Source organism: Zalophus californianus, chromosome 2 (genome assembly GCF_009762305.2).
Source record: "Zalophus californianus isolate mZalCal1 chromosome 2, mZalCal1.pri.v2, whole genome shotgun sequence".
Classification (NCBI taxonomy): domain Eukaryota; kingdom Metazoa; phylum Chordata; class Mammalia; order Carnivora; family Otariidae; genus Zalophus; species Zalophus californianus.
In genome coordinates, this window is record NC_045596.1 from 137648707 (window position 1) to 137720795 (window position 72089).

At 37.6% G+C, this 72089-nt stretch overlaps 2 protein-coding genes across 5 annotated transcripts; one reads left to right on the plus strand and one right to left on the minus strand.

Annotated features, from left to right (window-relative positions):
* Window positions 1-16225: 16225 nt before the first annotated feature.
* Window positions 16226-36470, minus strand: NPY1R (neuropeptide Y receptor Y1). 3 transcript variants are annotated; one of them, XM_027600622.1, is made up of 5 exons: window positions 36346-36470; window positions 24354-24616; window positions 23059-23165; window positions 18067-18914; window positions 16226-17955 (listed from the first exon to the last, which is right to left on the minus strand). In XM_027600622.1, exons 4-5 carry the CDS (start codon window positions 18760-18762, stop codon window positions 17503-17505), a joined length of 1149 nt encoding a protein of 382 aa, XP_027456423.1. In that variant the 5' UTR covers window positions 18763-18914; window positions 23059-23165; window positions 24354-24616; window positions 36346-36470; the 3' UTR covers window positions 16226-17502. The 3 variants fall into 3 exon arrangements, with proteins under 3 accessions (XP_027456423.1, XP_027456424.1, XP_027456425.1); XM_027600623.1 differs by lacking the exon at window positions 36346-36470 and adding an exon at window positions 27315-27359; XM_027600624.1 differs by lacking the exon at window positions 36346-36470 and adding an exon at window positions 24667-25133 and having other exon boundaries at window positions 24354-24460.
* NPY5R (neuropeptide Y receptor Y5) lies at window positions 35630-43653 on the plus strand. 2 transcript variants are annotated; one of them, XM_027600620.1, is made up of 2 exons: window positions 35630-35790; window positions 42032-43653. In XM_027600620.1, exon 2 carries the CDS (start codon window positions 42041-42043, stop codon window positions 43379-43381), a length of 1341 nt encoding a protein of 446 aa, XP_027456421.1. In that variant the 5' UTR covers window positions 35630-35790; window positions 42032-42040; the 3' UTR covers window positions 43382-43653. The 2 variants fall into 2 exon arrangements, with proteins under 2 accessions (XP_027456421.1, XP_027456422.1); XM_027600621.1 differs by lacking the exon at window positions 35630-35790 and adding an exon at window positions 35970-36056.
* Window positions 43654-72089: the final 28436 nt, after the last annotated feature.

A 72089-nucleotide genomic window follows, 5' to 3' on the forward strand; every position in this document is an offset into this window, starting at 1 on the left:
AAGAATCACTACATCATGAGGCCCCTGGGTGGCTCAGATGGTTAAGCATCTGCCTTCAGCTCAGGTCATGGTCCCAGGGTCTTGGGATGGAGCCCCACATTGGGCTCCTGGCTCAGCGGGGAGCCTGCTTCTCCCTCTCCCTCTGCCTGCTGCTTCCCCTGCTTGTACACACTCTCTCTCTATCAAAAATAAATAAAATCTTTTAATAAAAAAAAAAGAATCACTACATCAAAAACTAATGATGTATCGTATGGTGACTAATATAACAGAATAAAATAAAATTGAAAAAAAAAGAATCACCAGAAGATTCTAGGAAGATGATGACTTGAAGATGACTCTGCTGACCTCCTCCCAACTCTGGTCTAAATACTAACATGAAACCCGAAAGAAACAGCTGGGGCCTGACTACAGGTCAGAGAATGAGAGCCAAGTCCAGGCCATTGTAGTTGCTGCTGGTATAGCCTGTCCCTTCTGGGTTGAGCAAGAACCTTGAGATTGGAAGTTCTTGGAGAAGACCAAAATACCCAGGAAAAGCTGTAAACTGTCTCCAAAACAAGAGGAAGATTGTTTCTGAGAAGACCTGTAGGTCTACCTGACCTCAACAGGGAGAAGCCAAGTGTTGGTCAGGGTGCTCTTTGCCTTCGAGTCTGAATGGAGAGAAGTGGATGTTAGATCCAGAAAGAGCAATGTCGGCTATAGTAATGAATCTTGCAACATACATATCCCATTTTGAATTCATAATGTGCCATATGATAAATAATGGCTTTTTTAAATAGAAAAGAATATCTAGATGAAGGGGGGGAATCAGAGGGGGAGATGAACCATGAGAGACTGTAGACCCTGAGAAATAAACTGAAGGTTCTAGAGGGGAGGGGGTGAGGGGATGGGTTAGCCTGGTGATGGGTATTAAAGAGGACACATATTGAAGGGAGCACTGGGTGTTATATGCAAACAGTGAATCATGGAACACTACATCAAAACTAATGATGTAATGTATGGTGATTAACATAACATAAAAAAAAGAATATCTAGAATTACAAGTATAAAATCACCTCAGCTAAGACCTAGCATATCTAGAATTAAAAGTATTAAGCCACTTTAGAAAGACCTCAACAACTACACTGTCAGTATCCTCATGACACATATAGAGAAACTAAGGCACACAGAGAGTAAATCACTTGCCCAAAGTCATATAGCGGCCAAGTGGTAGAGGTGATTTTTAATTCAGGCAAACAAAATCTGGCTGCAAATGGTTTACAGTGATAAAGATGCCCCAGGTTTGGTGGCCATAGAAAGCAAATCATTTTATCTTATTGAGCCTGCAGTTCATCATCTATAAAGTGTAGCGTGTGGGTCAGATGACTCTTACGGTCTTTTCCAACTCCAAGGTTCCATGAGAAGCACACATCAATGTCTTTAAATAAATGAACATTATGGATTTGATATCAGAATCATGATCCATTTGGACTTAGATTTAATAAAATTAAAAATTTCTTAAATTAGGCTTTTTGCCCTCTCAATGGAAACAAAATTTAGTCACAATATATAGCATTGAAAAGCATTGTATCAGCACTGGCAGTCTTTAAACGAACCAATACAGAGACTTTTTTCCCTGTAATTTGAGATTAATGTAGTTTTTTTCAATAAATAATATCAGGCAAAGTAAAAAATGAGCCAATGTGAAGGTTTAGGTATCTAAATTTACAAATAATGGCCTGAATTAATGAAAAAATGCATTTGCTGTTTAGTGAATTCCTTGTAATGATGATATTGGAAATGAGTCTACCTTGAATTTTTGATAGTGCCTGACAGGCTAAATAAAAAATAAGCTTGTAACAGCAGAAGCAAAGGACAATGGATTATGATATTAATAGGTCGTGAAATGATGAGCAATGAGTGTGCATTTTTTATTAGTTAACTTCCTCAAGAGTTAGTGTTTCTAAAGTCTTTTTATTTGGAAATAATTATAGATTCATTGGAAATTGCTTTTCATCAAGTTTTCTCCAATGGTTGCATCTTGTATAATTATTATACATATCAAAATTAGAAATTTGACATTGGTAGAACGTTCTATGTCATGAGTTTGTTTTAAACCTTAGGAAAAAAATCCTTCATTTCTTCATATTTAATGTGCCTTTCCAACTTATACTTGTGGCTGAAATTGTGATTGACATTTTAACAGGATAAATCCTGTTCTTGAATAAGGGGCTTACTGCGTGCTCTTCCTGCCATATTTAGCACTGCTTAAGATATTCTCAACATTAGCTAAAGTATATCCTCATTTGTCCAAAAGCCAGATTTTATCCTATCTTTATAGACAAAGTTGCTGCAAAGAAAAGAAGTATTTGAAAAGTCTGTTAAAACATTTTTTTAATGGTAGAATTAGTCCTGGCGAATGTTTCTGCCTGAAGTCAGGTGTTTCGAATTCTATGTACTCTGAACTTACAATTTTCTCTTCCTCTAGCTGCTCTGTGATCTTATCTGCTTTACAATTGTTTGGAGTGATTTTCTCTGTACACCCCCATCTTCTGACAAGTATATTATCAGCTCAATTGATCATTATTGTTGGTCTTTGAGTCTGGTGGAAAAGGCAGTGCCTGAGTACCCTCCGACACACAGAGAGGGTTACTGACCTTCAGCTCCCTCCACTGCGTGATGTGGAAGGACTAGGCTGCAGGAAGGGCAACTGGAGCTCTAAACCCGACAGTAGCATCAGCTAGATTATGCTTACTTAGATCTTGCTGCAACTCTATTTCCCCATCTCTACAATGTATGTTATAAATTCAAGGACTGCTGAGACACTTTTTCTTTTTCTTTTTCAGATTTATTTATTTATTTTAGGGAGAAAATGCCGGGGGTAGGGGCAGTGACCAGGTGGTTGCAGAAAGAAACTCAAGCAGACTCCCAGCTCTGCGAGGAAACGATCACTGGCAGGGGAGCTGATTGTTGGGCTCAATCCCACAGCCCTGAGATCATGATCTGACCCGAAACCAAGAGTTGGAGGCTTGACTGTGCCACCCAGGTGCCTCTAATAACCACTTTCTATGTTTAATCCAAGAATTCTGTGATTTCTCCAATTCAGCTAGGCCATCCAGATTCTACTCTATAGCCAGCAGTCCCTAGTGTGGAATGTTATCAGCAGGAGCATAGTTTTAATTCTTTGAAAGGATACGGATGATATGCTTGAGACATTATTGATAGCTTGGATGATGGGTCAATGAATCTTTTCCAGCGTGACAGTCTGGCTTGGCCACGGCCTTGACCATTGCATGCTCCAGACTAGGAAGCCTTTGCCAGGCTGTGAGCTCTGCCAGGACATGAGCAGCAACAAATTGAAATTCCCCTGCTCAGTTGCCAAAAATCTAGAAGAGTGGATGATGTGTGGTGCAATAAGAACAGGAGATTTGGAGCCAGTCCTTGGTTTGAATCCCAACCCACCTCTTGCTAGCTCTATTTATAGCTATAGAGGTGGATCAGGACTGAAGGAGGACTGGGGTGGGGGAAATCTGGGCAGAATTCTAAGAACAGGCACAGAGATAGTTTTTTCCCCTCCTTCATTTCAAGCTGCCTTCTGGCAAAGATGCTCCTGGACCCAGAGTTGTGATTTCCAGCCAAGCAGAAGTCAAAGGACTGAGAGTAAATCCTGCCCTTAAAAAGGGACGTCAAGAGAGGTAGGATGACCTCACAACAGGTAAGTACAAGCCACGAGCACAAATGAAGATGAGAATTACAAACCTTTAGATTTGGGAAAAGAGTACTAAAGACCTAGGCCCCAATATCCTACTAGCTCCTGACCAGTGGTTGTTGACTCTGCTTCAATGTCCCCAACTGTGGGAAATTCACCACCTCCCAGAGTAAACAGTTTAATTTTCTGCCTTCCTAATGACCTTCTTAATTTAGTCCTTCCTAATTAAGAACTGTCCTTAATTTTCTTATATTTTTCTTATGCAATGTACTGAACAGGAAGTAAAAAGGAATATGGAAGAAAAAAACAACAGCAGCTGTTGCTGAACGTTGGCCTGAACGTCCGACAGTAACTTCATTGGTTTTATTCGCAGGAATAATTTAACCTCAGAATCCATGAATTGCTATGGATAAGCAATTTTTGGTGAGCATTGCCTTTAGGCTTATTTTGAATTTTATCACTTTAGAGAGAACCAGTTTATATTTCTCAAAGTTTTACACTACTGTGACCAAGTTTTGGAAAAATTCCAGAATGGTTTCTTTTTTTATATCTATTTCAACTACATGGTTTGATGTTTTCCCCAAGCTCTTGCTTGAAGTGCAAAATTGTTCCCATAGTTCTGGTAATGCTCCTAAAATTTCTCATTAAAAACAAAGTACAAAAGTATACTGTATTAAAAAAAACTAACTTTAACAAAAATGGCCAATCTTAGATGGAACCAGAGTTATCCAATGGCTGTTTCATATTTGAAGCCTCCCAAACGGTTAAAAGGAATCCTTTTCTTCTTTTCTCAAAATGGAGGTTTCCTTTGTATCCTTCTATGTTTCCTTAAATAGATAGGGATTATATAGGAGGACAACCAGACCCATTAAAAATGAAGGGACTTTGTTTCAGAAGAATAATTTGTGTTTTCTGCAACCACACTGCCATTATATTTTAATATCTAATACATGATTAGCAGAAACTTGCTTTACTACTCAGCTCTTCAGACTTTGCACTCCAGAAAAAACAAACAATGAGGTCAAAGAGTCTAACTTTTAAGGAATCATCCATCTAGGAAATAAAGATATTTTAAGAGGAATATTTATACATACTAACTTAAACAGTGAAGATTACCATAAAGTGATTAAAAAAGGGGATTCCACTAGTTAAATATGACTTTCTAATAAAAGTTACTAATTTTGAAGCATGAGAACAGAGCAGTGTTGAGAGGGAAGTCTCCAGAATCAGGCAGTCAGGATTTGGATTCTAGCTTCTTCACTGTTACTACCAATGTGATCCTGAGCAAGTTATTTCTTAGTTAAACCTAAGCCTATAATTATATGCTTAAAGATAAGGCTAACACCAATACTTCACCTCATTAAATCCTTGTGATGAATAGTGAGATAACACACAAAGATCACCTCCTACAGCACCTAACTCATAGCTGTGCTTAGTAAATATAAGCACTATTTACATTATTGCTTAACCCTGGATTCTAGAAATATTTATTGCATTTGCTGTATTCCAGATCCCGTGCAAAGTACTGAGGATATAAGAATTTGGAGTTCTTTCCTTTATTGGTTCTCAAAATCTAGTAGAGTGGAGAGAAAGAAAACAAATGGCAGTATAATGTGAACCATGCAGTGACTCAGAAATGTGGGAACATAGTCTAGAAGGGTCAAGGCAGACATTACAGATAAGACATTGCGCTTATAGATGGCTTTATCACTGAAAGTCTTTTCACTGATGTAGACTTCTAGAAATGGTTCTTGATCCTTTATCAGTTATGCCAAACTCTCCATGGGTAAGGTTTCTAGGAATAAATTATGTGCTTCTAAAATCTGCCATAATTTCTTTAGGCTGTTAAGGAGGCTGTCCAGGCACTATTCTAGTGATTATCATTAAACAAGAGCATTCGGGGCCTTTCCAGAAGTGTCAGGAAGTTCTCTTGGGATCCTTCACTAATGGGAGAGAATAGGTAATCTTTTATCACATAATGGTTTCATTGTGGCCTCTGGAATCAGGCTCCTGGGATTGACTTCTGACCCTTTTATGAGCCCTGGCTTGTTGTGTGCAAAATACTCCATTTCCCTAAGCCTCAGTGTTTTCCCCTATAGAAGGGGGAGCATAATATTGCTTATTTTATGAAATTTTGTGAGAATTAAAGGAGATAATGTATGTAATGCACTTGGCAGATGTTAAGAGATAAATGGAACACCTCTATTTGTAATTTAGTTCTATTTCCCTGGATAGTGAAGGGTGAAGGAGTCTGTGAGTGTCAAATTAGATAAGGACTGGTTTCCATTTACATTGCTGTGATAGCTCTATTTTCTCTGTGCTTGTTCATAATGTTCTCATTTAACGTGTAAATACGTTTTAATCCTGACATAGTGTGCTCCTGGTTTTATGACCAAATCTGTTGCTATGCTTGCCCGTGGTTTTATTTTTTGTATTTTAATAAGAATCCATTGGTTTATCCTTTTTATCAGATTCTTCTGAGAATCAGCCAGAGCTCAATAGCAACGCTTTGCTGAATACCCAAAATAATAAAGAAAGAAAGGAGCAGGGCCTTGGCAGGAAGATATGCTACCCATAGAAATATGAATAATAGACTCTGGACACAGGAAGTGGTGGGAGTGACATTCATACTAAAATAAACATGCTGATTAATTAAAATTTCACTCACCATGCTTTGCTTGCAGGCACTTCATTGTTAGTTTCACCAGCAGCCAAGCTGTATTGTCATTCTCTGATTTCTAGAGATTGTCTGAAATGTTTTATTGTAACTGAAAAAAAGCAGCTCCAGACTCATGAGCCACTCCCTACCACATGACAATTAAAAAAACAAAAAAACAAAAAAACAAAAAAAACACATTTGGTGGGTTCCAACAATCAGACATGTTTATACCATTTCGGCGTAAACCAAACTAAGATGATTTACCTGTTTCAATTCCTAACCCCATATTCTCATGATGTTCAAATTTGATGGTATTTATGCGAGGTTTTCTGCTTAAGCAAGCTTTTTAAAGCTTTTTCAAAATTGTGAACTATAACACACATACAGAAAATTGCATAAAGCTTAATTGGAGAGCATAATGAGTAATTATAAGGAGAACGCCCAGAATGAGAAATAAAACCTGCTGCCCTTTGAGTTCTCTACCTCACTGTGTCTCTTCCAGATGCCATTCCTTTCCTGTCTGCTTGAGGTGACCATGGCCCTGATTTTATAGTAACACTTTCTCTATGGTTTCCCCAAATACGTGTGCATCCCTAAAAATGTAGTTTATTTGGGGGTTTTGGGAACTTCATATGAATGGTATCAGACAAAATGTATTATTTTTGTCTAGTTTCGTTTATTTAATATTGTCTGTGGGAAATTTGGAATTGAACCAGAGTTTACTTAGTTTTGTTGCTGTAAAATATTCCAGTATATGAATATACCATGATTATCCATTCTACTCTCTTTGGACATTTGGCTTCTTTATACTTCAGGATAATTAAGAGCAATGATGTTATAGACATTCTTTTACATATATAGTATTCTGGTCCACAGGGGCAAGAGACTTTATGAGTTCTAGTCTAGGGGTGAAATTGTAACATGATAAAGTATGCATTTTTTTCAACTTTACTAGATAATTCCAAATTGTTTTCCACAGTGGTTGTACCCATTTACACCCGACCAGCAGTGTAATGCAACTCACAATATTCACATTTTGGCCAATTTTATGGGTGTGTAATGGTATTTAATTGTGGTTTTAATTCACCTTTTCCTGATTACTAATGACATTGAACCCCTCTTATATGTTTAACAACAATCTGAATTTCCTTTTTGTGAAGTTCAAATATTTTGCCCATTTCTTTACTGAGTTTTTTTTTCCCCTTCTTTCTTCATAGTATTTTTTATTAAGTCTGGACACCAGTACTTTGGAGGTCCCCCCCAAGTTTTATTGAGATATAATTGAGAAATAAAATTGTAAGGTATTTAAAGTGTACATTGTGATGATTTGATATGTGTATACATTGTGAAATTAACATGTACATCAACTCATATATTTACCCTTTTTTTAAGAAAAAGATTTTATTCATTTGTTTGGGAGAGAGAGAACGAGCATGAGCAGAGGGAGGAGCAGAGGGAGAGGGAGAGGCAGACTCTCCACTGAGCGTGGAGCCTCACTCGGGGCTCCATCCCAGGACCCTGGGATCATGACCTGAGCCGAAGGCAGATGCTTAACCGACTGAGCCACCCAGGTGCCCCTACCTTTTGGGGGGGCAAAACATGTAAGTTCTACTTTCTTAGCAAATTTGAATTATATGATATGGTATTATCAATTAGAGTCACCATGTTATACATTAGATGTTCAGACTTAATTCATCTTATAACTGAAAGTATGTGCCCTTTTACTAACTTCTTGAATTTCCTCCACCCCCCAGAAAAGTGGCAACCACTTTTCTACTCTGTTTTTATGAATTCTACTTTCTTTTTTAGATTCCCCATGTGAGTGATACCACGAAGAATTTGTCTTTCTCTGGCTTATTTCACTTAGCATATAATGCCCTCCAGGTTTATCCATGTAGTTGCATTCAAGGCTGAATAATATTCCTATATGTGTGTGTATGTGTGTATACCGCATTTAAAAAATTCATTTATCTGTTGATGAATGCTTAAGTTTCCATATTTGGCTATTGTGAATAATGTCGCAGTGAACATGGGAGTGCAGGTACAAGCTACTTATTCCATTTCCTTTGGATGTATACCCAGAAGTGGAATTGCTGGATCAGATGGTAGTTCTATTTTTAATTTTTTGAGGAATCTCCATACTATTTTCCACAGTGGCTGCACCAGTTTTCTTTCTCACCAACAAGGGTTCCATTTTCTCTATATCTTCACTAACACTTGTTATCTCTTATCTTTTCGACAACAACCATTCTAACAGATGTGAGGTGATATTTCATTGGGATTTTGACTTACATTTCCCTGATGATTAGTGACACTGAGCACATTTTCATGTACCTGTTGGCCATCTGAATGCCTTCTTTGGGAAAATGTGTATTTAAGTCCTTTGCCCAGTTTTAAATTGGGTTATTTGGTTTTTGTTACTATTTTTATGGTATTGAGTTGTAGGAGTTCCTTATGTATTTTGAACATTAACCCCTTATCAGATATAGAGTGTGCAAATATTTCCTCCCATTCCATAGGTTGCCTTTTCATTTTGTTGTTTGCAGAAGCTGTGCAGAAGCTGTTTAGTTTGATGCAGTCCCACTTGTTTATCTTTGCTTTTTTTTTTATTTAAATTCAATTAGCCAACATATAGTACATCATTAGTTTCAGATGTAGTGTTCAATAATTTGTCAGTTGTGTATAACACCCAGTGCTCCTCACATCATCTTATCTTTGCTGTTATTACCTTTGCTTTTGGTGTCAGATCCAAAAAATCATTGCCAAGACCAATGTCAAGGATCATACCCAGTATATTTTCTTTTAATTGTTTTACAATTTCAGGTCTTATATTCAAGTCTTTCACCTATTTTCAGTTGATTTTTTGTGTATGGCATAGATAGGGGTTCAGTTCCATTCTTTTCCAGTTTTCCCAATTGGATACCAGTACTTTGGTATAACTTACAAACATTTTTTTCCATTCTGTGGCTTGTATTTTCACTCTGTTATAATTATGTCTTTTAATGGACAAGAGTTCTTATTTTAATGTAGTCAAATTTACTAATTTCTTTCTTGAATATGCTTTTTTTGGTCTCATTTAAGAAGGAAATCTTTCCCTAACCCTAAGGTTATGAAGGTAGTCCATTATAGTATCTTCTAAAAGCTTTAGAAGAAACATTTTTTCTTTCACATATAAGTCTATAATCTACCTGGAGCTGTGGCTCTTTGTATGGTCTGAGGTAGCGTGCAATTTCTTTTGGGGGGGGAGGGTGCCATTTTTCATACAAGTAACTGTATTGAGAGATAGGGACTCACTCATTACTCTTTAGAATAACTTCTGTCAATAACAACAACAATAGCAACAACAATAATGATAATTATAAAGAATTGACGTATACTCATGTAATAAAAATGTGGATATTTGTTCCCAGACTCTCTTGTGCCATTGTTTATGTATTTATCTATTTCTGTACCAATATTATCTTAATTGATATAACTTTGTACATGCTTAAAATGTTTAAAGTAATTACAATATAAAACATATTGAGGGTATTACAGGATAGTAAAAACTAGGTATCTCTTAGTCAAGTTTCATAATTATTAATGGTAAATTATTAATGGTTTGCATGGTCAGAATCCATGTAACATGTTTAAATGTAGTGAAGTCAAGAAGTCATTTTTAAGAGATGATGAATGATTCTGGTGATCTGAGTCTAGTTTGAGAAGATATGTATAATAAAGAATCAAATGAGGAAGCAGTGGATCTTAGCCAAGGGTGCAACATCAGAATAAGTTATGGAAGCCTTCAAAATTTACCTATGGTCGCTTAGTCCCCAGAAAGTCTAAGATATAGGCTAAGCATGTATACTTTGATGAAAAAATATGTGATTCCAATCATCATTTATGTTGATAATTACTCCAAAGAGTCAAAAGGTGATTTCAAGTGCCAGATCCATCACTTACTAGCCTATGGTCTGGGATCGAGCCCCACATTGGGACTCTCAGCTCAGCGGGGAATCTGCTTCTCCCTCTCCCTCTGCCCCTCTCCCTGCTTGTGCTCTGTCTCTCTCTCTCTCAAATGAATAAATTAAAAAAAAAAGAGTTGTTGAAAGTATCTAAAAGAAGCAAATTATATAGAACTGTTTTACGACCTGCAAAACACTGTTTAAATAGAAGTATTTTCAGCTAGAGACCTATCAGGTTAGGGAAGGGCTAGGCACCAAGGGGTAGTGAATTTACTTAATACAAGGTATGAAGGCAAACTTTAAGAGATTTAGTGGCAGGCTTTAAGTGACACTGAAAATGGTCTTTTGTGCTCCTTCAGGGATACTGTCTTCTTGTGTGTGTGGTCATTTGTCAGGTAACATAAATAGCAATGGGAGAAGACAATGATATTTCTTTAGCCTTAGTATCAAGTCAACCATACTACTGGGTCTACCTAGTGCAACTCACTTGTAGGTTATGCCCACTTGATCTCCACTTAGTTTACTTGGTTATTATTTAATAGCCAAAGTGACTTGAACAGCAAACTGCAATGGAATAGTCTTGTCAAACAAAAGTTAGTCAGTATAGTTAAAAATAATAACTAGCTGCATACCCAAAGAGGTCTCCAAGAGAGCCTCTTCATCCTAATAAAATGGCTCTTGTTCCTAAAGCTGATTGTTTAAATAAACACAAATTTCTGCCTAAAGCAAATGAAAGTACACTTGGGTGTCACATGTACCTATTGCTTTCAAATTTCTAACTTACACCATAGATATCCACAATAGGACCACATCTTCTTAAGCAACCTAAATATATTTAACAAACTTCTGAGTCTTCTGCGCTATCCAAGTGCTGCTCGTGTGCCAACAGCTGTATTCAAGGAAGAAACATCCTCTAACAATTGGACTTGGAACCAACAAGTTCAGAGGACAACAGGGGAAGGGAGGGAAAACTGAATGGGAAGAAATCAGAGAGGGAGCCAAACCATGAGAGACTCTTAACTCCGGGAAACAAACTGGGGGTTGCAGAAAGGGAGGTGGGAAGATGGGGTAACTGGGTGATGGGCATTAAGGAGGACACGTGATGTGATGAGCACTGGGTGTTATGTGCAACTAGTGAATCGTTGAACATTATATCAAAAACTAATGATGTACTATCCATTGGATAATTGAATTTAAATTTAAAAAAGAATAATTCTTGAATATGTTTATTATTCCAGCAACATGAACATTAGCTGAGATTTTATTAAGACTTATATTTGATTAATGTTAGCTCTTCCCTCAGCTAAAATATTTGTTCTTACTAAATGTTTAAAAATAACTTTTGTTTTGAATGTATAAATTATGCATAACATAGGCAAAGAACAAAAAGCAAAAAAATTCTAATAATTGTGGTATGCTATATGACTTGGCCGGGTTAAGAGTGTTTGTAATTCTTCCCGTCATGTGGTAGTGGGCCTTAACACAGCTAATGCTCTTGCTCACTTTCAAGGCTTCATTTAGATGTCTTTAAGAAGCTTCCTTCAGTCTGACTGAGTTAAGTACCTCCCAGAAAATTGTAAATATATGTTTAGGGTTACCTTCACCACCTGCTGTATGTTAAAATGATACATTTCTGTACATATCTTCCATGAATTTAACATCTGTCAAGAGTTAAGGGCAGTCTTGTTTTCTTACCAGCATCTTCCAGAGAACTGGGCACTATTTAGATTACTCAAATATTAGTTGAATGGAACTGAACTAATTCTACCATATGCTGAGAGCCACAGTTTCTAGTGTATTAGCTTACTTGATTTTCACCTTGTTTTTCTTATTTGAGTGACTTCTTTGAAGACACTCTAGTAATGTTGAGGCACTTAGAATATTATCTAAGTATATTTAATTATAAATTATAATTTCATTCAAGCTGTGATTTTTATATTTTTAATACATGATTTATTTATATTCAGGTACAATCTTTCTCTTAAGAAAGTACTTATGGGGTGCCTGGGGGGCTCAGATGGTTAAGTGTCTGATTCTTGGTTTCAGTTCCAGTCATGATCTCAGGGTCGTGGGATCAAGCCCTGGGTTGGGCTCCGCACTTAGCGTGGAGTCTGCTTGTCCCTCTCCCTCTGCTCCTCCATCTGCTCTCACTCTTGCACTCGCTCTCTCTCTCTCTCTCAAAAGTAAAAAAAAAAAAGTACTTAAATAGAAAAATAATATGTCCTTAAAAAAAAAGTCTAGTTGTATGGATGTGCTCAAGCTGAAAGCCATGTATACAATCTTTAAAACTTCCATTTGCCTGCTAGTGGGAAGTATTCAGTGTTTAAGCAGACATATTTTGGAGTCACCCAGATGTGGGATTAAATTCAGCTTTTGCAAATGACTAACTGTGATTTTGGGGGATGCTATGTAGTCTTTGTGAGCTGCAGCTTCCTTATCTAAAATAAGAGCACTATCTAACTTACGGCTTGTTGTGGGGTTGTAAGTGCTCACTTGGTAACTATTAGCCTCTCTGAAATAATTCATACTGCTAGTCATTGATGACAAAGGATTTCTTCCCCCATGGCCCCCTTTCCTTCATTCAGAATGAGGTTGCTTTTTGTTATTGTTGTTTGTCATTTTGTATTAGTACTTTTAATTGAATGTTTTCCAATTCAAACCTTTTATTGGAAAGACAGATCACTGTCTTCCTTTTAATACTTACTAACACTGGTTTTCACTATTTCCTTGAACCTCAGCACAATCTTCTGGCCTCTGTGATCCTATGCTCAGTATAGGCCATCTTACACCTGAATTCCACTTTGCATGCAGTCTGTTAGTTGGGGGGCAATTTGCTTTCCTCTCCCCAACTTCATTCATACCCAAATATATTTCTAAATATCTTATTATGTTCCCAGCTTCAAAATGTCTTTTATATGACCTTTAAAAATATTGTCTATTTGGAAACTCAGGTGCATTCCCTTTGTTGGCTCCTCCATACCCCTGACTTCCCCAGTCTTCCTCAGTCTTCTGTTCCAGCCCAACTTGTTTCCCTTTGGTCATGCATTTTAGCATCTGCATCTTTCCCCAGTCTGTCCTTATGTATGGCACAGGCTTCTCTCTTACTTTGCTATACCATGTCTCTCCTGATTTTTCAAGATACCTCCTCTGAGAAGATCTGTTACAGGTAGAACATTTTACCTGCAAACAGTCCCTAACCAGGTATCTCCTTTCTATTAACTTATTCTTAGATTTACTTAATGGAATAACATAATTTTGGAGCTTATGTCTATCTTAGATATAAGATAGAAATTATTTAGTCTAAATATAGATTTATATATAGTAGATATATCTATATAAGATACAGATATTTAGTCTAATTTCCTCATGTTGCAAATAAGAGAGCTGAGGCCCAGGGAGGTCATTACAAGCATTGCATTTAAGTCTATTAAGATTACCTAGAAGCAATGCATGAACAGTAGTGTTTCAAAAGGAAATAATCAATAAAACAAAACTAATGGAATGAGGGAAAATGCTTGATATGGGTGCTTACTCATTTCACTAAATTTTAAAAGCTATAAAATACTAAAGCTCAAGATAAAAAAGAAAATTAAAAAGTAGAGGCCAAAACTACTAGCACAACTTAATTAAAAAAAAAAGAAAGAAAAACAAGTCACACTTTTTTTTTGGCCATTTGGGAAAATCACAATATTTTGCTTGATTACTTTTCCTCGCTTTTCAATGAGTAATATGGATTGCATGAAAAATAAACAAAATAATTAAACTTTATGATTTCATTCCAATGCTTGCTGGTATAGAGGTATAAAAGAACAATCCATGGATTTTGCAATCAAATAAATTCGGGTTTCAATTCCTATGGGCATCAGTTTACTCATTTGTAATATCATGAGTTAATGTAGAAATAAAAGCATCTGGTAACAGACCTTGAGTCATACACATATTTTAATGCAACATTCCCAAGAGGCAATTTAATCAACAAATCTTTCTCTTCTATCTCCCTTAGGAGTATAAGACATAAATGCAAAGCCTGACATCAATACAGGTCTATAGATCAGTGACTTTGTCTCTGGGGGGATATTTTGTGCATATCCAGTGAATCCATATGAGCATTAATACAGCAGGCTTCCCTGGAAGAAGTTTGAGCACTGCACAGATATTTGAAATATTGTGAGAATTACCAAAATGCAACACAGAGACACGAAGTAAGCAAATGCTGTTGGAAAAATGGCACCAATAGACTTGCTTAACACCAGGTTACCACAAAACTTTGATTTGTAAAAATACACCATGTCTGCGAAGCACAATAAAGTGCAATAAAACAAGGTATGCTTCTTTATGACATTCTGGAAAAGGCAACATTTTGTGGAATAGGAAAGGGGTGGGAATATCCAGCTAACAGTAAAGAAATAACACTAATACCTATAATCAGATTGCATTTTCAAGCAGAATTCTCTAATTCAGAAGGGAACTGGAGATACATATAATCCTAAAGGCCGTTTTCCCTCGACTCTTCATTTCTTTCTACAGCCAAAATCAGAAAGAAGGTGAATGGTAATACCATGCCCTAATAATTTAACTTGGAAAGAGAGAAAAATCAAGTATTTCTAAAAGTCTATCATAGGGTCAGCTCACAGTTTAGTAGCAATGGACACACCTTGGCTTGATTCTTGCTCCACTTGTTACTCAGTGTGGGGCTCAAATTTCATAACTTGAACTTTGGTTTCCTCTTAGGTGAAGTGGTCCTATTAGTCACGCACCCTCACAGGTACTTAAATATTTGACATAGTACTTGGCATATGCTGAGTGTTTAAAACTTCTAGCTATTATTTTACTCTAAATTTATAGAATACATTGTCATGATGCTCTTGTACTAAAACAATTGATTGATTTTTGTTCTTGGGTTTAAGAAAACCCAGTGGTTCCATAGTTGGTATTTAGTGTGCCCCTTCATTTCTTCCTGCATCACTCTGGATCTGTTGTTGACCCTAGGCTTTACTATTAGTTCATCGACGTCTATGGATAAAAAAGAATTTTATATTCAGTTCATTATTTATGTAAAGATAAGGAATCAGCGGCCTCACAGCTGAGTGAGAATCTTAGACATGGCCATCTCAACAAATGTGCTGACAAAGAAGCACCTATGTATTAAGGCTGTTCTCAAGTAGCAATTTGTTTCCATAGCACCTAAGTGGAGAAAGACAAAATTTCCCATTAGTCCCCCGAAGCAGAAAAGCATATGGGCTATATGAATTGTTCTCAGTTTTCAGGTATTTAGCCCTGCTAGCCAGGGTGAACATTCTTTTAACAGTATTAAATTAAAATTAAAATTCCAGGTTTGGGTAAGGAAAGATGATGATATTTTCCAATGTATGTTAAAAGTTGGTTTTAGAATTATTTTCTTTGTTCAGTTAACGGAAAGTCATTATTAGGTAGAATTTGAATTCATATGAACCTTCACCATGTAAAAAGTTTGATATTTGTTTGAATTACAGGACTAAATGTGCAAGTTTCTAAAATCGAAAATGTCATCTTTGCTTAGTTTAGAAGGGAAAATAAGATAAAAAGAGCAAACATCTTGGTAAATATGAACTTAGGAGGAGGAGTCCCCAAAAAGTTTCAAGATGCAAAGTCTTTATGATCATAAATGAGAAGGGAGGAAATTTAGTTATTATTTATTCATTTGTTTGTTTAAGAAATATTTTTTGAAAAACTTTTTAAGTACCTGGCACTGTGGTAAATGCACTGGGGACAGAGTTGTATAAAATAGCCCCTGCCTCCAAGAAGCTTCAAGAAGCAGATGAGGAAGACACAGGGTAGAAAATGTTTCATTAATAAGCAGAAATAGGATGTTGTGGGAACATCATGGGAGGGAAACCATGAGTCAAAAGAAAAAAGAAACAAACTGAAGAGAGACATAAAAGAGACTACTCAGAAAAAGCAAAACCAATTTTAATAAAGAAAATGTCCTTCTAAAATCAAACACATTTAATACTTTCATAATACACCAAAGTTATATCTTGTTCTTTAAAATATCTTTGCTCCAAATGATTCTGAGGCTCAATCACAATTACAGAATACATAAAATTAAGTATATTAACATGACACAACCACTTAGTACTCTATAAAGTACATTATAAGACTCCACAAGGCACACAGTTGATACAAGTTAATATGGGCTATATGAATTGTTCTCAGTTTTCAGGTATTTAGCCCTGCTAGCCAGGGTGCACATTCTTTTAACAGTATACTTTGGTGTCCTTTGAAGAATGGGCATTGAAAAAGTTAAAAATGAGTTACTATGTAGGCACTGATGTATGGAAAATACACTTTGTGTTTTTATATATTATAAGCTGGAAATGCCTTTTGAGTCACAAATAGATTTATGCTAGAAAGCTTGACAAACACTGAACAGTCTGTGAAGAATGGAAAACCGCTGGACCAACAATTCAGATGAATATAATTCAACTATTTGCTGCAATACTGATTTGCTTTTTAAATTAATTGCTCTGAAATCCTTTGTTGTCAGGTACCAAAATAGTTTTGAAGTTAGAGAACTGCTTTCCCACTTAATTCTTGTGGGTGGCCCAATTCCTCATGATATTCACAGCTGAGAAATATGTTTTATGCATTTTCATCTCAAGTGATAATCAGGAGCAAATTAAATCCTGTCTTAAATCTTAAAAGAAAAATGCAAACCACTCCTCAGTGACTTCAGACTGTAGGTCTGCAAGACATAGGCTTAGCTCCACATCTTGAATGCTGCTTTTGCACGCTGTCCCCTCTGTAACAGACTAAAATATGTCTATCATTACATCAGGATTGCCCAACATAACGACCATCTAATCAACCCAGGACGCCTGACCTAATGAGTTTCAGATGTAGTGCTTCTAAAGTCAGTCAGTAGTAATACTCTAAAGAAACTTAATTCCAACAAATTGAATATAAAAGTCTTCATATTATATGCAGAAGTTTACAAAAAGCACTTCAAGGATATCTGGTCAAAACTATTGCCCGGAAGATTCCAAAGCCCATACATTTTGTCCCAGTGTAATTAGACAGCTACAATAAAAGCAGTAAAAAGCAAGACAAGCAAATCTTGGTCTTTCTTAAATGAGTACAACCTCATTCCCTTGGGGGAACAGGTAACAAAAAGATGTTGCCGGTTGTGCTTGTTTTTAGACAGATATCATCTGGAACCATATGCTACAGGAGTTTCAGATTTTTTCATTATCATCATTGTTGATTTTCTTAAATGCGACTGGGCTTGCTTGTTTCAAAGACGTCTTGGAAACATCTGTGTGCATGGTGGACATGGCTATTGTCTCATAGTCATCATCCCGAGACCGGAAATCACAAAAACTAAAGAAGAACTGCAAGTCTCTCTGGAAATTTTTGTTCAGAAATCCGTAAAATATAGGGTTGACACAAGTGGATATCATTGCTGTAAGGTGGCACAGCAGGAATAATAGATTATGGTTACACGTTGCAATGATCTGATGATTCCAATCAAACACAGTGTTAAAGATGGTAAGGGGCAGCCAGCAGACCGCGAACGCCACCACAATGGACAAAAGCATGATGTTGATTCTTTTGGTTTCACTGGACCTGTACTTATTGTCTCTCATCTTGTCCATCATGTTGTTTCTCCTTTTTAAGCGTATGTATATCTACAGAGAGAGAGAAAAAAAAAAAAAAAGTTCAACTAGAACCACTAATTTAATGTGGAAACTGTGGAAAGAAGGTTAAAATGGAAATGGTAGGGGGAAACGTTTTCTTACCTTGAAGTAGCAAATAAATATAAAACAGAGTGGGCCAAAATACTGCAGCATCAAGAGGAGAGTTGTATAAGACAGCCTGTGGGAGTCCGATGGAAATTTATCAAAGCACACGTATTTGTCCTTGAACGCGTCAAGTGTTACATTCTGGAACGGCTCATCGGTCAATACTTGATAGATGAGGAAAGGTAGGGAAGAAACCACAGCAAGGACCCAGATGACCGCAATACCTATGTAAGCGTGTCTGTTACTTGGTCGCCACCCTCGTGGGTTGATTATCAGCTGATGGCGCTCCACAGCAATGAGAACCAGAGAGAAAATGGACACGGTGATTGAAACGCATTGCACAAAAGGATTCAGTTTGCACATCGCCTCGCCAAAAACCCAGTGGTCCATTAATGTGTAGACAAATGTGAAGGGGAGACACATGATGGCAACAAGCAAGTCTGAGAAGGAAAGGTTCACAATCAGGATATTGGTAACATTTCTCATCTCCTTTTGTTTCAAGATGATTATAATCAAGGCCAGGTTTCCAGAGACCCCGAGAATTATTACAGCTCCATAAGCAAGAGCTAATGTAAATATCATGGCCAAGGGCAGATGACAATCATCGCTTTCAAAAGCCAAAAACTGGGAATTCTCTGAAAAATTACAGAAGATTGAATGGTTTTCAACCTGGGAAAATAATGTTGAATTCATTTTGATTGGTTTGGTGATTATAGATTACTCTAGACAAATGGAAAATATGTTTCTTCAAAGCAGATCAAATGTTCAGCTTATTCTTAATTCTCCATATTGCAATCCATTTATCAAAATTACTCTGAATTCTTCATTCTCTGGAACTGAACAATCTGTAAAGAGAAAATGACCAATGGCATTACTAATTTTATTGAGGGCTGTCAAAATGAATTCTGACTCATAGTACTGTTTTAAGTGAAGACCTTGAAATAAATAAACAAAATGTAATCTGTATAAACATCTTTTTAAAGTAGTAGAAACAGTGCAAACATTTTGAAAAAAAAACTCTTCTAATATTTTTAACTGGACTTGCAATTTTGTCTGTAAATTAGTAAGGTGTGCCTAAATCTCATGCCCAAAGTCTTCTATATGTCTTATATAAACCACTGTCAACAGATTCCTAAACACTGTAAAAATATGAATGTGTAACAAAAAATTTAATGCACAGATTAACACATAAGATATGAAACAAAGAAAAACAACAACAATTTCCCTAATTCTTCCTCCTACTAAGGAAATGAACTAATTCATTAAGTTGTACTAATAGCTCCACCATATACTGACCTGCTCTTTAAGGCAGACATTATTTAGCACAAGGATATTCAAAAGAGGATGATCAATACAGTGAAACATCAACAACCTTTGTCATATGAAGGACGGTGGAAGGCACAGAAGACGTTGAATCCAGAAAAGGCCAGGAATGGTATAGATGTCTTCTCATGTTTGAATGGGTAGCATGTGCCATAGGGAACCGGGCTTAGAATATTATATCTAACTATACAAGTTAGAAATAGGACCAGGGGAAGTATAGTACAGTGTATATTACAAACAAAACAAAACAAATTTCACATCGTTATGAGGAACAAAAGTTTAATCAAATGAAATCAACTGCTTGCAAAACTATGGAGTGTTCCATACACAAAAGTTTGCAGCTATTACATGAAAGCGTTTTGGGGAGCTCTTGCATTGTGTAGGAGACTTAAGTGGCTATAACTGAAGTTCCTTCTAACTTTAAGGATTTTATTAATATGTCACAAGCTTTCAAAAGATTTCTAAGGTTTTTATACATGTAAATGTCCTTCCTCCCCACTAGACTGTATACTGATAAAATGCAGGGACCTACATTTTTGAGGTAATTTTGATCTTTCACAGCATTTTGTGATATAAAGACCCTTTTCTTACCAAAAAGAGAAATTAGACAGTGGTATTTTTAGAGATTAAAAGCTCCTTTGAAAAAAATCTGATTTCTTCTAGATTGCTAAATAAATATATGAGATTCAGGGTTTCTTATGTTAATTAACAGGCCATTGTGCCTGTGTTAAGGAAGGGAATTGCATTTATTTCTTTTTTATGGGAGAATAAAGAAAATCATGCAGATTGACTTCTATTTCAAAGGAGATAAGAAATTTAATGAACATTTGCCTTTTGAGCGGCACCTCTAATGAACCTTTCCTTGAGTGTTTTTGCTTTCTAGAATATGAGGGTTTTTTTTTATTATAAAACCACACCTTGGCTTGATAAAACTGAAGAATAAAAATAAAGGTTTCTAACATTCAGTGAGAATGGAAGAATTAAGACTAGGAATGATTTCAAGTGTGAACGTTTTTAGAAGTATGGCTCTCCTTTCCTCTGTGCAACAATCAATACACAATGGCTCGTGGACTCATGCAGCCATCACCCTTTATCTCTCAAGAATGCCAATGGCAGGGGGCGCCTAGGTGGCTCAGTCAATTAAGCATCTGCCTTCGGCTCAGGTCATGATCCCAGAGTCCTGGGATTGAGTCCCGCATCGGGCTCCTTGTTCAGCGGGCAGCCTGCTTCTCCCTCTGCCTGTCACGCACCACCCCCCCCCCCCCCGCCGCTTGTGCTCTCTCTCTCTCTGACAAATAAATAAATAAAATCTTAAAAAAAAAAGAATGCCAAAGGCAGAGAGAATAACCTCTGTCTCTTAGTGTCTGAGAACAAACCTTGAAGAAGTAATAATCTAATATTTCTTTGCAAATTCCTCACTGAAGAATTCAAGAAAATGTGTGCATCATACTTCATATGCATGTGGCTGTCAAGGCATTCAACATGACTTACTAGTTAATTGTGAGTTTCTCTTCACTATTTATTTTTTTTAAAGATTGTATTTATTTATTTGGGAGAGAGAATGAGAGAGAGAGAGACAGAGAGAGAGAGCACATGAGAGGGGAGAGGGTCAGAGGGAGAAGCAGACTCACTGCTGAGCAGGGAGCCCGATGCGGGACTCGATCCCAGGACTCCAGGATCATGACCTGAGCAGAAGGCAATTGCTCAACCAACTGAGCCACCCAGGCGCCCATCTCTTCACTATGTAAAGTCTAACTAGCTTGGTAGGAAAGTGCATCCTCTTTACCCTATGACTTCTCACTAGGCACCACCAGATGAGCAAGTATCCTGGGATAAGACACTATGAGTACATTCTTCAGCCTGACGCTTGAATACCTCTACATTTTGCTTCCCTTCGCCTTTCACTCTTTGCTCCAATGGCCTCATTGTGAATGCTCTGTTCCAGGTGGGCCAGTCTCTCCCCAGCCCACCAAGTGCCCCCCAGCCTGTTTTACTTTCTGCATTCATCTGTCTCTGCCATTGCTCTTGTTGGGTGTTCTGTCACATCACCAATTCAAATGCTACCCGTCTTTCAAAACACCATTCAGTGCACTTGAATCCTTAACTGGCTCCTTCCAATTATGATATAATCTTTTTAAGGTAGGTAGTGTATATACCTCATAGCACCTTGCAAATACTAGATTTAGAACAAAAATGTGTTGACTGACATAGTAGGCGCACGGTTGGAATAGTAGGTTCTAACGCCAATAACTGAATTCTGTCATAGTCCTTTTACATAAGGACTTTTACAAAAGGACTTCTTTTCTCCAGTCCTTTTACATGCAAGATGGATGCCAATTACAAAACTCATTTTATTAGGTCAGGAACATTAGGGGGAAATGTTCCATTTTTGTGTTTAAAAAATGAATTGTTTCTGAAAGAAAATTCATTCATCCAATAAATATTTATTGAACACTCAGTTTGTGTCAGGCATGGTTTTAGGGGAGACAATGGTGACCTTCTCTTTGAGTTTCCAGTCTTGTGAACAAAGAAAACCAAGAAAAAATAAATTGGTAAAAACGAGAGTATGTCAGATGATAGGTATTATACAGAAAAATAAAGCGAAGAAGGGGAGCTCGGGTGGTTGGGAGTTGCACTTTATTACGGGGTGGTGAGGAAGGCCTCTCCTTGCCTGAAAACATGGCATAGGATCTAAGACCTGAAAGTGGTGAGTGAGAAAGCCATGTAGATATGTCAGGGACTGCATCCCATGTGGAAAGAATGAACGTAAAATCCTTCAGGCTGGAGTGTACCTGGTGTACCAAACAGCAATGAGAAGTGCAATAAATAAGAGACAGACTGGTAGAAAATTACTTAGAAAGGGTAAGCAGAAGAGGAATAGATTATGTAAGACCTTATTCTATGGGACAGTTTGACTTTTTCTCTGAGGAAGGTGAGGAATCACTGGAGAGTCTTTGGTAAAGACATGAAGTTAGATGGCTTGTTTTAAATTATTACTTGAGTGGCTGTTTTCAACATTCTTAAGATAGGAAAGAGAAGAAGTAGGGAGATTCATTAAGAGGCTAATACAATAATCCAGATTAGAGATAACAGAGGCATAGACTAAGGTGTCTACAGTGGAAAGGAAGAAAAATAGAAATTTTAAATCCATTGACTTATTTTGACAAAATTCAATCCATGATACAGTGTGTGGACTACAAAGGCAGTTTCTTGCAGAGGGTTTTAGGTGAATACTGAAATTCAGCTCTGATACCTTTGAAATTATATTTGATGGACATACTCTGGTAAGGAATAGTGGTCTTTCCACTAAGTAGGTATTAACTTAGCTATACAGAAAATGTAAACTATTTTTTTAAGTGTTTGCAAAGCCTCCTTTTCTAAGTGCATGTTCGGTAGTCATTCCAGTTTGGTAAAACAGTTCTGCGTTGGATAAAATGTGTATTTTCAGCCTACCTTAGTATAACTTCAAGAAAGAATAGTTGTCAGAAAATAATACTGAGAAAGAATTTACATACATTATCTTTGCAAAAGAAAATAATTTGATACTTACTATCCCAAATAGTTAAAATAAGATATGCAACAACAGACATTGCAAAAATTAAAGGTTGTTAAATCTCAATATAGCTGTCATGAGCAATTAAGAAACAAAATAGAGATACTACATACATCACCAGTTGGAAACTTGGCCCCCTTCCAAAGGGAAATTTCCTTCTCCTTTCCAATGACCTTTCCAATGGCCTTCCACTGCTTGCCGTTCTTAGTGCTGTTACTATCTGAAAATACAAGAAAGAAAAAGTAAAAAGAAATGTCAAAACACACTCCCTCTTTGCCTTCCCCTAGGCTTTTCTGTGCTCCAGCAGTTACCAAAGAATGAAATGGCATGGTTAAACCAAAATTCCTATTGGCTCGCTTACGTGCCCACCTTTTTCATATTGTGTAACTGGGTGAATTGCCCCCAATTTTCCTCATCCCTAATCTTCCCACCACCCCGTCCCCCACACACACCCGTTTGCCACCCATCTATCAAGGAACATCTCTACCCGTGACGATGAGACTGGCAAACAAAACATCCAAACCCAAACCAACCCAAAATAAAAAAGAAGCAGAACCCAAACTCAGTTCTCTGTGGACTAACATCAGTTCTTAAAACATTCGCCTCTCTCCAGTCCACCTGGAGACCAACGGAACACTCTTAAGCTACCTGTACCTCCAGTCCATGCCCAATCTCCTAAACCTGCCAGGTTCCATCATCGCTGTTCTAAAAGGAGCTAAAGATTTCGATGATTGAAACTCGGAAATAAAAGGATAGGGCTTAGGGTGTCTACCAGCCCCAGTGACAGACTGGAAGTGTCAGCACCGAGGGAGAGGGGCTCCATTCCAGCCCAGACGCGGGGAACCCACAAGTGTCCGGGGGACCGTGCCTGCACTCGGGTCCGCGGCCCCCCGGGCAAGCTCGCGCCTCCGCCGGCTCCCCGCGGGACACGTGCGGCGCGAGGGGGACCAAGGTGGATCACCCGCCAAACCACCATTCCCCAGACCATCCCAGAGACCGGTTCCTCTGCGCAAACTACAGTGCGGCCGCCCGGGCAGCCAGCTCCAGAAAAACGCAAAAGATAAGCGAGGTCAGGGGGAAGACGGCCTTATGAGAACCCGAAAGGGGAGAGAGAACTCATATCCCGGTGCAGAAACCCGGCGCGAGCAGGGTGTGCGGATGCCGCCAACTCCTGGTTACTGACGTCGGCCCACACCCATAGGCAGGAGTACCGGAGTTGTCCGATCGTCTGCGGCACCTTGCGACCTGCCTGCACCGGGAGCCCAACTGAGAGGCTGATTGTGCCCCACCTCAGTTTCCCAGAGTCAATTTCGGGCACTCGCACGTTTTTTCTTCCTCTCTCATCCTTCACGCCATCAATGAGAGATTTCTGAAGAAGTCCCTTAAAAGGTGTAAACTTGAAACTTACCCCTCTGTTGGATTCGTCTTTTTCGCCCGTTTATTAAAGCGGGAAGAATGGTAATGGAAGGGAGCAGAAGGGAAGAAAGATCCGTTGGTATCTCTCCTGCTCAAATCCTAAAGATTGATGAAGATAGGAAGAGACGCCCCCTTAAAGCCGAACTCCACCTCATCCCCGGATCACGTGACGGCGCCCCGCGAGTAGCGCCTGATTCTCCCCCGGCAGACACCTCAGCTTGGATATACACTTCGGGGGTGCGTTGCCTAGGAATTCTGGAAAGAAAAGCAATAAAACATATCCACACATTGTTAGACATACATACGTATGGTGCAGAGCAAAGTAAGCACTCATCCCAACACTCCTTGACTCCCGGGAAGGCGAGACAATTTTACGAGGCTTTTACAAAGTCAAAGTCACTGTGTTTTCCTTTGTTTGCAGGTCAGTGCCATCTTGTGGCCGAAGTTATAACCGGCTGAAAAGCTGGAGCGTCAGCCGAACTCAGGAAGAAAGGGATTGTTACTTAGGAGAAAAGGAAATGTGAAATTCACCGCAGCAATGCCACTAATAGGTTTCTCGCTTTCTTTTGTGACGTTTGTATATTTCGCACACCAGTGCCGAAAAGGTTTTTCCCCATTTTAAAAGCGAACAAAGAGAAGACCTTAAAAAATAAAAAGTAGCAAATCTCGGATGAGATAGGCTGGCCCTGTAGTCCTTCTTTCTTTCCACTGAGAAAATGCAGTCAGGTTTGTTCCCGGTGCCTAGCGGCTTTCTTTAGGTAAGCACGATGAACGGAACATTTCCCTGGCGGTCGAAAAGAGTCAATGCCATTTCCTCGGTGCTTAGTCTACTGCTGTACTGAACGTTATGAAGAAAAGAATGGAATGTACCCAAGAGTACATTGACTGTGGCAAAACCATCATGGTGCCTGGATTCTGGATAATTACTGGTACACTGATCTTAGATGTTTTACATAGTTATGTTCCACTTTGAAAAACCAAAGTTGTGTATTTCACAAACACACGCACACAAAAATTATTTACTGGTGAGGATGAATACAACTAAAAGAAAATAAAATAAAGAAAATAAAAAGTGTTCCTAATATACAGGACACCGCCTAAGATGTGCATAAAACTTTTATTACATAACAACTATGATTGCATTCTGTCTTCAAACTAAAAACAAAACAAAATTCCAAGAAAAATGAATGACCTGAACTTCACACTTAAAAAAATGTTTCCTTTTTCTGGCTCTTAGGCAAAATAAACACTACTTAAAGTTCAGTATAAGTCATAGCTGGTTTATTTATATAGTGATGTAAACATCTTTGTTTTTTTTTCCAGGAAAGATTTCTAAAATATTTGTCATTAGACATATTTTTATACAGTTGAAAAGGGATTGTGATCAAGAATTAAAATATCGTGGTCATGTAATAAATGAACTATAATAATAGATGTGAGCATACATTTTACAAAATCCTACTACTGGTTAAACAGAGTAAAATGGCACATATACTTTCTTTTTTAATTCTTTTCTTTTTTTTTAAACCAAGGATGAAAATATAAAGCCTAGCTTAGGAATTTCAGTTTTTTAAAGAGCAATTACTCTTTAGGTTTCTTGTTGTCTTCTGTCTACTCCATTTCCTCAAGTCACGTTCTGAGAAGCAAGTTTACCCCAAGGTTCTGATATCAGATTGGCTATTTTCAGTCTGATGCAAGAATTTCAAATGAAATCATCTAATTTTCTTTGAAGAATACATTTTTATGTAAGCATTTTTGCTATGTCAGCAAATACTTTGGAGTTGAAAATATAATCTGGATTCGTTAGACACTTTCTTTTCTGTATTTCCCAAGAATGCTAATAAAGTCATATCTATAATAATGCTTAAACTACTGTGGCCCATGTATTTTATCATTTTATTAACTGAATTGTTATAAAGTGTCCCCCATAAGGCAAATTTATAAAGCTGCATTCTTGAAATACTAATATCAAATACCAATCTTTGAAAGATCATTGGTCTTAAAGACTTTTCTTTATGTCAAATTTTGTGATACAAAAAGAAGTTTTGAAATGCTCAACAAGAGCAACAAATTGTGTAATTCTCAAGGAATATCATCTATTAAGTACTCTTCCGAAGTGTAAAATATAAATAACATTTTAAAAAGTGTAAAATAAAAAATTTCAGCATAGTATAATAACCAAATGCAACATAAGATCCTCTTATAATGTAATCTTATGGAAGGGATGACATAAAGTAATCTGAGTTCCTCAGAAGACATGTGTTAACTCTGAATTCCTCAAAAAATGTATTAAAGAGAATATATGTGTGAAATAAAGATAACTTCTTTTTCTACTCTTAAATGAATAGCCAGTTGCGTACTTTCTTATTTGGGATTCAAACTAGATAAAACCTCATCTTTGCCAGGGAGAGAGAACTTTTTCCATCTCATGTATTTCCTTCTGAAATTTCATTGCCGTCTGACCTATAAACCATGACTAGAAGAATTAAATTAATGACCTGTTCTCATGTTCTCTTGGGCAAGTCTTTTGTTCTGTCTTTAAACCAAAGAATAGGCTCTACTCATTAAATCTCTGTAGACCTTAGTTTTATCATCTAAAAAATGGTCTGGCCCTTTAAATTGCATGATTCAATGACTGCATAGATGAAAGTGTATCACTATACTTGCTGAGGGAATTTATCCATTGTAACTACTTTATTGGTCTCCTGATGAATTTCTGTGCAAAGGTTAAAGATTCTAAAATGCTATTAGGCCTTGATACAGGAAAGTTGTTATAAATTATGACTCAGAAAAATCTTGATAGGCATTAACACTACATGTGAAAACCAGAAAGTGGATGACATTGTAGGAGAAAATTCCAATGGGGTAAAACTTAATATGAACCACGTTGGTGAGTCAGTTCATGTTCTATGCATTAATTAGGTGCCAGTTTTTCCTTCTTTCTGTAACTTACCTATTGCTTTTCTTTGAATAGATGATGTCACAGAATATAGATTGCAACATTATTTTATGGATCACTGAGGAAGAAAGAAAATGCTTCCAGTAAAGCAATGACACACAATCAATTGCAAATGAATCTCAAAGTTAGTTAAAATATTTTTTAAAATCCTCAACTTTTTTTTTAAAGAATCTACTTTTTTAAAAATTTTTATTCATTTGACAGAGAGAGAGACAGCGAGAGAGGGAACACAAGCAGGGGAGAGTGGGAGAGGGAGAAGCAGTCTTCCCACAGAGCAGGGAGCCCGATGCCGGGCTCGATGTCGGGCTAGATCCCAGGACCCTGGGATCATGACCTGAGCCGAAGGCAGACGCTTAACAACTGAGCCACTCAGGCACCCCTTAAAATCCTCATCTTAGAACGAATGAAATATAGGAGGCAAAGAGTTTTGACTAAATTGATTAGTACAATCAAATGGTCAATACACTTAATTCAATTGCCTTTTTGAGAATTAACTCGCAGAAAGAAGTAACAATTAATTTAGTTAAAATGTTAGTATACAAGTATGTAGGCAAACAATTCAATTACCTTCTTTGTGTAGAGAAGCTAAGTAATATTTATGGATTTGTTCTTTTCTTGATTTGAACCGGGAATGCACTTCAAGAGAGTTCTCATTTTGTTACATAAACTACAAATTCAGAGCATTTGTTTTAAAACTATCAGAATAAGACTCTAGAGGACTAGGGTCTTAAAATTATTTAGTAAATATCCAAACATTCTCCTGCAGATCTTACCTTGTCTGACATGCTTTAGACATTCAACAAAAGTGCAATGTTATTTTACACAAGTGTCACATCGTGCATTTATTACATGGTATAATGAACAGAGCTTTGCCATTGTTATTATTATTGCTTTTGATTATAATTGTTACTATTCCCTTCATATCTCCTTCCAAAGATAATGAGTAGGAATAGCTGGTGAGGAGGGCAAATGTGAATGCTGACTCTGAACCTGCCATCATCTATGACAAATACCTCTGACTGTTCATTTTGTCCCACTTCCACGTCACACCACCCCCATCCCCAGATCTCAGCCTTCATATTAGACCCTTTCACAACACAAAACAACACAACACTGCAGGCAGCCAACATCAGACTTTGCTCCATGATGTAAAGCTATTTCACATCCCTGAGATAGGGCAATTTTTCCCAAAAGAAAAAAAAAAAAAGACTCTTTATGTCCACCTAAACAACATCACAAACTGGTCAAAAGTGGTATAAAGCGTTCCCAGGTATCACTTTGCTTAGGTAAGTATCCCTTCTTCACTCCTTGTCGAAAGTCTAGCTATTGCTTTTCTTTCTCCAGATACATATAAATCTAGAAAGAGGATAAATAGCCAAGGATGGGATGGGGTATAATCGGACTCTGCTGAACCCAGGAAATTGCTTGGCTACCACTCTCTACTAGCATAGCATAAAGGTAAAAATAACTGAACTGGGCAGATTATTCAAAACTTCAGCTGAGGGGCGCCTGGAAGGTTCAATCCATTAAGCGTCTGCCTTCAGCTCAGGTCATGATCCCAGGGTCCTGGGATTGAACACCTCCATCAGGCTCCCTGCTCAGCGGGAGCCTGCTTCTCCCTCTCCCTCTGCCCGCCACTCCCCTGTTTGTGTGTTCTCTCTCTCTCTCTCTCTCTCTGACAATAAATAAAATCTCTTTAAAAAACCCAAAAACCTTAACCGAGCCTTAAATATTACCCAGGAAATTCTTGGGTTTGAGTGACTTCCAGTTTCTCTCCTTTCTATTAGAAAGTACTTCAAATTGTCACCTTTCTCCCCCAGTCTCCTACCTCATACCTTCAGTTTCAGTAGACTCCTCCTTCCTTCTGAATTAAGTAAAAACCATAGGGCATTTACTCCCTCACTTATACATCCCTCATTTCAGCAGTGACTCCTCTGCCCCAGCTGTTTCAGCCCCCAGGCTTTGAGTCAGCCTAGCCCAGAGTTTTCCCCGCTGACACCCCAAACACCATGTGACAGAGACAAGCCACCACCACTGTGCTCTCCCACTCAATCCATGAGTATAAAATCCATGACCGAGTTGTTTTATCCCACTAAATTTGGGAAGTTTGTTACACAATAATATAACCATAACATCCGTTTATTCAACAATTCAGTTTTCTTGGCGCAACACTAAAATGAAAACAAAAATAAAATTGCTCACTCTTGCATTGTAACTCCCTCACCCATGTCATAGCTTCTTCTCTTTCCTGGTAACTTCTCCAGAAACGAACATTTACTGTCTCCTTATTTGCTCCTCAAATATGGCCCACCTGCAACCACCTCTGCCCATAACACAAATGATCAAAGCCAGCGGAAACAATTCAAACATTATATTTATTCTTTATGTCGCGTTTGGCTCTCTTGAGCATCCTATGCTCTCGCAATTTTCTTTTCCTTTGACTTCATGAACTCCACACTCAGGCTTTTCTCGTTCCTTACTGGATATTCCTCAGTTTTCTCTCCCAGGATCTGCTGTCTCCCTCTACTTCTTGGGTGTTTCCCTCCCTAGGATCCTGCTATAAAAACGGGCCCGAGATAGCACCTGTACATTGGCCTAAAATGACCCCCATATTGTTTTCTCCTTTGCACAGCAGGCTAGGACTAGTAGCCCAAAGCCAGACAGCACCAAACTCAAATTCTCACACATCTAATTGCTTTAAGTGTAATCTCAACAAATATACTTTTAACCAGTTAGAGCCCATCCACTCTTCGTACCCTGAGAAACTGCACTCATCATCTGTTAACCACAGATAAAACAAATCCTGTAGCCACAAAAGACACCAAATTCTTGCCGCGCTTCGGAGGTCTCTGAACCAAGTCTCCCACATGCTACTGAGTGCTATCACCTAGGCAAGTGAGCTCACTCTCTATTTTCCCCTTCTCCCCAAGAGCCCCCTGTCCTATCTCCCTTCTGGATGGTAGCCCCATGCTGTTGTCTTTGGAAGATCTCTTGCCTGGAGAACCTTCCCCTGTCATGCAACCCTGTCCAAGACCACCCCCAAAAAGCTGTGTGTTATTGCCTTTTGGGGTCCTATCTTCTCCTTGATTGACGTGAAATCCCCAAATTTACCAGAGATCTCATTCTTAATCTTCTCCTTTTTTTTTTTTTAACCTTAATGCATAGTCATAATCATACCCTCTGTTACCAATTGCATGCCTGGATGCTCACAACCCTACACATCCATCTAAAGGACAGATCTCTCTCAGGCTTCCTTGGCAAATGTGCTTCCCGCTGGTGGACGGCAATCTCAGCCTTGTCATCATCTCTATCCCTCAAACCAGAATCTAAGAACTGTCCCATGTTTGTCTCTCACACTCTCAGATTCAGTTGCTCACCCATTCCCATTGATTTTACCTCCTAAACATCTCTCAAATGTGTTCTTTCACACCATCAAGCTCTACTTATTTCTCTGCTAAATGGTCTTTCTATCTCAGTGGCTTTCACAATGGTCCAGTTATATATCCCTCCCCAGCTTAAATATTCTAGTTGCTCTCCAGACCCTTCAAGTGCAATGTCCTTTTAACCAATATTTTCAGTATCATCCTCTACCACCTCCCACACACTCAGGCAGACCAAACTATTTGTGCTTCTCTGACTGTTACATCCTCACTCACCTTCATGCTATTTCCCCACTTCTTACTTACCCATCCCAGCCATCTCAGGATTTAACTCACCGATTCCTCAAACCTCAATTCCCTTAGCTTCTCAACTACGAAGTCCTCTTTTATTTCTCTCCATCTCCCCAAATGCCCCCATAGGCTAAATGTGCCTTATTCATATTCCTGCAGCACTCTTTAAGTTTTTTTTCCAACATAGAATTTAGTACACTAGATGTGGTTAATTATTTATTTGCACAGAACCATTCTGTGATCTCTGGAAGGCAGTGACTACTTTTTTCACCTCTTTAAACTCACAGCCTAGAATTCTATCTGGTATATCACAAAATACTGAAAAAAGTTCTGTTTAAGGATTGAAGAACAAAGAATAAGGTAGGATAACATAAATTATGAACATCACAAATCAAGCCCATTTGTTCATATGGAACATTTAAAATTGTCTTGGGCATTTTAGTTATGGTGGATTACTGCTCTTTTATACATGCACATAATACATGTATATATATTTTTTATATATGTAAATTCTACATATATATTATACATATATATGCTTACTATATACTTCTCTTGATGATTCATCTCATTTTTAAAATTTTCTTTATGTGTTAATTCTGCTTTCCCTCTTAAGTATAAACTTGAAAAATGAATCCTACTGCTTTTAAAAATGCATATTATGTCCAGTAAAAAAAATGTCTTATAAGTTTTTCTACCTGCTGAATAATATACTTTTGAAAGCTGAATTACCTGTGAGCAAGAGTAAGAATATGATAACAGATACCTTTTCAAAGAGCATATCATTTAACCACATCAACGTTTTATTCTGGGCTTATGCTTTGAACAGTTCTCTAAACATTCTTTTTAAAGACTATTCAAAACAAACCAACATATCAAAAACAAACTATTTCTCTTTCATTTCCACTTAAATATAGTAAAGCTATATTTATACTTATAAGTAGATTTAAAATACTAACCATGAAAACTCAGCTAAAAAATGAAAATTTATTTTTAAAAAGCAATGTTGGGGGGATACCTATCAATATCACCACTTTCTGTTTTGATTTACAAAAGGTAAGAGTATATGGCCCCTATATAAGGATTTACATGATAGAAATATTATGTCTCCAAAGGAATCTATGTTCTCTTCTTTTATATATTTTGTGCTGAGATTTTTAAAATAATATAATTAGATAAAGAATCATTTGTTGATATGTAAGACATCCACAATTTTTTAAAAGACTAAAACAAGTATCATCATGTAGTTAATACAGTTGCAAGAGAATGTGCCAGTAATAATGGGAAGCTATCAACGGTATTTCTTTTTTTCTAATATGGAGAGAAACAATTTCTATGACCATCAAATTTTTCTCAAGATCCAAAAAGTTTCTCTTTCTACACATATATCTATAATGCATGCTTGTTAATGGCATAAAGTCATAGGTAGTCAGAGCTTAAAGGGGGTTCTATATCTACTAGTCTTAAAACATCTCATTTTACAAAGAAAGTGAAAACTACAAAGGTCAAGTGTTTTGTCTAAAGCCATGCCATTAATTTGGAATAAAACCTGAATGAAATCCAGATGTTCTGACAAGTGTCCATTACACAAATACATTTGTGATTATGTATTTTACACACCATATATATGTGTGTACCACACATAACATGTGTATGTATTTTTAACATGGAAAATTTATTTACAAAAAAAGAACTGTACGTTCTGTCTGGAAATCAGTCACTGCTTTATATTTAATGATTTAATCGTTAGGCAATCAAAAAGAAAGATAAAGTATTGCTTAAGTAGCAAAGTGCTTGTCAGAAGAAGGCAATTATATGTCTATCCTGCCCCTTTAGGACCTCAAAATTATCATGGAATTCTCTGGGAAAATGGTTCTATGCACCCAAAACTTTGGGTTAACTTTTTTTTAATTGCTTTTGTTCCTTAAAAAACTGCATGTATTTCACAATTATGTTAGTTCCTTGTTTTAAGTCCTAAATATTGATTATATGACAAACTTACAATTTCAAAGAAATCCATGCAGCAATGCACATCATAAAAATATTTTGATAATACGTGGAAATGGCCCTTTCCACTTCTTTTAAGAATTAAGGATTTTTTTTATTTTTTTATTTTTTTAAAGATTTTATTTATTTGAGAGAGAGAATGAGAGAGAGAGCATGAGAGGGGGTAGGGTCAGAGGGAGAAGCAGACCCCCTGCCGAGCAGGGAGCCAGATGCGGGACTCCATCCCGGGACTCCAGGATCGTGACCTGAGCCTAAGGCAGTCGCTTAACCAACTGAGCCACCCAGGCGCCCAAGAATTAAGGATTTAAATTTACCATGATAGAAGCAGTAGATAAAGAAATGTTTACTCTTAATGAATATAACAAAATCCTTACCAAAAAATGCATCAAATAATACTATATTTTCTACTTTATTTACCACGGCTATTCCTATAACTAATATATCAACATCACATATCATTTGAGATTACGTCAATGCACTTTAGTAACTGTCCTTCACAAATGGTAGCTGTTATTAAAATGCAGCAATAACTTTGGCAAAAACAACAGACATGTTTCTCAGAGAAACGTTACCCCAGGCATTGTTTGGAGAGTGTTTTATTATTCAATAATTTGTCTTAGGAGTCCCAAGTGATTTTGACTTTCACCTTTATAGAAATGCTTTCTTTCATAACTGATGAAGAACCATGAGAACTGGAAAATAGCCAGTTTAATTTTGTACCACACATAAAATCCAGCTTAATTTCCCAAATGAGCATTTTATAAATAGTGAGTAGGAAAAAATACATAGAGCAGAGATGGACATTACTATTTGTGTTCCCAGAGGTAGTACTCCACCTGCTTGAATTTACTCCATAAAATAGGAAAATTACTCATTATGTTCTCCAAAGAGTGATGATGATTAGTCTTGAATCCCTCCTGGGAAATTTGAAGATAAAAGCACACTGATCTTCATATCTTCCTCTTTATGTAGCATATTGTTGGAATTTTCAAGTTGACCAAATCTTCAAAAGAAGCATTTTTTTTAATAATTTGTTTACTCCATGTATATTGAATGTGTATTTAAAAAAGGCTTTTTGAGGCTTGCATGTTTGTGTGTGCAGTGGGAAGGGAATGATGGGTTAATCGAAATCTTCATCTCAACGACATGTTGACCTTTTATTTTTAATACTCTAATAATAACAATTACTTAAAGCTAAGGGTCGATATCATCAAAAGAAAAAACAAATTTGTGAAATAAAATCCATCTTGTATTTTTAACATACAAAAGCTTGTAGCATAGATTAGTATTTAGAAGATAGTCACAATGGGGTTCATTCGGAAGTTGTTTTAATGACTAAGCGTATTTGAAGTAGGTATGTGCAAGGGATGTGAGAAGAGAAATTAATTGGCATATGTGTAGTGGATTGACCATGTTGATGTTGGAGTTAAGAAAGTCTAAGAACCAAACTTTGTTTTCTCACAGGTCACCCCTTCCCGACATACTATCCCTCAGCTCACCAACTGCAGGATCCAATGGGCCTGCTCAGACTGGCTATTCTGTCAAGCATTTGGGTGAGAATGTACTAGTATTCCAGAAATAAACAGAGAAGAATGAAATAGGAACTGGATTTACTTGACGTATTTAAGAACTCTTGGATGACTTTCTAGCCGATACAATGACAGTCTATACAGATTCCCTGAGTATCGAATATTAAAATTCAGCAGAGGAGAGACAGAAGAATTTTTGTCCACTTCTGGGGTAACAGTAGGGTTTGCCACCCCCTGAAACTAGATTTACAAGTTGCATTGTTACCAAGGGATACAGTCCTCTCCATTTTAGAGTGCCTGTCCCATTGGATTACACTCATCATCAAATACTTGATGCTATAATTGTCAAATGATCATTTTCAGTTTGAAATATACAACAAATACAATCTTTTGCCTGCAAGGCCATGGTCAAGACATGTGGACCTTTCTCCAATCTCTCCAGTGTCTCTCTGTCTCTCTCTCTCTCCCCACTCCCGGCCTCCTACACACACACACACACACACACACACACACACAGATATACACAGATACACACAGAGCACACAGAAGCCTAAGATACCTGCCAACTAATGACTAGCAAAAATAAGGCAAACCTACAGTACAGATTTGGAAACACTGGGGATGGAAATCACGTTGAGGAGAAACAGAGGGCCAAATTTTGAGGTGTTTTTTGGTTGTCTTTTTTTTTTAAACCTATGACAACTCTTTTTACCCCCCCCTCCCGGCTCCTTTATGTTACCCAACAGTCCTGGGAAACGTGGATTCCATTTCAGCCTCACTCCTCAGCTCCACGTTGCTTGCCCACGCCCACAACTACTTCTCCTCAGCAATGGGAATAAATCCTTTTTCCTATTCTTCGCGGTGTATCAAATCTCTGACCCTTTTGTGTCCCCCGCCCCTTCAGATTAACCTCCCTGCCTAGACTTCTCCCTTCCTCATTCCAAAAAGGTGCAAAAAGAGCAGCGTTCTGTTTTGTTTTTTGGTGGGTTTTTTTTTTTTTTTTTTTTTTTTTTCCCCGAACAAAGAGAAAACCTGGGCCTTGAAGCTTTTTCTCATGGAGCCTAAGATCTTAGAGGTACCCCTGCACTCACTCCCACATCAGCTCAAGACTCCTCCGAGTTCGCTTCACCAGGCTGGGGACAGAACCGGCAAAAATCTTCCTGCTCCGCAAGTTAACTTAGCCTCGGCCGGGAACCAGAGGCCAGAGTGACGGGGTGCCATCTCGAGGGCCTGCAGCTTCTTTCTGGGGCCCCAGACAGCAAGGTAGGGGCTGGGATGGCCCGAACCCGGGCTTGGGGAGAGGCTGTCGCGGAGCAGGCGCCCTAGAGCAGGGTCTCCGGGGTCCCGGGGGTAGTCACGTGTTCCGAGGCGCCTCTAAAACCCCCGCTGCTCCCCGCTCCTTCCTCCCTACCCCCACCTCTTCCCCACCGCCACCTCCAGGTCCTCCCCCTGCAGTCGCCGCCACCCGGGCGCAGAAGCGACCGCGTTCCCGGGAGCCGAGGCACCAGCACCGGCCCGGGCGCCCCGAGGTACCGGGTTCAGCCTCTCCCCGCCGCTCCCTTCCGTGCGGGGGTGGGCCAGCAGGGAGGGGCGGAGGCGGTTCCCGGCTCGGGCAGAGAGTCCGCCCGGGCCCGGGGAGCCGCACCCCTGTCCCCAGTCCCGGGTGTAGTCGGGGCTCCCGAGAGGGCGAATGGGGAAGCCAAAGGCAGAGCGGCTGGAAAAGTGGGGGTTTGGGGTGTAGAACAGGCAACTGTCAGGCGTGAAGGGAAAGCGGGGTAGGGACCAAGCGGAATTCTTTCGTGCGGGGCAAGTACTCACCCGGGGTGGGGCAGGCGCTGGCCGAATTCAGGAGTGTCCGGAATCCGAGCTGGAGCTGGATCGGGAGCAAGCGGGAATGGGGGTCTACGGGGACCTAGCGCTTCCCTTGGGGGCGAGCCCCGGGAGCAGCCCGGCTGGCATCCGAGGCGGGGGAACTGCAGCCCACGGGGTGCTCAGCCAGTGCACAGCCGTAGCCGGGCTCTGGCGCGGTCCCGGGGCGCGGTCTACCGGGCGCCACTCGGTCGGTCCACCTGGCGCGCAGTCCCGCAGCTGGCCGCAGACCCGGAGGCAGCTGCGCGCCTGGATTTGCACTCCTGTTTCCAAGGTGGCCTCATAGGACAAATGCGAACAGTACCATATCCATACACCTTGAATTCCAGAAACAAGGAATTTTTTATCCCCAAGTTCACAGACCTTTAGTTTCTCTTTTAAAGGCAATGAACCATCGTGTTGGATCAAAGTCGAAAGACTTTGCCAGAGACCATGGTATAGCCTGAGGTTCTCAGCAGAATTTTGAGCCGGAATGCAATTTTACATTTCAGATTTCTCAAGGGAAAAGAAACTCTGCTGTTAGAATTAAGAGAGGGTGGCGCGTGCCTGCGTGTTTGTCAGCTGAGCAAAGCTGTATTTATCTTTCCAACTCAAATTTTGCCAGATTCTAGCTTTAAAAATAAATCATGGGAATATTTGAGAACATGGAATCTCCCCATTGTTCCAGGATCATAGCAAAATAGGCAATAGTTGATATTTATCATCGCTAGAGAGAAAAAAAATCATGTATTTTATCCTTTTGTGTGTGATTGGCATCCTCTGTGAAAAGATGTGCATTTTCATAAGACAGGAAATTATCCTAACAAAGGAACCTTATTTAAATATATCAGCTGTCTTTCAGTATCCTTTGAGTTCCCTGAAGTTCCTCCTATTATTCTTTTTAAGAACTATCTACTTAACATACCTAAGGTCTATTGGGAAGATCTCATTTGTCTTGGTGTCAGCTATAGATCAATTTTTATAAGAAAATTACAATATCAGAAATTTACAGAAAGTCTACAAAGACATTGCTTTTTAAAAGTCACCACAGTTTGACAAAGGCCTTTATTTTTTTCACTTTTTACTCTGAGGATTAAAGTTTGATGTTGCAGCCTGGGAATTCTGATGGTGGGAGCTAAAACTAGATACAGAAGAAGAAAATGTGGTTAGGTAAACACCACAAAGGTTTCACACAGTCAGTACAAAATTTCTCCTAAAATAATATTTCATTTTTAAAACATTCTCTCTGGTTATATTTCACAATTTCTCTAGCACTCTGAGATGAAGAAAAGTACACATATTATATTACTCTCACTATGTATAAAGTATTTGTTTCATAAAATTGTACAGTATTCATTATAACACTTGTCGAAAAGCAGGTAATTATTAAACAGATCTACATTTCATTATAGGTTTGCTTATTGTGCTTTTCAGGGAAGTAAAGGGGTAAATTTAAGGAAAATCCTTTGTGCTTTTTTTTCTTTCATTTTAAAGTAGTTTCTTTACCTTTGATTTTCAATTAAAAAAAAAAACAAGACAAATCTTATTGGACAAACATTTCCTACTGTTTGAAATATCCCCTGGCTACTGTCAGAGAGGAAGAAATTTTTCGTTGTCCAAAGTTCCTCTAGTCGGACTAAGAATTAAATTTCCATGAGACCGATTAACAGAAGAAAATCAAATTTAGTTTCCTACCTACAGGGAATCTACACAGACATGGAAATTCCAAAGACAGGCAAAATGAGGTATATATCTCATCCTGAGCTAAGGAGAGTGGTAAGGGAGGAAAGCCACTAGCAGGAAGGTGAGAGATGTTTGGAAAATGAAGGTTGCCCTGTTGTGCAGGTAAGTTTCTTAGGCAAAAAGGAATTTCTACAAATAGCTCTTTTCCTGGTACAGGTCCTCTATCTAAATTTTTTTTAGGCAGTTGGTGGGGAGGTCAAAGTTTCTACCTGAGTCTTTTGGGTCTGGATTATTTTCAGTTCAAAATAATCTACCTGCCATTGCATGGCCCGTCTTGGGTATCCTGCCTTTGGCCCCACACTACAAGATGGCACGTTAAAGAAACAGCTTAGCATTTCCTTCCTTTCCCCTGGCCCCATTTGCAATATCTCCAGTTGTAAGAAGTCACTGGAGTAAGGATTCACAAAATGCTCATTTAGTGCAGAGCATGATATTAGATGTTAGGTGTAGGTTTGTGTGTAGATGGGATGGATTGGCCTGGGGCTAGAGGGAGAGCAGCACAAGGTTGACTACAGTCAGACCAAAATAAAAGGAATAAATGAATGTTAAATGAGTGAATGAGTGTTAGGAGAGGGGAAAAAACATAAGAAAAAATGATAATTTATCAATCTATCAGTAGTTACAAATAAGCTTCCATGATATTCAGCAACAGTGTAAGTGTTCATGCTGTTGTGAGAAAAATCCATCACTGGCTATCAGGAGAATGTCATTCATTCATCCATTCATTCATCCATGCATTCATTCGTCATCCATTTAGGGTCTTTTCTCTCTCAGGCACTTGCAGTCTGTAATTACTCATTGTGTAACCTTGAATTAACTCCTCAGAATATTACTCACATAATATCTTGTGTTTGTTATCTTTATGCCAGAGCCTAGCAGTGCACCTCACACATTAATTGTTCAATAAATGCTAGTTGAATGAGTAAAGGAAAGACCAACTAATCTTTCTTAGTTATTCATTAATAAAAGAAGCCTCCCCCTTTAAAATATATATATAAGTAGTGTTTTTTATGGAGGGAAAGAAGTGTTGCCCTCAATTTTTCCTGTGTCCAGTGAATACTCAGGATGGCATTTCCTTCATTTGCTTACTAACAAGGCAGTGGTTTTTATAATTTAATGAATTCAGTATTTTCTGTGCATGTATCACCATAAAAAATTTTTAGTGACACACTGCAATCTGATGTACTTCTTTTACATTTAAATAAAAACAAATGTAAATATTTTTTTGCTATTTCAGTTTCACGTTGCTTTATTACTGAAGGCATCTCATTTAAAATTTTAAAGTGCTAAACAATCCCCATTGTCTATGGATGTATCTCCTCATTACATTTTTGGGCTGTTTGAAAACCTAATTTCAGTGGTTCCAATATATGTGTATGTAAACAGACATAAACATATAGTCATGCACTATCCTGAACTTTCTTACATTCCCCAGATGATTCATTTCTGTTTTTTTAAAGTGGGAAAAATTAAACTAACTTTTAAAATGATGAGTAACAAGTGATTACTTAGCAACCACTATGTACAACATAACTCTATTAAGCACCATTTCCATCATAAAAAGAATTAAGACATTTTCCTTTATGTCCATTAGTGTCTAATTGAGAAGACTAACCACTACATTGGAGTAAGTCTGAATTTTAGATTCAACCACATTGTTCCTACTACCACAAATTGTACTGCATTTCCTCTTCCTTCAAAAAATTTTGGACAGTAATATTTTACTTTAAAGGAGTGTCATCTTTTAGTTACACGTCCCAGGAAAACACAAAGCCCCTTGTAGAATCAACTACCCAATTTCTCTTTTGTCCTTCCTTTCCTTGGTCATAGAAAAGGTAGTCAATAGCCACTGACCTACAGCAAAAAACGATTGTCTCAAGAAAGTGAGTCAGAAGAAGAACAACTAAGCAGGATCACAGTAACAAATAACCTGTACACATGATAAATATAAATAGGATTTAAACGAGGTAGATGGAACCAGGGGAGTTATCAGAACACAGGAGATTAGGCAGAAAGTCAAAGCTACTTTGATTAGAAGCTCACTAATCTATACAGAGTAGTTACTGGGAGGCCATTAACTAACTGGTAATACAATGAATAAGATGATTCGGTAGGTCATGTGAGTGACTCTTGTACCAGTTACCCCTTTTAACTTGGGGCAATATCAATATAAATTGTTGGCTAGTGTCTAAGAATGAATAAGACCCTGAGCTCTTGAATTAATTTATCTTTAAAGGGATGTTATCAGCTTCTGGAAAGTAATTTAATCAACATAGAATCAGTTGTAGAAGTTGTGAAAAACTTAAACTTTCAAATTTTCTCATAGAACAACGATGACTGTATCATCCTATTTGAAACCTGCTGTATGTAAACCTGAAGTTAAAGTTATTGATAATGAATGTATGTACACAATAGGATTTTCTATTTGGAAATATTTTGAATCAGGACCTAAAAGTCCCTTATAAATTAAAGATAATAGTATTCACTATCAATTAGATATGTATCTATTCTTATAGTTTTAAATATGGTTATCCAGCTATAGATCTAGAAATATGTACATGAACTGATATGTAGTAAAAATTCCTTTTAAAGTTGCATTATATAAGGATCTCTATAACAACATCTGTATTCATCAGAATTAATTAACTATTTCTATCCTAAGTATTCTACAGGAAACTCTTGTTAAAAAAAAAATAGTGCTTACTTTTTTATAATTCTGCCAAATCTCCAAAATGTAGCAGTAAATAAGAAATACCATTGTGCTCTTAATAATATTACACTGTTAATTTTGCTTGAAGTGGAAAAAACTTATAGGTATGATATTAGTATTACTTCTAAATTTAAGATGTAAGTTTTCCTCAGACGATATGAATTTATTCAATCTTTTTAAAGCTGAAAGTTATTTTCAATTTTTAAATTAAAAAATAAACAAGTAAATTTTGTTTTTAAAAACACTGGCAGACTGCTGGTCAGTGGCTATCCTAATTCATAATAGTCTGGCACATCTCAAAAGACTAAGAATTGATCATGGAATGACTTCGCCATCTAGTATTGTGCACACATAGTCAACAGTAAGCTTGATAAACAGTAAGTGCCTAGTATATAGACCTAAGTCCTGGGATAGTGTTTCTACACTTGAGAAGCTTACATCTGAACACGCATGAACTTGATAATATTCAGGATACTAGACATTTGTTTGAATTTTTCATTTTTCCATAAATATTTATTTAGCACCTACAATGGTGAAGTTACTAGGCCATGTATTGTGGTGGATACCATGATGAATAAAGGACAGTTTTCTGCTTTTCCATTGCTTGTAAAAAGATAAGGTAGGCTGCTATGTATTTTAATAGCATTGCAAAGCAAATTGTGACATACAGTGTCAGACAGCTATAAACAGAGCAATATGGGAGTTCCAAAGAGGAGATCACATCCAATTGAGTAGGCTAAGGAATACCTCAGGATAGGTGAATTTTAAGTTTGACCTTGATTGAAGTTGGAAATGAATGAATGTTTAAGATAAGATTATGTGACCACACCATGAATAAGCACCTTGACTAGACAATTAATAATAATGAGCTATTTTAAATTAGATATCTTGAAGTTCTTATATACATTTGCCTTTTCCTTCCCTTTCATTATATCTACATAAATCTAAAAAACAAGGTATGCTATTTTAACACAAATTAACATACCATAGAAATGATGATAGACTTAGACTTACCGTACTTGTTATTGGCTGATATTTGCTCAGCACTTGGACCAATTAAAGACCTCATGAAACTTTGTTTAGGAGATTAATAAGACATGGGAACAAATTTTAAAATTTAGTTTCCCTCTCAGTGGATTAATTTATCGTAGTCACGCAATTTTTTTAAAAAGTTGGTAACTGATGTCTTTTTATTCCGAGCAGAGCTATAAAATGGATTTAGAACTTCAGGAGTTTTATAACAAGACCCTTGCCACCGAGAACAATACTGCTGCCACTCGGAATTCTGATTTCCCGGTCTGGGATGACTATAAGAGCAGTGTGGATGACTTACAGTATTTTCTGATTGGACTTTATACATTTATAAGTCTTCTTGGTTTTATGGGCAATCTACTTATTTTAACGGCTCTCACGAGAAAACGTAATCAGAAGACTATGGTCAACTTCCTCATAGGAAATTTGGCCTTCTCTGATATTTTAGTTGTGCTGTTTTGCTCCCCTTTCACACTGACCTCTGTCCTGCTGGATCAGTGGATGTTTGGCAAAGTCATGTGTCATATTATGCCTTTTCTTCAATGTGTGTCCGTTCTGGTTTCAACTTTAATTCTAATATCAATTGCCATCGTCAGGTATCATATGATAAAACATCCTATATCTAATAATTTAACAGCAAACCATGGCTACTTCCTGATCGCTACCGTCTGGACACTAGGTTTTGCGATTTGCTCTCCCCTTCCTGTGTTTCACAGTCTGGTGGAACTTCAGGAAACGTTTGGCTCAGCATTGCTGAGCAGCAGGTATTTATGTGTTGAGTCGTGGCCATCTGATTCGTACAGAATTGCTTTTACTATCTCTTTATTGTTAGTTCAGTATATTCTGCCCTTGGTGTGTCTCACTGTAAGTCATACCAGTGTCTGCAGGAGTATAAGCTGTGGGTTGTCCAACAAAGAAAACAAACTAGAAGAAAATGAGATGATCAACTTAACTCTTCATCCATTCAAAAAGAGTGGGCCTCAGGTGAAACTGTCCAGCAGCCATAAGTGGGGCTATTCATTCATCAGAAAACACAGAAGAAGATACAGCAAGAAGACAGCAAGTGTGTTACCTGCTCCAGCAAGACCGCCTCAAGAGAACCTTTCAAGAATGCTTCCAGAAAACCTGGGTTCCGTAAAAAGTCAGCTCTCATCATCCAGTAAGTTCATACCAAGGGTCCCCACCTGCTTTGAGATGAAACCTGAAGAAAACTCAGATGTTCATGAAATGAGAGTAAACCGTTCTATCATGAGAATCAAGAAGAGATCCCGAAGTGTTTTCTATAGACTGACCATATTGATATTAGTGTTTGCCGTTAGCTGGATGCCCCTACACCTTTTCCATGTGGTAACTGATTTTAATGATAACCTTATTTCAAACAGGCATTTCAAGTTGGTGTATTGCATTTGTCATTTGTTAGGCATGCTGTCCTGTTGCCTTAATCCTATTCTGTATGGTTTTCTTAATAATGGGATCAAAGCTGATTTAATTTCCCTTATACAGTGTCTTCATATGTCATAATTCTGAATGTTTACCAAGGACAAAACAAATGTTGGGATCGTCTAAAACATATTAACAACTCCGTATGTACAAAAACAAATTTTAGTAACATGAAATTTAATTTATGTATCAGAGTTCTGGATTTGAATGTCAGTTCATAATATGTGGAAGAAAACTTAAATGTGTTATATATAATATGATGAATTCATTTAGTTGTATAAAGTCAGTGTCAATGCAATCTATAATTTCACTTTAAGGAGTAGTTATATTAACTTTCACTTCATCTTGTCTTGTAAACAAACAAATTGCAATTTTTGTTTAAAATAAAAGTTGTATCTAATCAACTCAGTATTTTTTGTTCAAAATTATAACAAACAAAAATATTTTTCCTGAGGATCATCTAATTTCAAACATGAGGAATATATATTACCTATTTATCTTTATTTCTACTTCACAGGCTTCTTAATATTTAGTTTGTGAAAATACAGAAAACATTTAGTATGCTCAGCAAATCATAACAAATGTTAGATGTACACCCACATCATGATTATAATTGTAAGCATTGGGTACAGTTTTGGCAGGAAAACACTGATTTCCTATTATTGATAATTGGTCAAATTGTTCATTTGCCCCACTGTCTAGTAACACACAATTAATTTACCAAATAAAAGTAGATTTTAAATCTTTTCTAGTCTTATACCACATTAACGCTATCAAAGAAAGATTGTTTTCATATATATCTTTTATAATCTAAAATGTGAAGTATAAATGATATCTGTATTTCCAAATATTAATTAATTTAAAAATATTTCAAGTGTCCACGGGGGGGGGAAGGTTAATTTTTTTGGTCAAGATATAGAATGATTGATAGACTTTGTACTATTTTCAGTACTGAGGTCTCATATGCTATCTTACTAAACTTTTCAATGGAAACTTTTTGTTTATTTCAGACAGTTTTTTGAAAAACCGAGTCCCTGAGAATCACTGAATGTTTTCCCAAATGGCTCCTATGTGCAAAATAACATTGCCATCTTCAGTTCCTATAACTGATTTAACCCTTCCCTGTATTGATTTCTGTCCACAAAGAAAAGCAACCAAACAAAACAAGAAACATTTTAGGTTTGCAAATAGGTAATCCTGGTAGTTATCTAATCTACTGAAAATCCAAAATCTCTGTGGGGGCTTTCTTTCACACACCCTCCTCTTCCTTCCCTAGGTGTTAACTACACACAGAGGGAGCTGAAAATAGTTACTGGTCCACATAGTGCCCTATGCTGGCTCCCACTGAACTCCAGCTGAGGAATAATTCTCTTGCCTGGTCTCCATGTTATGTCCACCTGTATAATGTATGGCTTGTTCTCAGCAAGGTCAGGACCTGAGACTCCAGCCCCAGGTAACCCCTGCTGACATTTCATTGACTGTGTGGTTGCACGGAGACTCAGCCATGCCCTCCATTTTCTTCTGAGCCTAAACAATCTGCTCTATTGGTCTTGTACCTGCCAAATCTAGCAACTGTTGGGAAACTTTAAATTCATGACCAAGAACTCTGCAAGAGCTTATGAAAGTCTTCTCACAGATATCACTAAGAACTGAGGCAGGCAACATGGGTGCACTGGATCCTTCTCTGCCCAAACACTATAAGCTGCCATTTTTCTGCTGTTCTGTTCACCCTATGTTGCTACAAAAGCACTCTGCTTTTCAGTCTCTTTCTAGATTTTCAAATATGAAACTGTGTACAGTCCCCTCTACTTTTAGCTTCTCTGATCTGTCTGGTGCTATATGAGTGTCCACTCCAAGTTTTTATATGACAACAGGTAGAAAAAGTCTAAGAACTTTGGTCCATTCTTGGTTTTCTTTTTCTTTTTCTCTCCTTTTTATTCTAAGGGCCTATACCTCTTTCTGCCTACCCAGAATGTCCCCTAGATCTTCATTTTTCTCTTCACTGTGGCTTATGGTAAAACCATGTTCAGAAAGTCAAGGTTTGCTTTTGGAAGAGAAAGCTTTTGTGATTTAAAACTTTTGCCCCTCACAGTGCCTAGCTTCAAGACTGTTGTCTTACTCTGGACCAAAATCAAAGAAGTTTAAGTCGAAGAATGACCTCTTATTTTTAAAAGCAATAGGTATTTTCACTTTCACTGGGGCAGTCGATTTCAAGGTTTAATTTTCGTGGCTGGGGTGGGGGGGATCTCCCTGACAAGTGCAAATATAAACATAAAGAGAGGTATTTTATCCTGGTGGAGTAACTTACATTAATAAATGTAGAATACCTGTCAAACTTCACAGATTTTATGCTTGCTGAGAGATGAATGTAGTTAAACTGGATAAACTAATTTGGAGCTTTTAAACTATTGAACTCAAAGGAAGAAATTCCTCTACCCTAACCAGAAGTGACTGAATGTTCTTAATAAGTGAAATTTGAGAAGTCTAAACAGATTGGTGGATAGAAGTCATGGAGGGGGGTGGCATGGGGGATAATCGTTTTGGAAGGTTACTATGAATGATCATTTCTTCTATGGAGACTTGGTTAAAAAGTGAAACAATTTATGTTCAATCAACTCTCCATTGCTCAAGAGCTGATTATCTTAACTCTCCTATTCTCTTCTGATATTTGACTTGATTACTTGTTCCATAGCATCTTCACAAAGCATGGCTGGGGGAAATAAATAGAGATGAAATTATAAGCAGTCAACCTCATTACTTTTAACAGTTATTTAAAAATATTTATTTCAGAAGAGGTGTTAAATTGAGTTTTTGTGCTTATTTAAATTATTCCTGCTGGCTATGTTGCCCGTTACTGTGGGTAATAAAACACTAAATGAAAAAAACAACAACTGGGAAATGCACAACGAGCAACTAACATTATTAAATAATGAAGCAATGTATACGAGGATTCCTTCATTCAGATAGTATTGAGGACCTGCTGTGGGCCAGGAACTCTTGTAGGTGCTTTGGGAATAGCAATGAGAAAGAGCCCTGCTATTTTATGTCTGTCTTCTGGGAGAAGGAGAGTCAGTGGCAGGAGGTGGACAAACAATAAGCAATAAGAACAATAAAAAAGGAATTAGATAGTAATGACATAGTATACAGACAGATGTATTCATTTCCTAAGGCTGCTTTAACAAAGTGCCACAAGCTGGGTGGCTTAAAACAACAGAAAATTATTGTCTGACAGTTCTGAAGGCTGAAAATCTGAAATCAATGTGCCCACAGGGCAACGCTCCAGTGAAAACTCACAGAGGAATCCTTCCTTGCCTCTTCTTAGCTTCAGGGTCAGCCAGTGATCATTGGTAGTTTTGGCAGGTGCATAACTAATCTCTGCCTTCATCATCACATGACATTCTCCCTGTGTCTCTATGTTCAAATTTCCCTCTTCCTATAAGGACACCAGTCATGTTGGAGTAGCCCCCACCCTTGGCCCCATTCCAGTAAGACCTCATCCTAATTTAATTAATTACATTTGCAACAACCCTATTTCCAAATAAGGTCACATTCTGAGGTCGTGGGGTTAGGATTTCAGCATGTCTTTTGTGGGAGATGGGGGGTGCAGTTCAACTCATAACAATATAGTAGCGAATATGAGTAGTGATAAGAGCCTTAGAACAATAAAGAAGAGAGTCGGGAAGGGTGTGCGTTTGGCAGGAGAAGCAGTAGAGTTGGAGGTAATTTCTAATGGGATGTATCCATAATCTGCATTGAGAAGGTAACTTTTGTGCAAAGATTTGAAAAAGGCAAGGAGTCAGCTCTGTGGCAGTAAAGAAAAAGAGCACTCCGGGCAGAAAATAGAGCCAATGTAAAGGCCTTGAAGTTGGAGCGCACTTCATGTGTTAAAGAACAGGAAGGAAATTACTGTAGCAGGAGTATAGTCGAGAGAGAGAGTAGACAAGGAGCTAATTCAAGCACAGCTTTTATAGGTTCTTACAGGCATTCGTAAGGACGTTGATTTTTACTCTTCAGAAAATTGAGAGCTATTGTGGATTTTGACCAGAGATAGGATAAAATATAACTTACATTTAAAAGGATCACTCTAGCTATGAGAACAGACTATATTCCTCTCTCTTTTTTTAATGTCACAAATATGAGTGCTTAATAGTCATCTATCTATCCGTCTATCTATCCATCTATCCATCTATCATCTAGATACACATAGTAAGGCATTAAGCATACCTATGTGTGTGTGTGTGTGTGTGTGTGTATGTATAGAGAGAGAGACATTAAGCATTCCTCTTTCCTAAAATCACATATATGTGTATGTGTGTGTATGTATGTTTTAATTCCGTAATTTCTTATACATTCCTTATCTACAATTCTTTGTTTACATTTATTGGTTTATTATAAAGGATATTATATAGTATATAGATAAGCAGCCAGATGAAGATGCGCATAGGAAAAGGTCTGGAAGAGTCCCAAGCACAGGAGCTTCTGTCCCTGTGGAGTTGGGGTGTTCCACTCTCCCGACATGTGGATGCATTCACCAATGCAGAAACTCCTCAGACCTGTAATTTAGAGATTTTTATGGAGGTTTCCTCATGCATGCATGACCAATTATTAACTCAATTCCCAGCCCCTCTTACCTCTCCAGAGGATGGGAGGTGAGGTTGAAAGTTCCAAGCTTCTTTTTTTTTGAGAGACAGAGAAGAGGGAACGTGAGGGGGAGGGGAGCAGCAGAGGGAGAAGGAAAGAGAGAATCTCAAGCAGGCTACGTGCTGAGGGTGCAGCCTGTGGAGCCCAGAGATCTCACAACTGGGAGATCATGACCTGAGCCGAAATCAAGAGTCTGCCTCTTAACTGACTGAGCCACCCAGGGACCCCCGAAAGTTCCACGCTTCTGTAATCATGGCTTGTTGTTTCTGGTGACTAGCCCCCAACCTGAAGCTATCCAGGAGCCTACCAAGAGTTGCCTCATTAGAAAATAAGACATTTCTATCATCCAGGAAATTCCAAGGGATCTAAGAGCTCTGTGTAAGAGCCTCTTAACAACCCCATCACTCAGCAAACTACAGGGTTTTAGTAGCTTTGTGTTAGGAACAGGGGCAGAGACCAAATATATATTTCATCTTATTTCACAGCGATAAAAGAATGCCAACATATTATCACTGTACTCTTCTTACACATCATACATTAAAATCTACTTATTCATAGTATTCCATCCTAAATACATTTCAACAAATTCTTATCTAAAATTACTGACCTGATATGATCTAAATTTACATAAAGCTATGTATAAGCTTTATTTATAATACTTAGTAGATATATCCATGCATTTTGCTGCAGAAATATTAATATCCTTGATTATAGAATGCTACCCCAGACCATACTGAAGGTAGTAAATAATGGAAGGTATGATATCCTGATATTAATATTTTTCTAAACACACCTGACTTCAGAGTTTTGGATAAAGGCTTGAGGTTATATAATCTATATACCTACTACTTACTTATTCCCCATCAACCACATTTTAGTAAATAATTTCTTTGAATAATCTCTTTATCCCGTGTGTGTGTGTGTGTGTGTGTGTGTGTGTGTGTGTGTGTGTGAATGTATTTGAAAAGAGTCACAGTAGATGTGTCACACAATTCTAAATTTCCTAAGTCTCTCCTACTTCTAAACTTCACATCCTTTTCTTGGATGCTAGCTTGGGTCATCAACTGTCATTTAAACTCCCTAATCCTAGAGATAAGACCTTAGAATGGCAATCGCTTCTGTCAGGCAAAGTCAAAATTAGTCTTGGGTGCTTGGACACCACGTAGGAGGGTTTGTAAAGGCTCCTCTGGTCTCTGGAGGGGGGAGTGTGATGACTGGTGATCAGTGTCTTCCCTGGAGGAAGAGAAGCCAGAAGAGGGAGCAGCATTATTGTTGATCATGCTCTAGTTGATTCTCTAAACCAGGCACAATCTCTAGTATGTCTTAAAACATATTAAATTGAAACAGCACTGAAAAACACGATGCTAGTATTTAGCATGATTAAAAAATAGTCATTTATCATTACCTTCATCATCATCAACAACAATAGATACTTATTATATGCCAGACACTGAAGGCACTTTACATGAATGGTCTCATTTGCAACTTCACCTCCAAGGACAGTGCTATCTGGTACTACTTTGACCCAGTGTATCCTTATTGTGGTCTATAGACCTTCATAGAACTCATAGAAGTATTTTGGGCCATTGAAATCATTAAATCATCAAATAGGTGCTGTTCAAGTGTCTATTACAGTAATATTTATTATGTAATCAATCTCCTTTCTTCTAACGGAAGAGTTTTGAGAGATCCCACATGCATACTGAGTCAAAGTTCATGGTAGGCGGTATAAGCCGGAAGAGCATGCCGGTAACACATGAAGTCAGTTGAAAGAGCACTCAGCTAAACACTCTAAACTACAGCAGTACTTTTCACCATTAACAAAGCTTGTAACTGTTTTTAGTCTGATACTCAAGTTGTTTAATATGGACTATTGTTTCATAGAAGCATAAGAAATACTGTGTTAAACTACAAGTTAATGAGAAGGAGGAAGGTGATAAGTTTTGCAAATTTGTCTCAAGATGCTATTCAACAGCTTTAAAAGTTGCATTATCTAATTAAAATTTTTATATAGCAAATTAAGATGTCTCTACAACTAATAAAAACATTGTTAAAATAGAAAATAGTTGGGCCTATTTGGTGTTTGGTTTATTGGGAATGAAGATCATCTAAATCCATGATAAAGTGTTGGAGTGAAGTGCTCTAAATAGAATCATCTAGAATCATAATGCAAAAATATTTATTAAAAAGTTGAATTTATGAAGTGCAAATTGAAATAATTGAAAACATCAGGTTATGAAAGCAGGGGTTTTTGGTATATGATTGACCTCACAAATATTTAGTTGCATCTAAATCTGTAGGTTAATATTTACCCACCATTAAAAGTATAATTTTCATTTGTGAATTTGTAAAGTTATTCTAACTTATTTTAAACTAAGTTAAAATATATGTTAGATGTAAAAAAAAAATCTAAATCTCTCTAGAGAGATAGTGGATACTGTTAAAGCTCATTAAAAATAATACTCTCCTTTCCCATTAAATAAAATAAAATAATAAAATAAAAGGTTATATTGATCAGTAGCTTTGGCAGTGTCTATAAATACTTTTGTTGTGTATATGTACATAGTGCTGAGCTAAGAGTTTTGGTGGCAATTCAGGATATAGGAAAGAAAGGGGCAAAGTAACTCACTATAATCTTGTGCTTTTTGATTATTTGCTTTTTTCTCCATTCAAGTCCACTGACTCAGGCTTCCCACACTCAATAATAACTGATTTGAAGTCCTCTTCCTCCAATTGATTGGTCTCACCTCTCTTTTCTCCTAGAGTTAAGAGAGCATCTTTTGTTTCATTGTTTTCTGTTATACTTTTCCTACATCTTTTCCTCGGATTCTATTGTGCAGCCTGATTAAAGCTGTGACAGATTGCCCCCTGCCCTCATTTTGATGATTTTCCTTAAAGAATAGGATTCTTATCAGAAAGAGTTTCCTTTTATGACTTATTAGAACAGGATAACGAAAAGATTTGGTTTAAGTGGAATCTAACTCTGTTTTCATAGGAGATTTTGGTCAGAAACAGTAACACTTTTGGGATGACCATACTGACGATCTCAGGGTTTAGACAGATGACGTTTGAATTTATACTCTCCCTTCCATTCTTAAATGCTTAAAAGGAATATGTGTCTACTTTTTCTGTCTATACTTTACCAAAACCTAAGTGTCTTCGCTTCCTGTCCTTCAACAAGACAGATTACTTCAGACATGCACAAATAGCTAGAATTTTCTCATTCTATTTGCAAATATTTTAAAAGCTGCAGTAATTTGATGTGTAATCAGAAGTAACAGAGATGGGGGAAGGATGACAGAGAGACACAGATAATCCAAAGACAATGTCCACCTGACTTTGCTATGCCTATTTCACTTTGGAAAACTTTTTGTTTTAAAAAACATACTCACTTAGACTCTTGATCAAGTAGGGATGTTTATAAACTTGAGTACGCTTATGCCAGGTAACAGTAATTTTCACAATCATTTCCTGCTCAGGGTAAGCCCCCCTTTCTGGTGTGATGACAAGGGCAGGAAGAGCAAGCTAAATAACAGACTCCCCACCCTAGATATCTGGCTAGAGTAAGAGGAGAATAAGCCCTTGCCTTTTTCCAAACCACAGTTCCCTCCAAGCATCAGTGTCAACTACATCATGAACAGGTGTATTTGCCAGAACTGCCTTGAGCCGACCAGAAAGCCCACGAGTAGGAGGAATTCTCCAGGACCTGGAAAAACATGCTTGGATTTACTTTTAACAATGTTGCCTATTTCAGTTACTCACATTTGGACTTCCAAAACCACAGCTTATAATCAATGCCATTAAATATAGGGAGCAGTAGAATGTCTAATGCCAGTTGGTTTTTTTATAAGTGGGAGTAAACCATATATCCAAAGAACCAGATGTTTGTTTTCATTAATATATAGAAACCACTGGATTATTATGCTGCTCTGTCTAATTTTTCACTGTCCTTGTAATTTTTTTGATGTGAACTTAAGATCAAATTTATATTTTAAAATGTTATTTGAACTTATTTATATATCATAGTGTCAATTTTGATTCACATCATCTTATTCTCCAATGCTAGGAATACTCTTTCTTTTCGTAATACTTTGTCTCAGATAATTTTGACTTTCATTCAAGTATTTTGACTATTTAGCCAGAAGCACATAATTATATAGAAAATCAACTTTAATGTTAACAAAATTTTAAAAAAGAAATTTCTTCTTATTAGTCATCTTCAGATATAAAGAAAAATATATTGTTTAAACATATGAAATTACCAGCAGTTATTTCGATCTATAAAAAATGGATACCATAAGCTTCAACTTATAAATAAAAATCCAGAAGCCATCCAACATCAGCAAGGTATAGAAGTTTAAGACCAAATCTCCAAGAAAAGAGACTTATTTTCTTCGACTACTTTCTTTTTCTGATGTTTTAATTAGGTTTATTAGGTATAAAAAAATCTAAGTTATATTAAGCTATATGGGTTGAGTGTAAAGATACATATGACATGAGGGAGCTAGGGAATCTTTTTTTTTTCTTTTAGATTTATTTTTTGAGAGAGAGAGAGAGAGCAGTGGCTGGGACAGAGGGAGAGAATCTCCAGCAGACTCCCTGCTGAGCATGGACCTCATCATGGGGCTTGATGTCAAGACCCTGAGATATGACCTGAATCGAAATCAAGAGACAGACACTTAACTGACTGAGTGACGCGGGCACTCCTGGAGCTAAGGAATCTTGAGAATATTCCTTTAGAGTATAAGTTCCATGAGGGTAGAGATTTGTCTAAATTATATCAATATTAATTACTCATCAGTATATCCTCAGAGTCTATTACAGTACCTGACATAGAACAAGTGATAAATAAGTGTTGTAAGATGAAATCTATGAACAGACATATTGCAAGTTCTCACAAAGAATTAAATATATTTGGGGAGTTGAGAGGTTCCATGAAGCACTGGGGTGGGGGAAGTATCATCACAAGACACTATGAATCTTCAATCTAGCCACCGAGGTAATTCAACTATTTTCCATGTGTCTGCTTCTTTCTGTATAACTATAAGCTCTTTATGAGTTCAGTCTCCATATATCATTCCCTTCTGTTCCCTTCCTGCTTTCTCCAAAATTCAACTTGCTATGACTCTCTCCTCTTCTCAACCCCAATTTCACCTGATAATCTCAAATGTGATAGCTAGCATCTCTCAATTGCACTCTGTTGACATTACTTAGTAATGTTGCTAATTGCTTTATTTTTTTCATAATTGGGGCCAGGCTTCCTATCTGCCTGTCTGCATAGTATTTTTAGACACTGTGGGGACGAACTTTAACTACCCACAATTTGGGACATCCTTTATTACCCTTGGACTGGAGATGGGAAGTCCAAAGTTGTAAGTCCAGAAATGAGGAGAGAAAAAATTGGCCAGTGGGAAAGTCTCTGTGGCAAGGGTAATGAGATACTGTAGGCTAATGATCACCATGCTCAGTCTTTTATTGTCAGCTGTGCTGTGCTTCCTCATTATCACCTCTTCATTTCCTGAAGAAAATCTACAAAACACTAGTCTTGCTGAAGAGCTCACCGAGGGGATAAAGGAAGTGAAATGATATTCCATGGCAGGGGAGTCCCAGCTGTAGAAAGAAAAGTAGAAGCTATGTGAGCAAAGAACATTGGTGAGAAAACAAATAATAAGGGGAAGCAATCTTCAGCATGTATTAACTTGGGAGCAGATATGAGTGGGGGGAAAGAAAACATTTTCTCCCAAAATATTAGATGAAGTTGGCTCTTAAAAAGGTTACGCGTACGACCATATGCTTCTTGCGTTTCTCTCGGATGGTTGCCACAATTTTAGTCACTCTTTTGTCCTAGTTTGCTCCACCTTTCCCCATTCCACCTCAGTCCTGATGTTGTTCTCATTGGGCAAAATAAAAATAAAATCTCCTGCCAACCACTGAATCCTTTTTGCAAAGGCAGAAAAGAATTTAGCGGTTTTATGACTGAGTAAGCATTCAACTAGACTCGAGGTGCATCACAGGCAATTTGCTACAAAGATTGTGAAAATGGAAGGAAATCTCACCCTTTTATAAAAACAGGCAGGCAGATGCAATCCATTACCTACACAACCTCAAGATAAATGATAACTTGCCTATAGGTGAGAGGACTCAACAGAACCATTTTGCTCTGTGTAGTTCATCTTAAATTCACTTGGTATTGGTGTGACATCTGGGTTGGCTAATTGCCTTTAAACAACAGAAAACGGAATGTCATGTATCTCTACAACAAGCAGGCACTGATTACTTGGAGCCATGCACCTAGGTTAAACTCTCACAGAGACGGGAGATAGGGCGCTATCTTCCTTGATGGTTTTATTTCAAAGAGTGGGCTCCGAGGCCTCTATGAAAAGCTTTCCTGGATTGTAAAATTAGCAAGAGGTTTTTTTTTCTCATTTTTTTTTAAAGCATTACAAATTAAAGCAACAGAAAAAGAATTTACAATGACATTTTTAAAGGAAAAGATCTAAGAAAATAGGAGATCTCTTTCTCTTTTGGCATCAGAGAAAATTCCATTTTTTTAAGAATTGTTGTAACCCTTACAATGTATGACAGCAGTTCTCAGAAGGGGGCAGTCTCCCCCCACCCCAGGTTATTTAAAAATACCTGGAGGCATTTTGGTTGTCATAACTAGGGTAGGCCTCTAGTGCATAGAGGCCAGGGATGCTGCTCAACATCCTTTAGAACACAGGACAATCCCCACAAGGAATTATCCAGCCCAATATATCAGTTGTGCTGAGGTTGGGCAAGCCTGCTCTCCTACAAGGAGAGTAACCACATAATTTATCCTCTATCTGAAATGTTTTGTAGAATGAGAAGATGGCATCATTAATAATAAGGCTGGGACAGCAGATACATGTATACATGATGAATACATGTGTATGATATATAGTCACTTTGTCTATAAACCAGTTGCCAATGATTAGACTGTCAAGAATTATGCTCAGAACACTTTTTATCATTGACATAGTCTCTCAGAATACGCCAGTAAGTATCTAACAAATGACTTGCTGTAAGGGAGTGGGAGTGCTCTGATTTGTAGTGTCTGTGATTTGGGTAGTGTGAACACCACCAACTGGGTCAATTTCAGACTATCAACATGACCTCACTAAATGTGGACTTGGGAGGAGATGCACGGTAGCACACCACTACGTGGTATTTTCACCATACACATACAAAAGCTGTAAATAACCTCAAGAACAAATAATAAAATTGTTAGAAAGTGATAAATTTTAACATCTAGCACCTTTGTTTTTAATATGATTTATTTAATGATGTTTATATATTTCTTAATAATGGCTGTTTTTTAACAACTGACTTGCAAATTCCCCGGTAAATTTGACAATAAGCTTTCATGAGATGGTGCAGGCTGACTCCAACCCACCTCTATGGCTTGTTTTATGCCATAACTGGAAATAAGAATTCACTTCTGAGCTCTTAGGGTGTGAAAAATAAATATAAAGGGTGAGTGCTTGTTTTTTGCTTCTTCTCACACCAAGCCCAAATCTTTCCCATTCTCCCCATCCCCCACCCCTCCTTGAAAGAGGAGAATTCACTAATTTAATTGTTCAAAGCCCAGGTGAAAGGAAAAACTTTTCCTCTGTCGGTGAAAGGAAAAACTTTTCTTCAAAAGCAGAAATTTAGACCCCACAGATCTCTGTTACATCCTACTCCAGGGTCCAAACTGGTAAGTCCAGAGATGAGAAGAGAAAAAGCGGACACATGAGAAAGTCCCAGTGGCAGGATCCAAATTTCACATTATTTGGAAATCTTTACAGTCTGTATAAAGTTGTGGCACTTCCTAATTTCATCGTAAGACAAGCCCAGCATCACCGTGGTATATTAATATTCCCGAACATGATTGCTAACATTTCATTAGACTTGTCACACTTAATGTTAGTTCCACTTTTATTTTAATATTTTTTCAATAAACATGATGTTTGGCAAAAAGAACTGAAAAATATTTAAAAAATAAAAATGATTTTGTATAGTAATATAAACTATATTATTAATGTACTGATTAATTAGTTACAATACTTTCCATAATTTTCTATAATGTGCTCCTTTTGGTTATATAAAACCATACATCCATTTAGAACAAGCATCCTTAAAGAGGTTGATTTTTTACAGACTTTCATATTTTTTTCTGGTCCTATACTATTCAGAATTTGTCCCAAAAACATTTTTTAAAGATTTTATTTATTTATTCGAGAGACAGAGCATGAGAGAAAGCACCAGTGGGAGGAGGGGCAGAGGGAGAGGGAGAAGCAGACTCCCTTCTGAGCAGGGAGCCTCACTGGGGGGGCGGGCTCGATCCCAGGACCCTGGGATCATGACCTGAGCTGAAGGCAGATGCTTAACTGATTGAGCCGCCCAGGCGCCACCCGAAAACATTTTTAAAAAATGTCTAGTATTTAAAAACAGATTCAAATGAGTTAAAATATACTTTTCTTACAATAAAATTTTGTTTGCATCTGGTTATTACCTTACCTAATGTTGTATATGTGTCTTATCCAGTTTATTCTATGTCAAACATTCTAGGGGATTTTCCATCTCAAAGGACTAAACTCTTCATTTTGTGTAGATAAATAGACTTATTTGTTGCTGAAGTCTAACATTCATACGCAAATCATGGGTGTTCAGTTTAGTTAATTTTCACAAAAAGAGCACATCCATGTAATCACCACTCAGATCAAGCTAGAGAAATTTTCTGGTGCACAGAAGCTTACCTTGTTCTAGTCACCACACCTGTCTTTTCTTCTAAGGCCAATACTATTCTGGCTCCTAATATTATAAATTAATTTTAGCAGTTTTTTAATCTTTATATAAATGGAATCATATATTATTACTCTTTTGTGTCTACCTCCATCATCTCACATTATATATGTGAGATTCATTTACTTCACTGCGTAAATTAGTTTATTTTCAACACTATTGTATTCCATTGGGTGAATATAGAGCAATTTATTTATTCATTTTAGAATCGATGGACATGTGGGTTGTTTCTGGTTTGAGTTATTCCAAATAGTGCTGCTCTGAACATGTTTGCATTTGGTTTTTGATGAATATGTTGTACACATTTTGGTTGAGTATATACCTAGGAGTAGAATTGCTGGATCATAGACTGTACACATGATAAGTTTTAGCTGATATTGTTGAAGAGTTTTCCAAGGTGATTATACAAGTGTATATTCTTATCAGCCCAGAGGTGTAGGAGAATTCTATTTGCTCCAGATCCTTGCCTGCATGGGATATTGTCAAGCTTTTCATTTTCATGTTTTTATTTTTAAATTTTAGCCATTCCTGGGACACCTGGGTGGCTCAGTCGGTTAAGCACCCAACTCTTGGTTTTGGCTCAGTTCATGATCTCAGGGTGGTGAAATTGAGCCTGCGTTGGGCTCCACACTTAGCACAGAGTCTGCTTGAGAGTCTCCCCCTCTCTCTCCCTCTGCACTTCCCACTCATGTTCACTTTCTCATCCTCAAAAAATAAATAAATCTTAAAAAAATAATCTAAAAAAATAATAAAAAAGTAAAAAAATAAATTTTAGTCCTTCCTAAGGGTATCTAGTGATATCACATTATGGCTTTAATTTGCCTTTCTCTGATGATTAATACAGTAGCACATTTTTAAATATATTTTTTAGTTATTTGGATATTCTTCTTTGTGAAAGCTTGTCCAAGTTTTTTCCATTTTTATAGTGGATGTCCTGTCTTTATTTATTGATTGGTTGTTCTTTATATATTCCTTATATTAATATATACCTTCTTTGTTCTCTCACTTTGGTTTGACTTTTAACTCTTTTATTTAATAGAAGTTCCTAATTTACTTAATTTGAATCAATCTCCTTTATGTTAAGTTGCTTTTATGAGAAAAATCTGAGAAACTTTTCCTTAAGGTCACAAAGATCTTATATGCTTTCCCCATAGCTCTGATAAGAATTGATGTTTACACAATGGAATATTATGCAGCCATCAAAAGGAATGAGATCTTGCCATTTGCAACAACGTGGATGGAACTGGAGGGTGTTATGCTGAGTGAAATAAGTCAATCAGAGAAAGACATGTATCATATGACCTCACTGATATGAGGAATTCTTAATCTCAGGAAGCAAACTGAGGGTTGCTGGAGTGGTCGGGGGTGGGAGGGATGGGGTGGCTGGGTGATAGACATTGGGGAGGGTATGTGCTACAGTGAGCGCTGTGAATTGTGCAAGACTGTTGAAACACAGATCTGTACTTCTGAAACAAATAACGCAACATATTTTAAGAAAAAAGAAAAAGAAGAAGATAGCAGGAGGGGAAGAATGAAGGGGAGTAAGTCAGAGGGGGAGACGAACCAGGAGAGATGATGGACTCTGAAAAACAAACTGAGGTCTAGAGGGCGGAGGGTAGGGGGATGGGTTAGCCTGGTGATGGGTATTAAAGAGGGCACATGCTGCATGGAGCACTGGGTGTTATGAACAAACAATAAATCATGGAACAAAAACAAATGATGTAATATATGGTGATTAACATAACAATAAAAAAAGAATTGATGTTTACCCAGTCACCCCATCCCTCCCACTCCCCACCACTCCAGCAATCCTCAGTTTCTTGAGATTAAGAATTCCTCATATAAGTGAGGTCATATGATACATGTCTTTCTCTGATTTACTTATTTCGCTCAGCATAATACCCTCCAGTTCCATCCAGGCCTGTACCTCTGAAACAAATAATGCATTATATGTTAAGAAAAAAAAAAGAAGATGAAGAAGATAGCAGGAGGGGAAGAATGAAAGGGGGGGAATCAGAGGGGGAGATGAACCACGAGAGACGATGGACTCTGAGAAACAAACTGAGGGTTCTAGAGGGGAGGGGGTGGGGGGATGGGTTAGCCTGGTGATGGGTATTAAAGAGGGCACGTACTGCACGGAGCACTGGGTGTTATACGCAAATAATGAATCATGGAACACTACATCAAAAACTAATGATGTAATGTATGGTGATTAACATAACATAATAATAAAAAACAAAAAATAATCGATGTTTAGAAGGTAATTTCTTCAGATTTGTTCTTTGCCTTGATTAGTCTTTCTCCTTTGCATTTTTTAAGGATTTTATTTATTTACTTTTGACAGAGAGAGAGAGAGAGAAAGACTATGAGTGGGGGGAGGGGCAGAGGGAGCAGCAGGCTTCCTGCTGAGCAGGGAGCCCAATGTGGGACTTGATCCCAGGACCCTGGGATCATGACCTGAGCCAAAGGCAGACGCTTAACTGACTGAGCCACCCAGTAACCCCTCCCCTTTGCATTCCTATAATAAATTTTAGAATTTCCACACTAGAATTCAATAACATATTATTTATTCAATAACATAACATTTATTATGCCATTCTGAATAATGAATAGGATTGCAATCAATCTATAAATCAGTTTTAGTTAGAATTGACACCATTATAGTATTAAATTTTCAAATTCATAAATACTTGAATAATCTTTGTATTTTCTCAGCTATGTGCTATAGTTTTCAGAATAGCAGTTTTGCACATCTTTTAGATTTATTTCTAAGTATTTGGTCCTTTTCAATGTGATTCTAAATGTTAATTATAGAATCTTAAACATTTCATTTTTGAAGTGTTCATTGCTAATATCTAAAGATTTTCTTTTTATATTGACTTTCTTACCAGTAAACATTCAATTTTGTGTATAAATTCTAATGATTTATATGTGAATTATTTTGGATTTCCTACAGATACAATTATGTGATCTGCAAATATTGATAGTTTTATTTCTTTCTTTCTCATCCTCATACATTTTTATTGTCCTTCACTTATTACACTAAGTCCTCCACTGTAATATTAGTAGATTTAGTGATTGCAAGTACCCTCATCTTGCTGCCAATCTCAGGGGAAAAGAATTTGTACTTAATTTCTATGCACATGGCAAACTTTATGCTGGGTGTACAAAACCTAAAATTGGGTGAAAAAATGAAAACTTCCATGATACTTCTGTTGTTACATCCAAGGTATCGTTCTGATACAATACAACTTATGTCCTATTCACTTCACCTGAATTATGAGATGAAATTTGAGGGGTATTTGAAATATAGTCAGACTAGCTGCCAAATTAAAGTGTTAGTGCCAGCATTTTGGTATTTTCTTTCTCTTTGTATGTCAATGCAGCTTACTGATCTCAATCAGCCTTAGAGATTAACCTCACACTTATTTTAACTATGATACTAGATATCTGTACACCTAAAAATGATGCTGTCAACTATTATTTTAGTTTGTTTGTTTTCCCCTGGGTCGATTCAGTAGTCAGGTTAGTGGCAACCATAGACTTTGGACCAATATAGGCCTGGATCAGTATCTCAAAAGACCCATTCAAGTGTAGCCTTAGCCTGAGGGATCCACTTCTCTGAACCTCAGTATCTTCATCTATTAAATAAAGAGAAGAGTAATCATATAGGTAAATTGAGTATTAATCAAGATAAGATAATAAAGCATCTAGTATAATGTTTGAGACAATGACTAGGTTCCAAATAAAAATTATTTATTATTAATGGCAAAGGCAATAATAAAATATGTCTGAATTAACACAATATAATATGATAAAAACCAGCTGCATCAATTATAAACTATATAAATACACAAAATACAGTCACACCTTTGGTAAGTTTTACTTGAGTGAACACCTCTGAAAATAAGTTCCCACATTTATGAAGTAAAGATTAATACTAACCCTCTAGAATTAAAATTGAAAATTAAAGGAGATTGTGTATGTAAGAAACAGCACAGGGACGCCTGGGGGGCTCAGTAGGTTAAACATCAGACTCTTGGTTTCAGCTCAGGTCATGATCTCAGGGTCCTGAGATTAAGCCCTGTGTTGAGTTAAGGGCTGGGGTGGAGCTTGCTTGAAATTCCCTCCCTCTCTCTCTCCCTCTGCCCCTCTCCCAACTTCTCTCCTTCTCTAAAAACAGCACAGCTTCTGTACATGAGAAGCCTGTGATCAAAGGTAGCTGCTGAATTATCAGTGCTGCTAAACACTATGAAGATTAAGCCGGGGTATGGAAAGCCCCTAATGGGGTGCCTGAGCTGGAAAGTGTTAAAATTATTCCCTATTTCAATTACCACCATTCCTACCTCCACCATCACTACTGCTAAAGATCGATTCCACAATTCCAAACTTCTAAAGGTCAGAATAAAACATATGAGTGCAATGAGTGGAGGATGTGAATGGACAAAAGGATTCCTGAAAGTTTCCAGGCTCTGCGTACTCAACCTTAGGCTGTGGACTGAGTTCTCATTGATAAACTTACCTTCTCAAAAAGCATTTCTTTTGTCTTTGTTTTTGTTTTTAAGCTCCTATATAGAAACAAGATCTCATGTGTTTGTCATCTCAAAAATACTACTTGGGCTTTCTACAAAAAGCTGTTAAAAACTGGTTACCGAGGTGTACTCACCAAAACCCAGCAAGACTATGTTACTGGTTGGAGATTTGAAAGCCCCTGCGTTTTCTTCTCTTCAGCATCTTTAACGTGCTGGTAATCATATTGTCTGGACTCCAGTAAGCTTTCCTGCCTCTTAATGATCTAGGACCTTCATTTCCTGAACAGGAGTAGGTGCACAGAAATGAATTCTACCCATTAGGATACACTGAATACTGTCCTAAGAAACAGCTAGGTTCAGTATTGGAGAGAACCACAAAAGACTTCTTCCTCTTTCGTGCTGACACTAAATGCAGATTTTTTTTTTTTTTACCAGTAAATTAGAAGAGGACTCATTCTTAAGAGCGACTAAAGGAGAATCACTGGTCCTTAAAGGCAAAGTGTGGGGCGCCTGGGTGACTCAGTCGTTAAGCGTCTGCCTTCGGCTCAGGTCATGGTCCCAGGGTCCTGGGATGGAGCATCAGGCTCCTGGCTCAGCGGGGAGCCTGCTTCTCCCTCTGCCTCTGACCCTCCCCCTGCTCATGCTCTCTCTCTCTCTCTCTCCCCGTATCTCTGTGACTCAAATGAATAAATAAAATCTTTTAAAAATAAATAAATAAATAAAGGCAACATGTGCCCGAGGACCCAGAAATGGACCAGGAGGTGGGAGATATAGTTTATTTTTCTGGATCCTACCTGATCATGTGGGTAATCTGATTCAGTTTCCCACTGGTGATGTGTCATATTATTTTTTTTACTAGTATAATGGGATTAATTGGAAATCTGAAGAAAGGGACAGAGATTAAGAATCAGATTAAGATGAACTAGGAATTTTGACATTTGTTAAACATGTTTAATATTTATAAAAATTTTAACAGTTGTTGCTTTCGTTAATCGTTACTACAACTTTATGTGGTGTTTATCTTCATTTTAGGGATGAAGAAACTGAGGTTAAAACAATTATTTACACATGTCAACAGCTGGCTAGTAGCAGAACCAGGATTTGAGACTTAGTTGTCTGAGTTCAAGGTCACTGTCATCTCTTGGTTCCATCCTATACTGCCTTTCTTTTTTTAAACCTGGCTTCTCCTTGTCCAAATAAACAACTGGCTTTATCCACCTCTGCCTCTCCAGGGGATAATCAATTGTGTAAGGATTTAGGCAGGAGGTGAATAATCTATGACCACCCTATCCCACCTTACTCCACATGCCAGGAAGAATATGTTGGAACAAATGGAGAGAAAAACCATACAGGTGTGTTTAGATGAACATTTGGGGAGTTTACTACCCAGGCCAAAGATGCCCAACTCAAGCTCTGCTTTGTAAGGGCTGTAGTTTAGCTGATTTGCTGATTCCTGGGAATGAGACTCTTGATTGTTATTATTATCAATTGAGGCCTGTTAAAAGTATAAGTACTTTTGGGGAACCTGGGTGTCTCTGTTGGTTAAGTGTCTGCCTTCGGCTCGGGTCATGATCTCAGGGTCCTGGCATTGAGCACTACCCCATTGTTGGGCTCCCTGATCACGAGAGAGCCTGCCTCTCCCTCTCCCCCTGCCCCCCCACTCATGCCTGCGCACTCTCTCTCTCTCTCAAATAAATAAATCTTTTTTAAAAATAAGTGTAAGTATTTTTAAAAACTACTTTTAAGTACTCTTAAGAAGGCATTAAACCTGGAAGGGCTCCTTATTTTGAAGTGTTATACTAACAACATAAAAGATTTCTTGAACTTGGCAGCAGACTATAAATGTAGATGTTATTGGGCGCCTGGGTGGCTCAGTTGGTTAAGCGACTGCCTTCGGCTCAGGTCATGATCCTGGAGTCCCGGGATCGAGTCCCGCATCGGGCTTCCTGCTCAGCGGGGAGTCTGCTTCTCCCTCTGACCCTCTTCCCTCTCATGCTTTCTATCTCTCATTCTCTCTCTCTCTCAAATAAATAAATAAAATCTTTAAAAAAAATGTAGATGTTATTACTCTAGTTTTATAGGGTGCTCACACAGAGAGAATGGCCTTTCTTAGGATGACAGTCTGTGATGGAAGTTTATCACGTTGTAGGCTAGGTAAGACTGGGATATGTCTATTTCAGATAACTCATTTTTATATGTGAGAACGCTCCTTAAAAAATCTTTTTATTATTTGAAATACAAAGCCATATGTATTTGACAGAGAGAAGTATGGAACAGTGTTCAGTGTTCATACCAGTTGTATCTAGGTGATAAGATCTGGAGTGAAATTTTTACTCTCTTCTATGGCCTTTCTGTACGACTTGAATTCTTTATAACAATCATGTATTATTTACATAACCAATAGAAAGGTAACTCCTGTGGTAATGACATAAAAGTGTTCCACAAAATTCAATTTCTTAAAATGCATGTCATGGGGGCGCCTGGGTGGCTCAGTCGTTGAGCGTCTGCCTTCGGCTCGGGTCGTGATCCCAGGGTCCTGGGATCGAGCCCCATGTCGGGCTCCCTGCTCTGCGGGAAGCCTGCTTCTCCCTCTCCCACTCCCCCTGCTTGTGTTCCCTCTCTCACTGTGTCTCTCTCTGTCAAATAAATAAATAAAATCTTTAAAAAAAATGCATGTCATGTTACTGAAATGGGAAGTAAAAAAATGCTATTTTTCATGTAGACTATATTGTACAAATGTACAAAAGTAAAGATGGTAAAACGTCCAGTGTACACAGAAGACCTTACATTGAACTGAGTAGTCTCATCCCAAATGATCACAAGGTAGCCACTTCCCAACAACTCCCACACATTAGCTCATCCCCATTCGAGCATGGGTGCTGGGTAAATGATGTGAGCCAAATCATAGTCACATAATACCCAAACTTGCATTACAGCAAGTGTGCTACTGAGGTGTTATACTGTATTTAATATGCTAAGATAATTTTTACATAACTAGGATAAATGATGCATGTTAATTTAATTTAGGGACTCTCCAACCCAAAAAGTGTATATTTGGTAACTCACAATGTGTGCCTTAATCTCCACCTCAAGTAATATTATGTACTTGCCTGTCTCTTGTGTATGGTGTAGAACCCATAGAATAAATAGAGCTAAGAGATAGTGAAGATGCAAGTCAAATAGGCTAAGTTGACCTACACAACAAAGAGGGAGAAGGAGAATGAGAGACAAAACCATGCAGGTGGGAGGGCACCTGGGTGGCTCAGTCAGTAAAATCTCCAACTCTTGATTTTGGCTCAGGTCATGATCTCAGGGTCGTGAGGCTGAACCCCACATGGGGCTCTGCCCTCAGCGCAGAGTCTCCTTGAGAGTCTCTCTCTCCCTCTGCCACTCACCTCCACACTCTCTTAATAAATAAATAAATAAAATCTTTAAAAAAAATGTAGGTGTATTTAGATGAACATATAGGGAGTTTAACATATGAGAAGTTCCAAAGTACCGTGTGTGTGTGTGTGTGTGTGTGTGTGTGTAGTGTGTATATAATATATAATATATAATTTATAATAGATATAATATACACTATGTGCACACATACACACAGAGTAGAAACAAATGAATCTGAAAGGTATTGTTGGTATTGATTAATTGTCTTTCGTGTTCCTTAAAGAACTTCAGTAAATGCTAGTATTTCCTTCTTAGTACCTCTGGATTTCTGGACTGTGTGTCTTTGAAGCTTACTTGGTGCCAAACCTGAGTCTTGTGGACCCAAGCTCATATTCAATTTGACATTCAATAACAATAAAAGTGCTTTTCTGGTATTAGCAATAGCCCTTATTTAAAAGAGAAATAGTGACATGGTTAGGAGTGGATAACTAGGAAATATGTCTATACTGGTTTCCTTTGGATCCTCTTATTTATTCATCTGTTTTGCTAAAATGTGATGGTGACTACAGTTCTTCATCAAGAGAGCCATTTCCTTTATTAGAATTTTTGACCAATTCCAGAGGCTCTGAAATTTCTCTGTTCATCTCATAGTTGAGAGTATTTATCAGCTGCCCTTCCATCACTCTAATTATTGTTCAGTTTGCTGCTGCAGTGATTGATTCAAGACCAAGGAGGCCTTTCAGCTTTAAAGAGAAGGACAGCAACCTGGAGGTGCCTGGGGATTTTAGTGATTACCAACAGGGACTTTAAAAGCAATAGACTATCAAAACATGCTGGCTAGTCCCACATGAGCACAGAGATACCAGAACGGGGTTCCCCCAACGTTCACCGAAAATGGAAATGAGGGGCGCCTGAGTGGCTCAGTCATTGTGTCTGCCTTCAGCTCAGGTCATGATCCCAGGGTCCTGGAATTGAGCCCTGCATCGGGCTCCCTGCTCCGCGGGAAGCCTGCTTCTCCCTCTCCCACTCCCTCTGCTTGTGTTCCCTCTTTTGCTGTGTCTCTCTCTGTCAAATAAATAAAATCTTTTTTTTAAAAAAAGGAGGAAATGGAAATGAATAAACAGATATAAATTATTTACTTCCTGGTCTTTTTAGAAGTAAGTAGTTTTAATGCTGAGTTTCTGTAGAGTCATGAACTTTCCTCTCCCAGTGATTTCTAGATACATATGGTCATGTGGAAATTTTTAACTGAGAGTCAAATTTTCATGTTCACTTGGATGGTGTCATGTTTGTTCGTTTATTTTTAATAGAAAAAATATATTCATCTTAATTGATGGTTCTCTCTGTAAGAAACACAGAAGACACAGATGTATTGAATTCTATTGCTTTTATAAACACTTGACTTGGGGAATATGCACTTTTCATAAAAAATAAATTTCTTAGTTCCTTTACTATTGTTAACAGATGACTTTCCCAGAAATGAACTTCATTTTAGTGTTTCATAAAATAAATATTTTGTCACCCTTATTACATTACTTTTAATATTTTTCTTTTGAGGAAATTGGTATGGTTTGGAATGTGCATTACCACAAATGATTAATATGTCTAACCTTTCAATTAAATATATAATGGCTAAAAATTAACTATGTAGTTCAAAAGTTCAGGACATCAATCTGTTGCTTGCCACAAGGTCTCTTCTTCAGTGTGGATGTTTTTGTCTATTTGGAAAAAGAAAGCATTATCTATTGCTCTATTAGAGTTTTCTTGTTGTTCTTTCACCTTTCATTTCAAATTGTTTTTGTGTGTTCACTCTTCTAAAAAGGTCCTGCTGGCTTTAGTTCACTTCTTTGGCTCTCCAGCTCAAGGGGAGTTTTTAAAGAAAGAGGTCGCATATCCCCTAGCAACCTGGTTTGAGGGAATTGATGTATCCTGCAATGTAATAAAGCAAAACTAACATCTGGAAGGTGTATTATTCCTAGCCACTTCACTGCTTATGTTGTCTGGTGAAAAGTAAACAACCCCAGTTCTTCAATAAAGGTGTGAGAAGCACTTCCTAAAAGCACTATGTGCCATGGCAAGAGCAGCTAATTATTCTCTGAGGAGTAGATTGTCAAGAAACTACCAGGTTAGCATGAGCTACCTTTTTATAAAAAAAAATAATAATAATTTAGGCCAAATATGATTAGAAATAGCCTGAGGACTCATAAAATTATAGATGCTATCCAGTAAGAAGTTATGAATTGAATGATGGTGTTAACAATCTCAGTATACACATTGCCTCTTTTTGTTCATTATTATTAAACAAAGCAGAAGCTCACATAAGGTGGCTACACACAGGCGCACTCACAAAGAATACAAAGACATAAGGTTCTCCTCACTCCTGCCCTTCATCTGTGGTACAATGTCCCAGACATGTACGAGTTTTTCCTTCAGCAAAGGGTTTCCAATCATGGATTAATACTTTTTTCCTTTATTTGATGTTCTGCAATTTCCAGATTAAGGCTGGAGCCAAAAATGTATACACACTTCTACAACAAGCATGTATCCAAAAATTAGAAAAACTAAAAAGAGCTATTAATGAGAAGGCAGAAACATTTCTCAACGTTGTATATCATACCTTATCGGTATTTTCTTTTTCTCTTTATCGTAGGATTTCAGCCTTTCCAAGAGAAAGAAAAAGATAAACAAACAAAATTCCAGCTAGATGAAAGAGACATTTTGGGCCTTCCGACAGCTGTATTATTGCAAACTAGCAGGCACCAGCTCTCTGATAGCTTTCGATATAAATCATCCCAAAGTGATAATTGTCTAATTTTCCCTACCCTGAGGAAAGGATTACGTTATAGCAAAATCTCCACCAAATTCCAACAGAAAAATTACTTTTGGCCAAAAGCTAAATGGACTCTTAACCACCATCTTATCTAAATAGCTTCAGTACTGATGAAATAGATTAGAATAAGAGGACTAAAAGACATTCTGAGTTTGATTTATTAAGAGTAAAAGTTAAAAGTGAGTGCTCATGTCCTTGCTTCCGGGATAATTACATTTTGATTATTATGATGTTACAAGGTAGGAATGTTAAGAGAAAAAGATTTTCACAGGATTTCAAGAGCACGATAAATTCATAAATAGTATCCCCGGCCTGTGTTCTCTACAGTGAAGACTAATTATGTGTCTTATTAGTGTACAGCTTGGTACTCCCTGCCCACCTTCCCGTCAACTCAGTTTTTTTTTTTCTCCCATATATTAGTGTCTTTTCTGTGCCTAACCCTATTAATCCCTTAAAGATAATGATGGTGTAAATAGTGTCTGATAACTCTCACGTACTTTTCAAAGGTCTATAAATCCATGCACCCTTTCAGGAGTATAATTTAAAAATACATTTCAAAAGACTTAAAAGTGTACTTTTTGATCCAGAAATTGTATTCAAGATATTTTCTAGTAAGAAAATAGTCACAAATTTACACAAAATTAGTTATAGGATACTCATGAAAAGTTGTATATAATAAAAAATATAAATAATCAAATGTCCATTAAGAAGGGATTGTTAAAATCAAAATTAAGGAGAAGACATCAGCAAGATGGCAGGATAGAAAGCCCTAGACTTTCCTTCCTCTCCACAGACACACTAATTCAAGAATACTTGCACCAATTCCCTGTGTAAGAAATCTAGAAACTAGTTCAAATGCTCCTGAACCTCAGGTGAGTGTGAAACCAGCCACATCAAAGCTGGTAAAAACAAAGAAACAAACAAAACCCACAATTTCACTCTGACACAGAGCCATAAGATTGGGAGGAAACCCCCAGATCTTAGCTTCTCCCTGGGAAGAGAAGGAAAGGACTGCACATTACATCGAACATTTGGATTTTTCAGGTGGCTTCCCAAGGAAATCATTTCTAACTTGCCCGAATCTAAGTCTCGGGAGCTCTAAGGTTGGGAGCCACCGAGTACAAAGATGGTGATCTGGACTAGTGTGCAAGCACTCACCATAGATCGTCCCCACAGCTCAGTGTAGAATGAGCAGAAGATAAGCTTCAAATCCTGGCTTTACCCTGGAGAGAAAAAGTGTTAGACTAGGCATCAAAAATACCTTTCCAAGATCTGCCTAAGGGACCTAAGACCTTCTGTCTTGCCCATTTCAGATCATTGCCAGGACCCAGTTTACTCTAGATGCCTGAGAGCCACTGAAAATAAAGATGACAGTTTGGACCAGCAAGCAAGCATTCACCATCTCCCCTCTCCCTGGCTCAGCACAGAGCAAGTTTCCAAAAAGCCCCAGATTCCGGCTTTTCCTAGGGAAAGGAGAGTTGGGCCATATGTTCAACATTCCATCTTTTCCAGGGGCTGCCCATGGGACCATCTGTGTCATGCCTGTCTCAGAGCAGTGATGGAACAAGGCACACTCTAGTTGCCTGGCGGCCACTGAGAACAAAGGTGGGTTGGACTAGCATGCAGTCATCTATTGGAGCCCTTCCCCCAGCAAGACTCCAAGCCCCTGACTTATCTCTGGGGAAGAAAAGAGGAGACTGAAGCATATGCTCAATGTTCAAACTTTTTACATGAAAACCCAAGGCAATGGCTTCAGCCTTTCTAATCTCCAGCATACTCTAGATGTCTAGGGCACCTGAAAACAGAAAAAAAGCTTAGAAAATGCCGCTGGTCTGGACGACCCAGAATATAGCAGATAGCCACAAAAGGAAGCAAGAGATTGCAAACTCTTGGAGGAGAAGGGGGGAGGAACCAGCAAATCCCTCTAATTGGGAATTTATACGCACAAGTCCAGAGAAGACATACACACAGAAAAGATTTGAGAGGCATCTTAAATCTCTTGCCAGACTGATCGGAGATGGCTTTATCCTGTGTAAGACCAGTCTGTGAAGACTGGGAGAGGTGTCTGTTTTTTCTACTGCACAGATACTAATACAGAGCCAAGGAAAATGAAGAAAGAAACAGGGAAACATGGCCTGAACAAAGGAATAAAATAAAGCTCCAGTAACTACCCCTAATGAAACAGTGATATATTAATTGCTTGACAGAATTCAAAATAACCACTATAAAGATGCTCAACATTCAGGAGAAAAATGATGAAGAATGTACGAATTTCAACAGATAGAAAACACACAAAGGGTCAAATAGAAATATTGGAACTGAATAATGCAATAACTGAACTGAAAAAATCACTAAGAAAAAAAGAGAGAAGATTCAAATAAATATCAGAAATGAAAGAGGAGACATTATGACATGATAACACAAAATAGTAAGAATCATAAACTCTACCATGAACAATTATTTGCCAAAAAATTAGGTAACTTAGAAGAAAGGGGAAAATTCCTAGAAACATACAACCTACCAAGACTGAAACAGGGAGAAATAGAAAATCTGAACGTTGATTCAGTCATTAAAAACATCCCAACAAAGGAAAGCCCAGGACCAGATGGTTTCACTGGTGAATTCTGCCAAACATTCAAAGAATTAATGTCAATTGTTCTCAAATTCTTCAAAAAGCTGAAGTGGAAGAACACTTTTGAACTCATTTTATGAGGCCAGCTTTACTCTGATAGCAAAACCAGACAAGGACACTACAAGAAAAGAAAATTACAGGCCAATATCCCTGATGAACATAGATGCAACAATTCTCAACAAAATACTAGCAAACTGAATTCAACAACATAGTAAAAGGACCATCCACTATGATTGAGTAGAATTTATCACCTCAAAAATGGTTCATCGTTTGCAAATCAAAAAAACGTGATATATGACATTTACAAAATGATGAAGGATAAAAATCTTATGCTCATCTTGATAAATACAGATCAAGCGTTTGACAAAATTTTGATAAAATAGAGAATAGAAAAACAATTTTAAAAATCAAGAAAACAAAGTTGATTTCTTGAAAAGATTTAAAAAATTTAAAAACTTTTAACTAGACTTAGAAAAAAGAGAGTAGACTCAAATAAATAAAATCAGAAATAAAAAAAGAGACATTACAACTGATGCACCATAAGAGACTACTATAAACAGTTATAGATCAACAACAAAGACAACCTTAGAAATGATGCATATATTCCTAGAAACATATAACCCAACTAGACCAAATCATGCAGAAATAGAAAATGTGCGTTAACTAGTAAAAAAAATTGATTCAGTAATCAAAAATATCCCAAAGAAAAAAAAACCCGAGATTAGATGGCTTCACTGGTGAATTCTATCAAACATTTAAGGAATTAACACCAATCCTTCTCAAACCCTTCAAAAAATTCAAAATTTCTTCCAAATTCATTTTGTGAGGCCAGCATTACCCTGATATGGAAGCTAACCAAGGACACTACAAGAAAAGAAAACTATAGGCTAATATCCTTGATGTATAAACATGCAAAAATCCTCAAGAAAATACTAGAAAATTGAATTTAACAACACATTAAAAGGATCATACACCATGACCATGTGTTTTATCCCTGGGATGCAAAGATGCTTTAATGTTTGAAAATCTACTAATAAGATAAATTCTATTTAAAGGGACGATATGTATAACATGTATAAATATAGTGTTATGAAATGTTGAGAATGAAATGTTAAGTAATCAAACTGAAAGAAAACAACAACATAATCAGAAAGAGGGTAAGACTTCGGATACAGAGAGATGGGGTAGAAAGAAAGGAGCAGGAATTTTCCCCTAAAAGATAGATGCTTTCATAACTGATTGTTATCAAATACTTAGTTGCCCTCTGAGTTCATGTGCTTATTTGTCTTCAGTGGATTTTATGTTGCTGAATCACTTCTTGTTCATCTCCTGATCTTCTTTCATGTTCTCCTGTAGTTTTCCATGTATTCATTTTGCTTTTAGCTTGACTTGTCTGACTTCTTTGTACTTTTCTTGTCTCTATTCTCCAGTATAGAAGAAATGGTAAATACTAATTCTGAGACATGAAGATTTGGGGCCTGTGTCTCTTCACAATAAATGCCTCATTGTAAAACACTCATTAAAAAACCTTCAGTCTAATATCAATTACAGCTTTAGCTGTAACACAGAGAAAAAAAAAGAAAGAAAAACTACATTATCTTTAGAGACAAAAGTGCAAATATTAGTTTTTCTGGTAGGAGAATATTTGTTACTCCTCCCTGTATTTGCTTCAATGGAAAGACAAATTCATTTAACAGGCTATTCTTTTTAGAAAGTGCCAAAATAACAGCTGAACAGAGACTCTGATAGGTTGCTATTCATTACTGTTATAGAAATAACAGACTTATTTCTCCTTTACCTCAGGAAATAAAGAAAACGAAGATTTGACATTCTAGACTACTTCTGAAAAGTTGCCAGATCCTCCTATAAGATATGTAGATAATGTATGCTGCAAGCATGGCTAGGGATCATATTTGTCACATCCCCATCAATGTGTGCCCTATACAGTAGGTATTTATGTCATGG

What these genes read in the sequence shown, in the direction of transcription:
- NPY1R (XM_027600622.1), bottom strand. Translation starts at nt 18,762, where the DNA reads ATGAATTCAACATTATTTTCCCAGGTTGAAAACCATTCAATCTTCTGT. An exon ending in TATTTATTTGCTACTTCAAG is followed by an intron (nt 17,956 to 18,066) that starts GTAAGAAAACGT and finishes CTCTCTCTGTAG; the next exon opens with ATATACATACGCTTAAAAAG.
- NPY5R (XM_027600620.1), top strand. Translation starts at nt 42,041, where the DNA reads ATGGATTTAGAACTTCAGGAGTTTTATAACAAGACCCTTGCCACCGAG.